The sequence below is a fragment of the Callospermophilus lateralis genome, chromosome 18, assembly GCF_048772815.1.
Source record: "Callospermophilus lateralis isolate mCalLat2 chromosome 18, mCalLat2.hap1, whole genome shotgun sequence".
Taxonomy (NCBI): Eukaryota; Metazoa; Chordata; class Mammalia; order Rodentia; family Sciuridae; genus Callospermophilus; species Callospermophilus lateralis.
The window spans coordinates 14,280,251-14,352,339 of NC_135322.1; the positions used below are offsets into that span (position 1 = coordinate 14,280,251).

At 39.8% G+C, this 72,089-nt stretch overlaps 2 protein-coding genes across 2 annotated transcripts; both read right to left on the reverse strand.

Moving 5' to 3' along the window:
- Positions 1-9,485: 9,485 nt before the first annotated feature.
- Znf546 (zinc finger protein 546) lies at positions 9,486-44,628 on the reverse strand. Its single transcript, XM_076839003.2, has 5 exons — positions 44,573-44,628; positions 36,103-36,188; positions 33,932-34,058; positions 32,825-32,920; positions 9,486-23,306 (listed from the first exon to the last, which is right to left on the reverse strand). The coding sequence occupies exons 2-5, from the start codon at positions 36,109-36,111 to the stop codon at positions 21,208-21,210; spliced, it is 2,331 nt and encodes a 776-aa protein (XP_076695118.1). The 5' UTR covers positions 36,112-36,188; positions 44,573-44,628; the 3' UTR covers positions 9,486-21,207.
- An 8,114-nt stretch (positions 44,629-52,742) lies between these two features.
- Psmc4 (proteasome 26S subunit, ATPase 4) lies at positions 52,743-58,326 on the reverse strand. Its single transcript, XM_076837773.2, has 11 exons — positions 58,244-58,326; positions 57,320-57,418; positions 57,018-57,204; positions 55,406-55,552; positions 55,214-55,323; positions 55,019-55,112; positions 53,959-54,126; positions 53,801-53,877; positions 53,490-53,658; positions 53,227-53,282; positions 52,743-53,001 (listed from the first exon to the last, which is right to left on the reverse strand). Exons 1-11 carry the CDS (start codon positions 58,277-58,279, stop codon positions 52,888-52,890), a joined length of 1,257 nt encoding a protein of 418 aa, XP_076693888.1. The 5' UTR covers positions 58,280-58,326; the 3' UTR covers positions 52,743-52,887.
- Between the last annotated feature and the right edge of the window lie 13,763 nt (positions 58,327-72,089).

Below are 72,089 nucleotides of genomic sequence, written 5' to 3' on the forward strand. Positions count from 1 at the left end.
TTCTGGGACAGTACGGCAATGTTTTGTGGTCTGCTGGGATCCCACAGCACCAAGCGTCAGTATAGTCTTCTCTATATGATGAACCTCAACTGTCCCCTTGCCAGTTGAGAAAGAAAGAACACTCTTCAAATACCAGTTCACAGTACAACTCTGGATCAGTGGACTTCAGGTTGCTTCTCTATTCTACAGGTTTTCCACAACAGATTTGTCCTTTGTTACTCTTCCCCACTGCAATGAACAAGTACCACTGTGACAACTGGCTCAGCTCCAGTGTACTTTCTTGCTTGTTCAATGCACCCAAATTTCTGAGTCTCTAAGAGCTTCTGATGGTCTGATATTGAATTTTGATGAATTCCCTCTTTCACTTACCTCACTGAGAAAGCAGTGCTCCCACTACTTGAATCCTGAGTCATGGAGCAAGTGGACTTACAGCCTTGCTCCATTCTTCCGTCTTTCTCTCCCTTTTGGAATGTCTGTGGTGCATTAGTTGATGTGCATGATGGTGTCCCACAGGCTCCTCAACCTGTTCATTTTCTTCTTTCAGATGGGGTAATTTCAATGGCCTTGCTTTTGAATATCTCTAGTGCACTTTCCACTTCAGTTTTTGCACTTTTTAGCTCCAGGATTTGTTTCCTTTCTGACTTTGTTTACTGAGATTCTCATTTTGTTCATTCATCGTTTTCCTGATTTCCTTTGTTTTCTCATCTACAGTTTTCTTTACTCATTCAGCATAGTCGAGTCAACATCTTTTACTATTAGTTGCAATGTCAGAGCATCCTTTAGGAGTGCTTTTTGAAATGTAGAAGTGGTTTCTATCAGTTTTTTTATTAGATCATACATTTGTTTCTTTGGGTTTCTTTTTAGAAATGAACTTTCGGAGTATTATAGAACAGTAAATCTGAAATCTGATGGCCCTACTCGGGGATTGCTGGTTAGAATCTTCCATGTGTAACTTTTTCAAACAGTTTTATTTTATTCCTTTTGTGTGTGATAATTGAAACCTATGTTTAGTTGACTCTGTAGCAAAAATTCTTTAAATGTAGATTCAGAAAAGAAAAAAAAAAAAAAGAATTCTGTTCCTCTCAGATCTTCTGGTGTTCTACTGGAGAAGCTGCTTGGATAGAACGAGCCAAAACCAATGCAAATGTCTCTGCCAGACCAACAATCTGACAGGGCTAGACCAACTCTACTAGACCAACAATCTGACAGGGTTCCTAATTCTTGGAGGATCTGTATCTCACTCTTGTCTACTATCTCCATTGTGTGAATCACCTGTAGGTTTACTTCAGTTTTCTGTTTAATGGATTATAAGTCATATTTATTGAATCTTTGCATACATTATCAATTTTAAATTATATTAAACCTGATTGCTCTATGATTTTGCTTTTCTGATCAGGCAAATGGGTGTGCAAATTGATCACCTTTGGGATACTACCAAACTTGGTCACAGCTTGTTTGTAGAATTTATAGAGGTTGCTGTATCTCCAGTTTGCTCATGTTCCTAGACATGGATAGTTAGTCTACAAAAAAGACTTATGGTACTTTGCCTCTTTATTGCCTAAATATGGGGAATTTTCATACATAAGAGCTTTTCAACTTAAGTCCTTAGCCTGTGACTCCATATAGCGTGACGATTGACATATTTCTTGCTAAGAAGATCAAATGTGAGTCATTTCAGGTACCCAATTTTGTCACTACAAAATTGAGAGACTAAAATTGAGAGACTAAATCATAAGATTGCCCAAATCCTTGGTTTCTGAGATACCAAATTTCATTTTTTGCATGAGTGTTAACTTGTTCTTGATATTTTTATATTAAATGAGTTTCTTATATACAACTAATAGTTCATAATTGCCTTTTAACTCCAGCATAGCAACCTTTGCCCTTTAATAAAAGTTTTTAAAAGACTTATTTTTAATATCATTATTTATATCATTGTGTTTAACCCTCCTTGATGTTTTCTATTTCTCCTCAATTTTTTTCCTGGATTTTTTTTTTAGGATTTCCTAGTAAATCCACTATTAGCTACAATTTTTTTTTTTTTTGTCATTGCTCTGGGGTTTACAATAGATCCTTCAACCTTCCACAGGCAACCATTAAATAGTATTGGACCACATCACAAATAATAACCCTACAATCTCTTTCCCTCATCCTCTTGCCCTTAACGCAGCTGCCATATCTTCTACCTTTGTTATAACCTTCACCACATTAGGTCATAATTTTTGTTTTAGAAAGGGTCTCTAAAGAAATTAAAGATGAAAAAACGTTCACATTTACCTACATATTTCCCATTTCCAATGCTCAGTATTTGTGAGTTTCTCTCTGGCATTGTTTTTCTCACCTGTGAAGAATTTTAGCTTTTCTTATAATAAATGTCTGTTGGTGATAAATTCTGCTCTGCTCACCAGATGATAGTGTTTTTTTTTTTATTTTAAATTTACTTGACAAAGATTTTTGGGGGGCATAAAATTCTATGTTGAGTCTTCTTTCTTCTTTATATCTGTATGGATCTGTAATCCCCCCCTCTATAATTCCATTGTCTTCTGGTCTGCATAATTTCTTATAAAAAGTCTTCAGTATTATTATTATTGGGTTCAGGAGATTGAACTCGGGGACACTCAACTACTGAGCCACATCCCCAGCCCTATTTTGAGTTTTATTTAGAGTCAGAGTCTCACTGAGTGGCTTAGCACTCGGTTGCTTTTGCTGAAGCTGGCTTTAAACTCACAATCCTCCTGTCTTGGCCTCCTAAGCCACTGGGATTACAGGCATGTGCCATGACACCTAGCTCATCATTTCATTTTTATCTAACATGTATTTATTCTTTGCTCTAAAATTTTTTGTTTGCTAGTTTTCAAAAACTCAATTTTTGGATCTCAATGTGGTTCTAACTTCTGTGAGTTTGTACTTTTCATTTGGAAAATGATCAGCAAATCATTTTTCATCATGATTGAGATTAATTGCCCACTTAATAGTATTTCACAGGTAAAAAGATCTCATTCTTTAAAATTTTCTTTTGTATCACTTAAAAATTTAAATTATATATAAGGTGTAGAGCTTTGTTTTGATTCACACATAGTGAACTGATTACTACAATCAGACAAATTAACATCCATCTCTGTACAAGGTCATCATTTTTGTTTTTGTGGTGGGGGCACCTTGAAGTCTGAGTAAATTCCAAACATAAAATCAGTAATATTGGTGTCCCTAAACTATGTTAAGGTTCTAGAACCAATTCATCCTGCATAACTGGAACTCTGTGTCCTTGATGTACATCTTCCCTTCCCCTCCACCCTGGTAGCCGACATTCTACTCCTGCTTCTGTGAATGACTAAAATTCCATATGTAAGTGAGATTGTGCATTATTTCTCTACATCTGGCCTATTTTATGCAGCATAACGTCTTCTAGGTTCATCCATGTTTTGTAAATGGCATGATTCTTTCCTTTTAAAGGCTTTCATTATAATATATGTATAATTATGTAATATATAAATAATATTATGTAACTTCTTTACCCACTCGTCTGTCAATGGACCCTTGGATTGTTTCCACATCTTACCTGCTAATTTTTTTCCATTCAGTGAACTTCTCGAGGGGATTGTAGTTCAGTGGTAGCCTAGTAAATGAGGCCCTGGATTCCAAAAATGGGGGGAGGAGGAACAGTTTTTCCATTTTTTTCCCCTTTGGAAAAATGAAAAGTCTCTACCACACATGACAGAAGGTGTATGTGTGTCCAATTTCTTTTATGGTTGGACATCTCTAGTCTGAATCTGGTTTTCCCCTACTTTTTTGCTCTAATGCCGCCTTTGCTCCTAACCTCTGTGGTCCAGGCCCAGGTTCTGGGGCAGCTGCAGTGAGGGAGAGGTGCAATAGGGCAGTAGTTTCCAGGCAGCTTCCTACTCAGCTCAGAGAACAGATGAGGACCACCCAGAGCATATACATGTTTTTGTGGGGATTCATAATTTGTTAAACAGTCAGCAATCCTGAGAGAAGGCTGGTCAGAGGCTGGACACTTGGGCTCAGAAGTTTCAAGCTCTTTCCACGCTGCCCCACCAAACTCAGTCTTGGGAATGGGAGGAAAAGATAGTGAAAGAGATTCAAGCACTGAGGGCTAAGCCTCCTTCCGTTTTTATTGCCAATCAGTTAGAAGTTTGCTTTCACCCCATCTTGGGGACAAACTCTGAGAAGGCCCTGAGACAAGGGTTGGGGCTATCCCAACCCCTTACTGATGGCCATATCTTAACTATTACAAATAATGTGACAATGGTACATCTTTGAGATGCTGATTTCATTTCCTTTGAATATATACACAGAAGTAGATTTGCCTGATCATAAAGTAGCCCTGTTTTTATTTATTTATTTTTTTGGAGGGAACTTCATACTATTTTCCATAATGGCTGCATTGGTACTGGGGACTGAACCAGGGGCACTTTACCACTGAGATGAATCCCTAGCCTTTTTATTTTTTGAGACAGACTCTATGCTCCTTTGGCCCCACTAAATTGCTGAGACCAGCCTCAAATTTGTAGTCCTCCTGTCTCAGCCTCCCCTGCTAGGGAGTCTGCTTTTATTGACTAATTATTGTTTTGTGGGTCAACTTTTTCTGGTCTCTTGGCATGTGCAATGATTGTTTCATGGCATTGTATCGTGGGCATTGTCAATTTTACTTTGAGTGCTTGAATGCTTGGATTTTGGTTTTCTTTTCTTTCTTTTTTTCTTTGCATACTAGGGATTGAACTTTTTATTTTGAGACAGGGTCTCTAAGTTGAGGCGGCTGGCCTGGAACTGCAATCCTTCTGCTTCAGCCTCCCCAGTTGCTGGGATTACAGGTGTGTGCGATTACATCTGGCTTTGGTTTTTTTAAAAACATGTTAGGCTTTGTTCTGATGTTCAGCTGCTTTGTTTGTGGTTCAGCTTGATTCATTCAAGGCTTGTATTTAAACTTTGATAGGGCAAGCTTAGAATAGTCTTACTTCGTGTGTGTGTGTGTGTGTGTGTGTGTGTGTGTACATGTGTCGCAGTGGGTATTAAACCCAGGGGTGCTTTACTACTGAGTTATAGTCTCAGTCCTTTTTTATATATATTGTGACAAGGTCTCATAAGTTTCCTAGGCTGGCCTTGAATCCTCCTCTCTCAGCCTCCTGAGTTACTGGAATTCAGATGTGTGCCACTGCACCCAGACAGAATAGTCTTTTAAAATAGATTTAGTTCAATTACTAAGGCATTGCCCCTTTGGTGCCTCTATTAAATGCTCAAAGTGGCTCTTTTCTAGCTGGTCATCTCTTGAACATTTTTTAAAAAGCTCTGAGAACTGTTAAAAGCTCATCATTTCATGTTTGTTTTTCCTGTGCTCAGTCCTGTGAAGTTTCATCCTGTGTATTCACAACTTGGCATTCAGTGGAGAGTCCTGTTCAGACTTCTGTAGGTTTTTCCCCACATGGTTTTCTATTCTCTCATAGGATTTTGGACCATCTATATACATTCCTAGTTTTCTGTCACGCAAGTTTATATGAACCATTCTCTTTATTATAATTTTTGTCAGTCCTTCAAGTCTTTACAGCATGTACAGTTCCCTAGTGTTGTTCTATGACACTGACCTGGAAATGCCTCAAGTCTAGTGTCCTTTTCCCCCCACAGCTACTCTGTGGAAGTTTTATGCAGATGAATTACACAGCGAGGCAGGTGGGTGTTGGCCATAAATATTTCATTGGCAACAAATCATCTGAGTTCCTGCTGTGATTCTCCGGGTGCATCTCCTGTCTCCTCTTTCAATTTTCCTGCCATTATCTGCTGCTGTGCTTTCAAGTAGTCTCAATTCTCCTCCAATGTCTGCCTTTTCAACTCTTCTTGACTCCTGATTCAGAAAGATGTTAGTCATTAAGAAATCCCTTGCTGGGTGCAGTAGCTCATGCCTGTAATTCCAGCAACTCTGGAGGCTGAGGCAGGAGGATGGAGGCCAGTCTCGGGAACTTAGGGAGACCTTGTCTCAACATAAAAAATAAAAAGGGCTGGGATGTGGCTCATTGGTTAAACATTCCTGGGTTCAAAAAAATGCCTCCCCTTAAAAACAAACAACAACAAAACCTGTTTCCTTCCATCCATCATATTAATCCTTACCTTCCATTATTCCTTCCTAAATTTATGTTGAATGATGATATATGCATCTGTAAAAAGATTAATTTCCTTCTGCCATGGATCCTAGTTTTAAACTAATAACAGACCTTGATCTAATGAAGAATGTTAAATGTTTACTATAATTCAACAAGTCGGGACCTGTCAGTTCCCTTCACACCTTGAAGTTCTGGTTAACCCTAACAGTTCCACTTAATAAGAGAGTGGTCTTAGCTTCCTTGGTTTCTCACTCCCACATCCTCTTGGCCCCTGGTACCTTGGCATTCCATCCCTTGGCCTCATCTTGCATATTTTAACTTTTACAATGGGTTCTAGGTCAGCATCTGATTCCTTATATACAAATCAACACACTGTCCTTGGAAGGTCTTTTTATTTTCTTTTCTACCAAGTCTTTTTTTTAAATGTTTTTAGTTATACATGGGCACAATATCTTTATTTTTTTGTTTGTTTATTATGTGGTGCTGAGGATCGAACCTGGGTCTCAAACATGCAAGGCGAGTGCTCTACCACTGAGCCACAACCCCAGCCCAACTACCAAGTCTTTAACAGGTGAAATTCATTAGGTTTCCAGGAATCCAAGAAATCTCTTACAGGCTGGGGATGTGGCTCAAGCGGTAGGGTGCTCACCTGGCATGCGTGCGGCCCGGGGTTCGATCCTCAGCACCACATACAAAACAAAGATGTTGTGTCCGCCAAATACTAAAAAATAAATATTAAAATTCTCTCTCTCCCTCTTAAAAAATTTTTTAAAAAAAGAAATCTCTTGCTGGAAATGTTAATAGAGGTGTGTGTGTGTGTGTGTGTGTGTGTGTGTGTGTGTGTGTGAGAGAGAGAGAGAGAATGAATGAATATAGGCAGGGTCATGCACTTCTCAAATCTCTCATCTATTAGGTCTGTCATTTGGCGTCACCCCTATAGGGAATGCAGCAAAACTTTTCTTCCAGCTTCCTCTGACAGCATGCTGGGATATTCTTGGTAAATAATTAGTTTGGATAATTAGCATGCTGAGAAAAAAATGCTCAGAGACTTTTCTTGCAGACATAGTCACTGATGGTAGAAATAACATAATAACCGCAGCAGCTCTAGAGAGATGAAGTCAAGGAAACCAAACCTATAAGTGAGGGTTCAACTTTCTCTCCTGTGACATGTCTGGTAAACATCAGGCGTAACTTCTGGAACAGAGGTGAGTGGAACTGTATTTCAGACTTAGAAACTGGGAAAAAAAAAGGGGTGAATGTATTCAGAGGTGAGAATCGACAGTGTGTGGACGACGGTGCTTTTTCATGAGAATGAGCCGTGGCAGGGCCCTTGCTTGGGGCTTTGGGAGGACTCCAATTGCTGTGTGTCTTCTTACCAACTTTCCTGCAGTCTCAGTTCTTTCCCTGAATTAGTTCTGTCCAAATTGTCACAGTTGTCCTTTGATTTTCTTTAATCTGAGAGTATTTAAGCATGAGGTCAAAATTGATTCAAGGTCAAATAAGGAAATTATACGTCTGGTGCACAGAATATCTTGGGTGAATGGTAATGGCTTTGTTTCCACAGGACCTCCTCTGGATGACACTGAACGTGGGTGATCACATGAAAATGATTTGTGTGCACTGCATGAGGATATCAAGGCTTTGTTTGAAACTTTCACAATTGGTGCACCAGGAAATGCCACTGTAGGTGCTGATCTCCAAATCAAAAAATGCCCCTCAGTGAATGCCAGACCTAATATGGAAGGCAGGTTCCCTCGGGGATATACTCATGGCTGGGCCCTTCTGTGCAATGGCAGACTCAGAACTGAGAGGTGTGGAGGCTGAGATGTGATTCTGGTCTAATAATCAGACACCTCATGTGGACCCTACCTTGGACACTGTTCCAGAGGGCCACAAAAAACCCTGAAAATGACAGATCAGGACTGTGGCTAACACATGGTCATGCTGATAAGGGTTTGATGAGTTAATGAAATCTCATTGAACATCAGGGTACACGGACCTTCGTGTGGTGGTGACTCTCATACAGGGCTTATGGGTCACTTTGGCATTCTTGGCTACTGCACAGCTCTGGGTGGGTATCTGGTTCCTGCTCTGTGTGTGTGTGTGTGTGGTTCCCCCCTGAAATGTGTAAGATTTGATTTGGCAGTTCAACTTTAGACTTTCTAAATCATTCACCAGTTTTCTATTTCTTCATACTGAACAGGTTTTTTTTTTTCATATTTTGAATTTTCTATTTTTTCAAGACACTTCATTCTGTACCACTGTTATGTTTGGCTGTTTGTCATTGTCATATTCATTGTTGTATAGTTTTAGAAAATTAGGTGCATTCATCCACTTCATTAGTTTAAATAGCAACTTAGTCTGAACATATCAGAATACAAATATTTTTCTTTTGGCATGGTATTGGGCTTGAACTTGGGGCCTCACATGTGCTAGGCAAACATTCTACCACTGAACTGTATTATCAGAACAGTAAGTCTTTATAAATATATATTTTAAAGGGCTGGGTTTCTGCATGTTTGAAAATAAGTGGAAAAATAACATGGGTTTTCTTGTGTAACATAGGTAAAATTTGATGCATTATCCATTTCCCAACAAATTCTCATGTGATGTTGATATTGAGATCAATTTACATATTACCTTGAGAAAACTTCAAATCTTGATACCATATTATGCCCTTTCATCAAAGAATGTGAAAATTTATTCCATTTGCTATTTCATCACTATGTGATACTTGCTTTTATTTTTCTAGCATATTACTGATCTAGTTTACTCCTAAGATTTTTGAAGTGTTTACAATGTATTATGTATTCTTGTTTTTGCCATTTGTGTTAGAGTTGGAAAAATTACTATCTTAGTACTTTTATAATATCTTAATATTCTTCAACTGTTACACTCAAAAGCATCTAACTTTCAAAGAGGGATAACTTTTTTCCTTGTTTTTTTTTTTTTTTTTTTTTTCGTGGTGCTGAGGATTGAACCCAGGGCTTTGTGCATACTAGGCAAGCACTCCACCAACTGAGCTATTTCCCCAGCACCCCCTGCTTATTTTTATTTTTGTTGTTGTTGTGGACCAAGTCAGAAAAACAATGAAGTAAAGATATGAGTTGTTTGTTTTGAGACAGGGTTTTGCTAAGTTACTGAGGCTGGCCTCAAACTTATGATCCTCCTGCCTCAGCCTCCAAAATCACTGTGATCACAGGTATGTGTTGTGATATCTGTCCTTGATATAAAGTTTTAAATAACAGTTCTTAAGCATTTTAACCTGTCAAGTAGGAAATCTGCCTTCCACATGAAGAAATATTTTCATTATAGAAAAACATTCGGAATGCCTTTTTTTTGGTATTTATTTTTATTATAAAATCACTAACACATCTTAATTGTACACATTTGGGATTTACTGTATATTCATATAGAGAGAGAGAGAGAGAGAGAGAGAGAGAGAGAGAGAGAGAGAGAAACACGCCAGGGAGTAGCCTTTTATTGGGGAACAAGAAATTCAGGGGAGAATTCCATCCAATGAAGGTTGAAGGGGGGGCCGCACTCCAAGGTCAGGGTCAGTGATTGGGCCCCCGGGGTCAGTGGTCAGTCACACCCCCACACAGACGGGTTCTCTCAACAGGAGAGGGCTGGGAAAATTCCGACACAGCCGGAAGAGTCAGGCCCAAACCGGGAGTCACCCAGTCACGTGTGGAAATGGCTCCCGACAGCTGCCTATCTGCTGACTCATGTTGTTGGCATGATGTCCCAGTTGTGTCTGCGTCACTATGGCTCCTACCAGAGCTTAATTAGCTTCTTGTACTGCTGGAGCAGGCTTATGTGCCATCCTCAGCAGGCCATTGGCTTCTGCAGGTCACCCCGTGACAGAAGTCGGAGGTGGACATGGGGTCCAGTTCATATTTATTTTCTCCAATTTCATGTCCAGCTTTTCAACCTGACAAGCTGGCAGTTCATGGTGATCTCAGGCCATCGAAGACAAAGCCAGCAGCATCCCATAGACTTCCTCACCAGCTCCCATAATTACAGAAGTTCTGTTCTTTAGAATAAACCCCATATTCCATCCATCACCTTCCTAGTGGTTTTATTGCTGATTGAATCCTGACATAAACGATCTTTACCATCAGGTTCTTGGCTCAGTAGAACAAAGAATGAGAGACTTTTCAGAAGGCAAATCACAATGGTTCAGAAGAGGTGTGCTAGTGGCTTGGATTGGTGTCCTAACTGTGAAAGTAGTGAACACTGTTTAAGTTCTCAATATATTATTTTGTACATCTGCTTTTTTCTTTTCTGAGATAACTGCAATCCCCAAACATGTATCAAATCTTTTCTCTATCTTCTAGTGCAGATGAGATTTATAACAGCTCTAGGATCTTATTTATTTGATATGTTTTCCTCCACATTTTATTGCAGTACAACATGAATTTTTAAAAAATGGTCCAAAGCATAAGTGTACAGATCATTACATTTTCATGACACTCTTATGAAAGCAAGATAATGCCAAGATCTCAGGATCTATTTTAATTCTATAATGAAGTCACCAATACCAAAGGTTATTACTATCCTGACCTCTACTACCTGGCTTAGTTGGACTGTTCTGATCATGATGTATAGTTTTTGTTGTCAAGTATTTATTTGCTAATACTTTATTAGGATTTTTTTTTTTTGCACCAATGTTCATCAGGGATATTGGTCTATTGTTTTCTTTCTTTGAAGTATCCTCTGGTTTTGGTATTGGGGTGATACTGGCTTCTTAAAATGAATTTGGAAGTGTTCTACACTCTTCTATTTCATGGAGTAATTTAAGGAGTATTATTGGCATTAATTCTTCTTTTAAAGTCAGGTCAAATTCAGCTGAGAATCCAACTGGTCCTGGGCTTTTCTTTGTTGGAAAATTGTGTTTTTTGGGGAGTGGTGGTGCTGGTGGGGTTGTGTGTGTGTGTGTGTGTGTGTGTGTAAAACATGAGGCTATGATGCAATGGAGAGTATGATGCAATGGATTTTTTTTTTTTTTTTTAGTCAGAACCTCATTAAATTGCTGAGGCTGGTCTTGAACTTGCAATCAGCCTCCTGAGTTGTTGGAATTGCAGGTTGTGCTACTGTACATGGCTTGGAAGGCTTTTTATTACTGCTTCAATTTCATTGCTGGTTATTGATCTATTTAGGTTCTCTATATCCACTTGGCCCAATTTGGGTAGGTCACATGTCTATAAATTTATAATCCATTTCTTCTAGATATTCTAATGTTTTGCTGTGTAAGTTTTCAAAGTAATTCCTGTTGATTTATTGGATTTCAGAGATATCTGGGGCAATATCTCCCTTTTCATCTCTTCTCTCTTGGTTTGTTTGGCTAACAGTTTATTAATCTCATTCATCTTTTCAAAGAACCAATTCTTTGTTATCTTTATCCTTTGTATTTTTATTCTACATTTTATTAATTTTGACTGATATTTCCTTTTACTGTTTTTTTTTTTTTAAATTTATTATGTGGTGCTGAGGATTGCACCCAGTGCCTCACACATGCTAGGCAAGCACTCTGCCACTGAGCTACAACCCAAGGCCCCTTTAACTGGTTTTGAAATTGGTTTGTTCTTGCTTTTTCTAAGACCCTAAGATATATTATTAGGCAATTTATTTGGCATTTTCCAGATTTTCTTAAAATGTAGGAACTCATAGCTGTAAACTTTTTTCTCAGAACTGCCTTTACTCTGTCCCAGAGATCTAGTATATTATATTTATATTCTTGTTTGACTCTAAGAATTTAAAAATTTCTCTGGATTTCTTCTAAAACCATTCATCATTCAAAAATATGTTATTCAATCTCCATTTGTTTATATAGTTTTCTGTATATTTTCTTGCTACTGATTTCTAATTTTATTCAATTAGGATCTGATAAGATGCAAGGAATTGTATAAATTTTTTTTCTATTTGCTAAGACTTGTTTTGCAGGTTAAAATATGGCCTATTGTGGAGAAATTTCCATGAATAGTTGAGAAGAAAGTATATTCAGCTCTTGTTCGATGAATTAGACTATTGATGTCTGTTAAGTCCATTTGACTTATAGTATTTTTTAGGTATAAAGTGACTTTGCTGATCTCATGTCTGGGTGACCTATCTATTGCTGAAAAACATGTATTGAAATCACAAAGTACTATCATATCAGGATCTGAGACTTTACATCAAGTAGCATTTGTTTTATATAATTAAGTTTACCAACATTTGGGCATAAATATTTACAATCAGTTTATCTTCTTGTTTTATTTTTCCCTCTACCATTGTGTGATGATTCTGTATATTCTGATTAATTTTGACCTGGTTGTTGAATATGAGAGTAAGTGCTTTCCTTGCTTTCAGGTTCCAAATACATCAAGTATCATTTTGCATCCTTTTGCTTTTGGCCTGAACATGTCTTTGCCTATGAAGGGAACAGAGTTGGGTCTTGTTTTTTAATCCTGTCTGCCTGCCTATTGTCTTTTAATTGGAGAACTGAGGTCATTTACATTCAGTGTTATAGAGATGTATTTATTATTTCTTGATATTTTGATTTCTAATTCTCATTTGTTTACTGCTCATCCAAGAGATTCATTCTTTCCCAAGCTCTTTTTACCCTACATTTTTTTTGTGTGTAGGATTTCTTTAAGTTTCATCTGCTATTCTCCCTTAGTAGTCATGAGTTATTTTAGTTTATACTTATCTTGGGACTTTTTCATTTCTCCTTGGATTCTGATGAATAGTTTTGCTAGATAGAGCAATCTTGGTTGGCAGTTATTTTAAGGTCTTGACATAACATTGTTCCAAGTCTTCTGGAATTTAGGATTTCTGTTAAGCCAATCGGAGAAACATTGGATTTCTTATCTCTAAATGTGACCTGACATTTCTCTCTTGAGACTTTTAAAGTTGTATCCTTATTCTGAATATTTGTCATTTTAATTATAGTGTGTTGTGGAGAGGTTCTTTTCTGGTCTTATCTGTTTGGGGTTCTAAATGCCCCCAGTATCTGGATGTCCATCTCATTCTTAAAGTTCAGAATATTTAAATAGTATTATTTCACTGACTAGGCTATCAATGCAATTAGCCCATATCTCTGCTTCTTCCTCTGTACTTATGCACCTTGTTAAGTCTTTTAATGTCTCAGAGTTCTTGGATATTTTGATCAGTTTCTTATTTTGTCTTTACTACTGTCAGAATGTTCCAGAGTATCTGCCTTGTACTCAAGCTCTGAACTTCTTCCATTTGATCTAATCTGTTGGAGTCTCTTAGCTGAGTTTAACTTATTGTGCTTTGCCTTTACAGAATTCTTTTTCAGAATCTCTTTATTAAAATGCATTGTCATAACCCATATTTCCCCCTTAGTTCATTGTTTAGATCTTCTTTTAATTTACTGATCATTTTAACAATTTTTGAATTCTTTTTCTGTTATTTCATTCACTTCAATGTCTGACTTTATCAACTTTTTGGTGACTTGTCTTGTTTCCTTGTTTTGCTGAGATCCTATATTTGTACATCTCTTGTGATGGACTTTTTTTTTATGTGAGTGTCTTCTAGTGATCATTTATCTCTTTAAAATTACCCCCAGCCCAGTGATTGGATGTGTTGATACTAAAATAATCAAAGTGCTAATTCAACTACCAGCACCACTTTGAGAGGAGAAAGTAACTGACAGTAACAGTGGTAATTTAAAAGCAAACTAAATATCAACATGTGCTATGAGAGTGGGTGTAAAATATAGAATATGCTAAAAAAATCGAGCATTAATGATGCTATACTTCATACTAAATTATACTGCAGGAAGAGGGAAAAGAAGAGAAAGGAAAGGGAGGTAGAAAAAGGGAGAAAGGGAATAAATATGAGAAAGGAAGAAGTAGCAAGAAAACCCCAATTAATTGAAAGAATACATCAAAGAGTTGGAATCATAAAAAACCAATGAGGGAAGACACAACAAAATACAAAAAAACAGGGGCTAGGGTTGGGGTTCAGCAGTAGAGTGCTTACCTAGCATGTGTGAGGCCTTGGGTTCGGTCCTCGGCACCACATAAAAATAAATAAAGGTACTGTGTCCAACTACAACTAAAAAATAAATATTTTAAAAAATCTTGGGGGCTAGGGATGTGGCTCAAGCGGTAGTATGCTTGCCTGGATATGCGTGCAGCCTGGGTTCGATCCTCAGCACCACATACAAACAAAGATGTTGTATCTGCCGAAAACTAAAAAATATTAAAAATTATCTCTTTAAAAAAAAATTGGGGGGGGGGCCAGGGTTGTGGTAGAGCACTTGCCTCACGTATGTGAGGTGCTGGGTTCAATTTTCAGCACCACATATAAATAAATGAATAAAATAAAGGTCCATCACAACTTAAAAAAAAAAAAAAAAAAAAAAAACTTAAAAATTAAATACAAAAAGACAGCTAATGCAACGATAGTCAAGATTTGCTCCTTGCTGGGATTTAAAATGGAGACTTTTTTTTCATACTCTAATATATAAACAAATGTGGGCTCACCTTCATAGTTTTCAATTCTTTGGTAACATAGCACACAGCAGAGGTATGGTGTAGCCTAGCAGTTGGAGTATAGGGTGGCAGCTGGTGGCTAGGGGCTGGCAGGGTGCAGTGTGGTGGCGAGAGGCTGGAGTGTAGGGCTGCAGCTGGGGTACCTGTATGTGACAGCGGCTAATGGCCAGAGTGTGGGACTACGGCCAGGTTATGGAGGGTTGGTGGTGTGGTCAATAGTAGACAGGAGTGGAGGTATATACTGTTCCATAGGCACCACTCTGCCTGACGGAGGCTCTTGATGGAGGCACAGTGCAGGTGCGTGCATTCACTGCCCCTGAGGAGCTACACTCTTTGGAAGTGTTGTACACTTTGCTCTACCCTACCTCACTCCCACTGCAGACTCTGGTGTGTGTGTGTCAGGAGAAGGGGGCTCCGCAGCCTAAGCTCAGTCTATTTACACAGGTTACAGGGCCAGCCTGTTGAAAAGGCATTCCATATATTGGTAGGATGAAGCTGCAGAGATTTACTTGCTTCCTCACCTGTAAGTTAAAAAATGATCTTTGCACAATGACTGCCCACCACAGTTCTCCACTAACAAATTGAAAAACACATCAATTCATGTTCGTTAGGTGGCTTTATATCCTATTGCAGCTAAACTCAGGACTGATTTTCAATTCTTTCACTGTTTCCAGACTTACCTGATGGTGCAAGTACTGGTTCTGGGTTAACAAATGATTTGTTTTCTAGTCTAGTAGCTAGAATTTGAGTCTCTACAAGTCTCTGACCTTCAACATTGAATCTGTGCATTCCTTCCATCACTTATCTCTGATTTGACAGCTGTTTTCTCAGTCTTTTGATTCCAAACTCAACTTCCCATTACTTCTCCCATAAGCTGATTTTTTTTCATATTCATTCAAAATATTTTCCAATTGTTCATTTTTTTCTTTGGTTCACATGGTGTTCTTTGATTCACTTAGCAATGTTTTTGGAAATTCAAAAATATTTTTTAAATTAACCAAATTTCCCGAGTTAGTGATTTGTAATTGTGATCAGAGAATATACTTAAGTCTTCATTAAAATTTTTGACCTACTGACTATAGCATATTGTTTAAAGAATGTTACATGTTGAATATGTATTCTACTGTTAATAGAGGGTTTAATAACTATTGGTAATTAATGTTTAAGTCTTCTATATCCTTGCTGGATTTCCTTAAATTATTGAGAATAGGGAGTTGAAATCTCCATCTTATTAACTATTTTTACCTCCAAATTTTTGTTTCATGTATGTGGTGTCTTGTTAGGGGCATATTTATCCATAATTGTTTTTATTTTACTGAGGGGATTACTCTTTTATCAATTAAATAATGTCCCTCTTTGTCTTTAGTGACTTTTTAAAAGCTATTTCATCTTATATTAGCGTAACCACCCCTGCTGTCATTTGAATGGTATATTTTTTCCATCCTTTCATTAATTTTCCATCCACTAATTTTCAGCCTCTTTTTGCTTATTTACAAGGCTAAATTTATTATGTCTGCATTTTGCTATTTGTTTTACATGTCTCATATCTTTAATTCCTTTTTCTTCCCTTATTGTCTTTTGTGTCTAATTGGTATTTTATCATTTATATTTTTGTGTGTGTGGTGTTGGGGATCAAACTTGGGGCCTCATACATGCCAGGCAAGTGCTCTATCACTGAGCTACATCCTTTAATTCTTCTTAACCTTGGGGGTAAAGTTACATTCTTAATGGTTACTCTAGGAATTAAATATATACATTAGCTTAAAAAAATAAATCAATTTTTGGCTCCTGTATAGCTCCCTTCCTCTGCCTCCTTTGTGCCATCACTAATACAAATGTGACACAATTCCATCTTGATATATTAGGGTTCCGATAATTTACAATTATTTTATGGTATTGTTTTTATCAGTTACGAATATGGCTATATTTATCTAAGTAACAACATTAATATTTATCTAAGTAACAACATTAACAAAACTTAATTTCCTCATGTAGATTCAAGTTGCCATCTGTTAGTACCTTCTTTCAGCCTAAAGAATTTTTTAATAATTTTCCTTGTTAGGCAGTTCTGAGAGCAACAAATTAGTTCAGTCTTTATCTGATATTGTCCTTATTGGAGAGTTTGCTGGATGTGAAATTCCTGGTTAGCAGGTTTTTCTTTTTTGACAGTGCTTTTAGGTTCATTACACTGCTTTTTGATCAGTTTCTTCTTCTTTTTTTTTTTTTTGAGAGAGAATATTTTAATATTTATTTTTTAGTTTTCGGCAGACACAACATCTTTGTATGTGGTGCTGAGGACTGAACCTGGGCCGCACGCATGCCAGGCGAGCGCGCTACTGCTTGAACCACATCTCCAGCCCTTTGTCAGTCTCTTGTAAGAAACTGATTCTCTTATTGAGGATGCTATATGATGAGACATTTTTTCTCTTGCTGCTTTCAAGATATTCTTAGTTCAACTGTCAGAAGCCAAGGACAATCATGTGGCTCTCTATCACAGTTTGAGTAGGTGTTGGTATGAGTTTATCCTACTTAGGCCTTCTTGAGATTCTTGTAGATGTGCGTGCTTAGTCAGCTTTGGGAAGGTCTGACCATTGTTGTTTTTGGTGCTGAGGACTGGATGCAAGGCCTCCCTAAGCAGGTGCTTTACCACTGAGCCACACCTCCAGCTTGTATTGTTTTTTCAAACTTTTTTTCCTGATCTTGTCCTTATATTAATGTGCACGTTGGTATGGTTGATGTTTTACAAGTCCTCGAGGTTCTGTTCATTTTTTTATTCTTCCTGTTTTTCAAAGTACATAATTTCTATCCATCTATTTTCAAATTTACAAATTCTTTTTCCAGCTCAAATCTGCTGTTGGGCCCTTTAGTGAGTTTTTCCATTTCAGATCTTACACTTCTCAGCTCCAGAATTTCCATTTGGTTCATTTTTAAGCAGTCTGTCTCTGCACTGACATTCTCTATTTGGTGAGAGCATCACTATACTTTTAGTTCTTTATACATGTAGTTCTTTACATTTGTAACAGCTGCTTTCAGGTCTTTACTAAATTCAATACCTGAATGTTCTCAGAGGAAGTTTCTTCTGCTTTTTTTTTTTCCACTGTGAATGAATTGTATGATGCTCCTTAACTTATAAGGGGGTTGCTTCCTAATAAACCCACTGGAAAATATCACAAGCTGAAAAGGCATTTAATATACCTAAGCTATCAAACAACATAGTTTAGCAACACATTACAATACGGAGTACTGGTTGTTTACCATTGTTAATAAAGTGGCTAATGATTTGCTATGAGTCACTTCTGTTGCCCAACATCATATGAAAGTACTGTCATATGGCTAGCCTAGGAAATGGATTTAAACTCATATATTAAATAGAAATTATACTTCAAATTTTAAAAAATATTTATTTGTTTATGTTTAGGTATAGATGGATACAACACAATGCGTTTATTTTTATGTGGTGCTAAGAATCGAACCCAGGTCCTGCTGGTGCTAGGCAAGCACTCTACTGCTGAGCCACAATCCCAGCCCCTGTATTTCAAATTTTATCACTTAACACTATTGTAAATTGGAAAGACTAAGTTTGGGATCCTATTTCACAACTCTGTAATCTGTCCACACCCACAATACACACCCAGGAATTATTTTCATTTCTGTATTTTTGTCCTTCAGTGACTTTGCTGATCTTATTCTATACTATTTCTTATAGTGTATGACCACAGACATTTCTGCTATTATGTTATTTTTCATATTCCAGGAATTCTGACCTGACTTCCTAGAAGTCACCTCTATATCAGCATAAGTGGTCACCTCTTATGGTTCAGATATGAACTGTCTCAGGAAAAGTTCATGTGTTTGAAACAAGGTAACCTCTGCAAGAATGTTCGTAGTTGTAATGGTTAGACTATGAGAGCTGTGACCTCATCAGTAGATTAATCCATTTGATGGATTAATAATTTGAATGTATTACTGAGTGATAACTACAGGGAGGTGGGGCATGGCTGCAAGAAGGAGGTCACTGGGGGAATGATTTGGGGGATTATATTTTGTCCCTGGCTATTCATGTTTTTTCTCTTTTTCCTTCCTGGCTTCTATGAGCTTTCTATCACTTCACCTTTCTGCTATGATGTGCTGCCTCCCCTCATTCCCAAAGCAATGCAGTTGACCAACTATGGACTGAACCTTTGAAACTGTGAGCCCAAATAAGACTTTCTTCCTTTAAGTTCTTCTTGTCAGATATTTTGGTCATAGCAATAAAAAGCTAACACATCACTAGATAATTAGAAGATTTCTTCAAGTGTCTTGAGATTGTAGGCCTCTCCACCCTTTGCTGAGGGCATCTATGTGTTGGGGCATACCTTCAAAGTTCATAATTTTCAAGTGTGCCATAGCAAAGAAACATGGTAATTGAATTGCTTGGTTTATATGATAATTATCTATTTCTGTGTAACAAACTGCTCCAAAACTTAGTGTCTTAAAGCAATATTTATTTCACTCATGCATCTGCAATTTGGGCAGGCAGAGGAATGCTGTCTCTGTTCCACTTGGTACCAGTTGGGCTGGCTTGAAAGCTCAGGGTTAGAATCATTTAAAGGTTGTACATACTCATATACCTGGTGCCTGATGGGGCTGTTGTCTGGAATATAAATCAGGACTCTAATCAGAACCTGTTATCTGGACCTTTCCTAGGGCTCTGGCATCCCAAGTATATCAGTCAGAAGCTATATTGCCGATTGTGAGTTAGTCTTGGAACTCATGTAGTGTCACTTCTGCCACAAACACAGGCCTGCCTGCCCAGATTCAAAGGCAAGAATGTGGACCCTACCTCTTGACGGGAGAGTGCAATATCACACTGTAAGGTTAGCATGTAGAACAGGATGCACTGGTGTAGCCATCTTTGGAAAGCACAATCTGCTGCATCAAATGAATCAATGAAAGACAATGTAGTGGTGTGACACTGTATGCCAACTAATGGATTACAACTGAAATACAAAGATCACCTATTAAGTATTCTTGTCAAATTATTTAATCTGAACCTCACTGAGTTTCTAATTCCAACTTCAATTCGTGAGAAATAGTGGGAATAAATGAGCACATTAAAAACATTTTGAAAAAACAATGAGAAAAAAATTTATAATATTCTACACAACAACTATCCTAAACTTTGAAAAAAGCCAATGTGATAACATTGGGGAAAAGGGCTCCTCTTGAACTGTTCCACGATAGAAAAAAGAGACCAAATGTTAGAGACTATAGAATTATTAATCTCCTTAGTTGTGAAGCTATGTAGTAATTAAGTAGAAGGCAGCTTTTACTCTTGAAAAGTTGACGTGTGATGATATCCATTTATATTCAAATATTACAACAAAGACACGTAAATATCATATTGACACCAGGGGTCACTATACTATCTTAATTTTCCCGAATGGACAGTAGTCTTTTGGTGTCTTCTAATTTACCAATTAATGGGAAGAAATTATAAATTATAGCATATCTTGTTTTGGGGTCATGAAAAGGCATTACAGCTTTCCTGATTCTTTAAAAGCTTTATTCTTGTCATCTTTACACTCATGAAATCTAGAGATTTCTTTTTCCTATTTTCAGAGATGAGCTCTGGCTTTGGAAATAGAAGTTCACTCTCTTTTACTGGATTTTATCTGGTTATTCATATTTACTGAGTGAAAGGTAATGGGTGGTTTTTAAGTTCACCCATGTAGTATTCCTCTCAAGTGAATTTACTAAGGGTACCATTAGTGATAAAAATAATATGGTAGGGACTGTGGCTATAGCTCAGTGCAGTGTGCTTGCCTAGCACTTGTGAGGCACTGGGTTCAATCCTCAGCACCACATAGAAATAAAGGTACTGTGTCCATCTATAATTAAATATAACAAAATAAGAACAGTAATATTAAGCACATGCTTTCTCAAGTACTCTTCTAAAAGTTTCCATTTTTATTTCATCCTCACAAAAATACTACTAGGTAGATACTATTACTACCATTTTAAAACTGAGGCACAGAAAGGAAGAGGCTTGCCAACTTCTGCATAGGCAGAAGTGAACTTATGACTTAGAACAATGATGTGCTGTGGCTGAAGTCCTTCCTACACTCATTTCATTAACAATCATCTTCTGTTCTAGTTCTAAAAGAAGTGGACCATGTGGACGAATTGTTTGCTTCTGGTCTACAATGAGTTAAGGGCCAGACAGTGGGAGCAAGTGTTTAGAAATTTATAGCAATCTGACAGATGATTTATGGCATTAAATTAAATAAGAAAAATGGAGCTTTTATAGTGTTCCTTTCCATTTCCTCCCCGTCCCCTTGTAAACCAATGTTCTTGCGCTTTACAGAAGTACTGCTCAACATCAGCTTGTGAGGGGAAAAAAGTTCTCAATGGCTTGAGCTGCACTGCACCAGAATCAATCTGCTAAACCTGAACCAAGCCTGAGTGATGTTGGTTTTTAAAGTTTCAAAACCATAACATGTAAAATAATTTGTAAATATGAAGCAAAAGTGATTCCTACATATTCCCTAATATGTAAAAATACATTACAAATCCTTAATGTAAAAGGCATTTTCAAGAAGCCATTGTATCCTCTACATCATGCACAGTGTTTCCTCACTAGTATGACTTCTCTGGTGTAAAGTAAGCTGGTCACTACGAATAAAAGCCTTCCCACACTCTTCACACTTATAAGGCTTTTCACCAGTGTGAATTCTGTGATGTCGAGTAAGTTCTGAATTAACATTAAAGGCCTTCCCACACTGCTTACATTTATAAGGTTTCTCTCCAGTATGAACTGCATAGTGTCGGGTAAGTTCTGCTTGAAGGCGAAAGGCATTCCCACATTCCTTACACTCATAAGGTTTCTCACCAGTATGAAGTCTAAAGTGTTGAGTAAGATGGTACCGACGACTAAAGGTCTTCCCGCACTCCTTACATACATACGGAATCTCACCAGAGTGAATCCTTTGATGTAAGGTAAGTTGATAACTACAAATAAAAGCATTTCCACACTCACTACAGACGTAGGGTTTCTCACCAGTGTGGATTCTGTAATGTTGAGTAAGACGATAGTGACGACTAAAGGTCTTCCCACACTCCTTACATTCGTAAGGTTTTTCACCAGTATGAATTCTATGATGTTGAGTAAGATGATTGCTACGAATAAAGGCTTTCCCACATTCTTTGCATTTATAAGGCTTTTCACCAGTATGAATTCTGTGATGTTGAGTAAGTTCTGTCTGAAAACGAAAGGACTTTCCACATTCTTTACATTCATAGGGTTTTTCACCAGTATGAATTTTATAATGTTGAATAAGATTGTAACGACGACTACAAATCTTCCCACATTCTTGACATTCATAGGTATTCTCATTAGTGTGATTTCGCTGGTGTGAAATAAGTTGACTGCTACGAATAAAGGCCTTCCCACATTCCTTACAGTCATAAGGTTTCTTGCAAGTATGAATCCTGAGATGCCGGGTAAGCTCTGCTTGAAGACGAAAGGCTTTCCCACATTCCTTACACAGGAAGGGTTTCTCACCAGTATGTATTCTGTAATGTTGAGTAAGATGATAGCGGCTACTGAAGGTTTTCCCACATTCCTTACATTCATAAGGAACATTACCAGTATGAGTTCTCAGATGTAAAGTAAGTTGGTAGCCACAAATAAAACCCTTCCCACATTCTTTACATTCGTAGGGCTTCTCACCAGTATGAGTTCTGTGATGCCGAGTAAGTTCTGTTCGAAGACGAAAGGCTTTCCCACAGTCTTTACATGCATAGGGTTTCTCACCAGTATGAATTCTATGATGTCGAGTACGTTCTGCATAAAAACTGAAGGACTTACCACATTCCTTGCATTTGTAGGGTTTCTCACCAGTATGAATTTTCTGATGTTGGACAAGGTATGAACTGTGACTAAAGGCCTTCCCACATTCATTACATTTATAGGGTTTTACACCAGTATGGATTTTCTGATGTTGACTGATATGTCGTTGTACCCTAAAAGTCTTTCCACAAACCTTACATTCATAGGGCCTCTCACCAGTGTGAATTCTTTGATGTTCACCAAGTTGATAATTAAGTCTAAAGGTCTTCCCACATTCTTTACATTCATAGGGTTTCTCCCCAGCATGAATTGTCTGATGTACTCTGAGGTCTCTAACTCGACTAAAGGTCTTCCCACATTCCTTACACTCATAGGGTCTCACACCAGAATGTATTCTCTGATGTTCAGTAAGGTGATAGTGAAGTCTAAAGGCCTTCCCACATACTTTACATTCATAGGGTCTCTCTCCAGCATGGATTGTCTGGTGTACTCTAAGGTCTCCCACTCGACAGAAGGCCTTTCCACACTCCATGCATTTATAAGGTCTCTCACCAGTGTGAATTCTCATATGTTGAATAAGGTAAGACTGTTGTCGAAAGGCCTTCTTACATTCCTTACATTTATATGGTTTCTCTCTAGGATGAATTTTCTGTTGTAGAGGAAGAGAAATTTGGTTTTGGATTATCATTTGACTAATGCATCCCATCTGATGTTCCTCTTTTCTCTCAAATTCACGCTTGTTCTGCAATCCATTTCTGAAAATGGTATCCCCATTGTTGGTTTCACTTTTTTCCACTGTCTGAAATTGAGACAAATATTTTTCACAAACATCCTTTTCTGGAAATAACTTCTTGGTGAAATCTGTTTTTTAAAAAAAAAAAATAATGCTAGTTTCTGTGTTGAGGGTGCAATGATGGGCTACATCTTTCAATAGAAATAAAAAGTGATCTGAAATAACAGACTTAAAGGTTTGAAGCAAGACTCAGCAAACTTTGCTATAAAGGGCCAGATGGTGAAGGTTTTAGGCTTTGTAGACATGTTGTATCTGGCATAATTAGCTCTGCTGTTAAGCTCAAAAGCCGTCACAATCTGTAAAATTGAATGAATATAGCTGTGGTATGATCCACTCGAAGTTTGAGTCTGAAAACACCTTTTCTCAATCATTTAACATTAAGTCACTTCCTCAGGAAGACTTCCCTGATATCCATGTCTAAGTCCATGTTCTTGATTTTTATATTCCAGCACACAGTTCTGTGACTTTCCTCAATTATATACTTTCTAACTTATTGTATGAATTTTATTTGTGTCTATACTTAGAGACTTATAGATATCTGTTTCAATTCCTGACACTGAATAAGCTTGAACCTGGGACATGTTAAATAACTGAAGAACAAATACACCCCTGGATTCAAAAGATCACACAGCCAGAATAAAAGCAAATATTGCACACAAGTTACTGAGGAAAGTAGCTAATTATAATAACTGGTCTATATTTTGGGACATTATGAATATACCTCTGATTCTAATCTCTCAACAAATATGCTCTTATTTCATTCCCCTATAAAGGAATAAATGTATACCCAAGCTACATCAGCCAAATGTATAAATTGAAAAATCAGTTATAAAAATGACATTTTTCTATCACCTATTTGTTACCTTGACCTAAGGGTTCTCCACTGTTTATATCCCACCCTGTGTACAGTCACCATTGATTGTCTCTGCCAACTAGAATAATACTAAGATATTAAGCATCAGCTGGGTTTTAGTATTCATTCCACAGATACTCAAACTCCAATAATTATATTGTAGGTTCTTGCTGGTAAAGTAAGGGAGGAAAATAATAAACATCAGGAAGAAAATAAGTCTTTATTCATAGATGAAGTGGGTTGAATAGTGGCCTCAAGAAAAGATATATCCAAATCCTAACTCCTGGTACCTGTGAAAGTGACCTAATTTGAAAAGTCTTTACAGATGTTATCAAGTTAAAGATCTCAAGATGCAATCATCTGAAATAATAGGTGTACCTAGAGTGAGATGAAGATTACATCATTGTCTCTTGTATCTGGTGTCTAAATATGAGACAGCCAAGCTAAGGAACACCAAGGATTGTCACCAACCACCATTTAATAAATTGTCAGATTCAGAAGGCTAACATTTTGTTTGGAATTTCTCCATCTGTTTATAAAGGATTTTTTTAGATTTCTCAATGTCTGTCTGGTTTTGGTATCAAAACAATACTGGCCTTGTAGAAAGAGTTTGGAAGTATTCAAGTTTCTAGAAGAATTCAAGTTTCTAGAAGAGCTTATCTACAATTGATATACAAATATAAAAACTTATAACTAAAATTTCTAGAAGACATGACATAATGGCTGAATAGAGGCACCTAACACAAGGAAGAACCAAAGCAACAGGTGTATAACTGCACACTGAAGTGAGTAACCAAGAGAACACTGGAAATCAACAGAAAAGTAGAAACCTTGGAAATCCAGAGACCTGGAATAACTGCTTAGTAAGAGAAGCAATACAGCTGGGGGAAATGGGACCTATCCTCCCAAAGGTAAAGGTGAAAGGAATTCCCAGAAAACTCAGTTGGTGCACACACTGGCAGTCCTAGCTATTGGAAACCCTTACAGGCAAGCGACCCAATAAAATAAGAAACCAAAAATATGCATAGTAGGCTGGCTTTGGAAAAAGACGCTCTCGGTGAACAAGCAGGGTGCTGTAGCCAGAAGCCATGTTAAGACAGGACCTTCTGACTGAATTTGGACTGTTCTAGAGGACAGAAACCCTTACATATTTCCATCTCCTGGTCCCCACAAACACTGCACTGCAATGGCTAAATTCAGTAACTTTCACACAAACCTGAGTGTATCACTGTAGGGAATGGGTGTTGTAAAACAGAAGGGAACAAAAGTTGCCACCTCCAGAAAAGGGGATCTGTTCTCCAAGACCATGGGTGTGGTCAGTCATGTGGTTTCACATGGGTGCCAGGACTAAAGGCAATTACACAATTCCTGCTAGCCCTCTCCCTAGCACCACACACAGGTGCCTGTCACAAGGCAGGGAAAGAACTCTGGTTCTAATGCTGCTTTTTGCCCCTATGTGTCGGGAGCCATTCTCGCACGTGACTGGGTGACTCCCGGTTAGGGTCTGAGGTGCTCTGGCTGTGTCGGAGCTTTCCCAGCCCTCTCCTGTTGAGAGAATCCATCCGTGTCGGGGTGTGACTGACCACTGACCCCGGGGGCCCAATCACTGACCCTGACCTTGGAGTGTGGCCCCCCCTTCAACCTTCATTGGATGGAATTCTCCCCTGAATTTCTTGTTCCCCAATAAAAGGCTACTCCCTGGCGTGCACTCTCTCTCTCTCTCCTGCTAGCCCTGAGTAATCCTTGCTGCCCTGCCGGGCGGTTAGAGGTGCGAACCAGAGAGGGGAGCCGTCTCGGACCTGGTCATAGAAAAAGGTAACTGAGTCTGTGTGTTTTATTTCGATCTCACTAGCTAACTTTTATGCCAAGAACCTCATTAATGAAACCATTGTGCTGGCCGCATGGTGGACCTATGAAGCACTGGGCTTGCACCAGTGTCTAATCAAAGGGTGAGTGCTCTGGGCTCTCCCTACTATCAGAGCATCAGAATTAATAGGACCAAAGACAAGCAGTTAATAGCACCAGTGCCTGAGGAAACCCCCATTACCTGATAGGGATAACCACGCCCATTGTAGGAGTAGCACAGTGTTGTCTGCACCACACCTGCCTGACTGTTCACGTCCCCCAGTCTTCCATGACCCATAGAGACAGCGAGTCTGACTCCAATATGATACTTCGTACAAACTCACTAGATACAGCCAAAGAAGCTACAGGGAGATTATGGTTATGCAATGTTTATTTCCGCCTGGGCACCAATATCCCCAAACATACCTTCAGAAGAACACTGCTAAGAAGTCCATCCCATAAAGGTAGTAGAGATATCCTACCAGATGCACAAATCTCGACCAAAAAAAAAAAAAAAAACCAGAAACATGGGAAAAAATGCCTAAAGGTCGTAAATGCTCTAGTAAAAGACTTTAAAGATGTTGAAATAGATGAAATGCCTGATAAAGAATTCAAAAAATGGGGCTGGGGATGTGGCTCAAGCGATAGCGCGCTTGCCTGGCATGTGTGCGGCCCGGGTTCGATCCTCAGCACCACATACAAAGATGTTGTGTCTGCCAAAAACTAAAAAATATTAAAAAATTCTCTTTAAAAAAAAATTCAAAAAATGACTTTTTAAAAGCTTGATGAAATCCATAAAAATAAATCCATAAAAATACATGTAAGCAATTAAATTAGGAAGACAATGCAGGATAATGAGAAATCCAACAAAGAATAAAGATTGTGAAGAATTATCAGAAAACTCAAATGAAGAGCTCAATGTGTCAAATCCAGTTGAAAGCTTCAAAAAACAGACTAGATAAAGTGGAAGGAAAAAATACTGGAGCTTGAATTATAGGTCTCCTGAATATAAGATTCAGATAGGAAAAAAATGCGTTCAAGATCTTTGGGACACCATTAAAATATCAAACATCCACATCATCAACATAGGGGAAGAAATTAAGGCTAAGGGCATAGAAACCCTATTCAAAGAGATAATTGAGAACTTCCCTATTCTTGGGAAAAACATGGTTATCCAGGAATAAGATGCTTATAGAAACCCAAACAGACATGATCAGAAAATATCCTCACTATGACAGTCAAACTATCAAAGGTAAAGGATAAAGAATTTAAAAATCTGAAAGTGAGAAACAAGTCACATTTAAGAACAACCCCATTAAATTTCATAGGAAAAAAATCCTCCAAGCCAAGAGGGTTTTCAAGTCCTGGGAGAGTTGTGAGGACTGTCAACCAAGATTACCATACCCATCAAGTAATCCTTCAGAAAAGGAGAAATAAACAAAAGGATAAACAAAAACTGAGGGAATTCATGGTCCCGAAACCAGCCTAACAAAATATGCTTAAGGGAGTCCTACACTCAGAAGAGGAAGAAAGGTAATGTGAAAGTATAATCCTACTAGAAAAGTACTTGTATAAAAGAGAAATAGAAAAGAATACAGTAAATTATCAAATCACAAAGATGAATGGAAGGAAGAAACATGAAATATTTAAAACTAGAAGAATATCAACAAAATGCCAGGCACAAGTCCATATCTTTCAATAATGTAAGACATTAAATTCTCCAAATAAAAGACACAGACTGGCCGTCTGGATTAAAAAACAATACCCAACAATCTACTGCCTACCAGAAACACTTCACCAATAAAGACAGGCTAAAAATGAAAAGATAGAAAATAATATTTCAAGCAAACAATCCTAAAGCAAGTAGGAGTAGCTATTCTTACAGCTAACAATACAGCCTTTAAGACATAAACAGAGGGACTGGGGCTGTAGCTCAGTGGCAGAGCCCTTGCCTAGCATGTATGAGGTACTGGGTTTGATCCTCGGCACTACATAAAAATAAACAATAAAGGCATTCTGTCTACAACTATTTAAAAAAGTGTTTTTTTAAAAGACAAAGAAGGTTGCTATATAATGATTAAAGGATATATCAAGAAGATACAATTATAAATCCAAATGTACCTAATTTCAGAACACCCAATGTTATAGACAAGCACATACCAAAAGGAAGGAAATAGGCTTCAATAAGTTAATAATAGTAGGGGATCTCAATATCCCATTCTTACCAATGGATAGCTCACCCAGACAAAATATCAGAGAAACATCAGAGTACCTGGAGATTCAAAAGGAAACATTAAATTCTATATCACATAAATCAATTAGGGATTATTTTGAAAAACTACATGCTAACAAGTTGGAAAATCTAGAAGAAACTGAACAAATGTGTGGATACTAAGAACCTCTGAAAATCGAACCATGAATATAATATACATAGAATGATATAAAACAACTGATCTAAACTAATAAGTAATGAGTTGAGGGTGGGGCTGTATCCATGTGGCAGAGCACTTGCACTTCGACCCTTAGCATCACAAAAAAATAAAGGCATTCTGTCCATCCACAACTAAAAAAAAAAAAAGCAACGAGCTGAATCAGTAATCATTTCCAAAAAAAAAGGACCACATGGGCTTATTGCTAAATTTTATCAAACTTTTAAAGAATTAACACCAATGCTTATCAAACAGTTCCACAGAATTAGAAGGGAGGTGATCCTTCAAAACTCATTCTACAAGGTCAAAACCTGGCAAGGAAACATACACATAACCCAACTATAGACCAATATATACATAGATGCAAACATTCTTAACAAAATACTAGCAAATTGAATTCAACAGCATAACAAAAATATCATACCCATAATCAAACTGGTTTCATTCCAGGGATATAAGGATGGTTAAAATAATACATAGAATGAAGAATAAAAATCAAAACCTCAAAGATGCAGGAAAAGAATTTGCTAAAACTCAACATCTCTTCATGATAAAAGCCTTAAACAAATAAGGAACATCAAGATCATATCTCAAAGGCTATATATGACAAACACATAGCTAATATCATACTAATGGGGAAAAAACAAAACATTTTCTATAAGGTCAGAAACAAGGATGTCAGCTCTCATTCCATATACTAGAAATAAACTAGTACTATAAATTTTAGAGCAATTAGGCAAGAGAAATAAAAGGTATACAAATAAGAAAAGATGTCAAATTATCCCTGTTTCCAAATATGATTCTATACATAGAAAAAACTTAAAAAATGAACCAAAAGACAGACTATGAGAATGGATAAATGAATCCAATATATTAATAGTATTAAAAAAATATAAAAATCGGTAACTTTTCTGTACCAATAATGAATCTGCAGAGAAGTCATGAAAGCAATTCCATTCAGAATAGCCTTCCCCCCAACAAATACCTAGAATAATTTAAGAAAATGAAAGACCTCTATGATGAAAATTAGAAAACACTGAATGGAAGACACCACAAGGTAGAAGGACCTACCATGTTCATGAATTAAAATAATTGTTAAAATGTTCATACTATCCAAAGCAACTCTAGATTCAATGCAACTGTCATCAAAACACCAATAATATTCTTCACAGAATTAGAAAAGACAATCCTAAAATTTATATGGAAACACAAAAGACCCCAAATAGCCAAAGCATTCTTGAGCAAAACTGGAGGCATCGTAATACTCAATTTGAATACATGCTATAGAATTACAGTAATCTAAACAGCATTGTATGGACACAAAAACAGACACATAAAACAAAGGAACAGAATGAGTACCCAGAAATAAACTATGCATCTTAGGCAAGAGAAATAAAAAGTATACAAATAAGAAAGGTATACAAATAAGATTATCAACATTACACAAAACATACATTGGAGAAAGTACAGCCTCTTCAGCAAATGTTGCTGGGAAAACTGGACATCCACAAGCAAGAGATTGAAACTAGACTTCAATCCCTTACTCTATAAGGAGCAAGGGATCTAAGGATCTAAATTCAAAATCTTTAAGACTTGAAACTTAAATTACTTGGGGGGAACACAGGGGAAAATACTTCAAGATATTGGTGTAGGCAATGATTTTCCAGATAAGACTCCAAAAGCACAGAAAACATGAGCAAAAATTTAAAAATGGGATTATGCCAAACTAAAAAGCTTCCACACAGTAAAGGAAACTATAGTGATAAAACAACCTCTTCAGAAGAAAATATTTGGCATTTATTCACCTGACAAGGTTAATATCCAGAATATAAGAATAACTCAAAAAACTTTTTAAAAATCCAGTTTAAAAATATGGGCAAATCATCTGAACAGTTCTCAGAAAAGGAAATACAAAAGATCAGTAAATATTTTTTTAAAAAAATGTTCAGCATCTAGCCATTAGAGAGATGCAAATCAAACTACAATAAGATACCAGTTCACCCCAGTTAGAATGGCTATTATCAAAAAAAATTAAATAAATAACTAATGCTGGTGAGGATGTAAAGAAAAAGAACTCATATGTGATTGGTGGGAATGTTAAATGAATACAGCCATTGTGGAAAACTGGTGATTCCTCAAAAAAAATTGAACTCCCATACAACCCAGTTATCCCACTACCAAAGAAAATGAGGCCAGCATAAGAAACAGATACCTGCACGTCCATGTTTACCACAGCACTTTTCACAATAGCTAAGGTGAGGAACTGGCGTAGGTGCCCGCCAACAGATGAATGCATAAAGAAAATATGATACGTATAGATAATGCAATATTATTCAGCCAAAAAGGAGGATGAAATTCTGTCACAGCAAAATGGATGGAAATTGAGGACATCATGTTAAGTGAAATAAGCTAGACACAGAAATCTGACAAGAATTACATATTCTCTCTCATGTGGGAAAAAAAAAAAAGGTCAACCTGAGAGTAGAAAAGTGATTACTGGGGACTGGGAAAGGTGGCAGAGGCTAAAGGTAGAAGGATGGATGGGTGTGATCAATGTACATTATATGCAAGTATGGAATTTCACAGTGAATCCCATTAATCCATATAATTAGTATGTGTTACTAATAAGTTTAAAAGAAAACAGAAAAGCTTTGTATCTTGAGGGTTGCTAGATATGCTACTGAAAGCATAGTCAATGAAAGAGAAAAGTAATAAACTGTATTTAAGAGTTTATGCTACTCAAGGACAAAAATATTCCAGAGAAAATATTTACAAACTAAATACTGGATAAAGGACTTGTTCATGAAAACTCAATAATAAGGAAACAACACAGGTAGAAAAAAGGCAAAAGATTCCAACAGACACTTCACCAAAAAAGAAAAATGGGTGAGAACTTAAGCAATGAAAAGTTGTTCAAGATGATTAGGGTTAGGGAAATGAAAATTAGAACTACAATATGATACCACTACCCACCTATTAGCATAGCTAAAATTAAAAAGGCTGATCAAGTGCTGGCAAGAACATAGAGGTGCCAGAACTCCCAAAAACTTCTGCTGGGAAGGAAAATGATCAAAACTACTCTCAAAAAGTGTTGCAGTTTTTTTTTTTAATTTAAATATGCATTTATCAAATGATTCACCTATTCCATCCAGATATTTACCCAATAGTAAATAAAGTATATGCCCATATAAGGACTTTTACAAGAATGTTCCTAGAAGCTTTATTTGCAATAGACAAACTCTAGAAATAACACAATGACCATCAACATGTAAATAGCTAAATGAATTGAGATACATCCTTTCAAAGGAATACTTCTCAACATTAGAAAGGATGAATCTCAAAATAATTATGCTGACTAAGGCTAAATGAACAATCATTAAATGATTCCATTTATACAAAATTCTAGAAAATGCAAACTAATCTGTAGTGACAGACCAACAAACAGTGGGAGCCTGGGCAGGGGGTTGAGAATGGCATGAGGAAGATTGTTTTTTCAAGAATTGGATATTATTTTAATTTTGTAATGTTTTCATAATATACATGCCAACTTATCAAATTTTATATTTTAAATATGCAGTTTACATTATGCCAAATTTCATTTCTATTTCAATGAAACTATTTTTAAAAATTAGACACTGGCACTTAAAATGGATACATAAAAACATGTACCCATGTACATATGATTAAGAAAATACATTTGGCAGGTGCTCTGGCACATGCCTGTAATCCCAGAAGCTTAGGAGGCTGAGGCAGGAGGATGGCAGTTTCCAAACCAGCCTCAGAAGCTTAGGCCATGTGACTTTTGAGGAAGGGTATTCTGAGACCTTATTTCATATCTGCTCAAAGTTCATCAATTTGGATAGCCTTTCCTGATCTTATCTAAAGTAGCCGTCACAATGTCCCAATACTGTCCCCTTATCTGGCTTAATTTTCTTCAAAATACATATCTAAACCTGATATTGTCTGTTTAGTTTTCCTTACTACGATATCAACATCTCTATGACAATAAGAACAATCATCAGTAGTACCTAGACTCTAACACAGTGAGTACAGTGGCTTACACTAGATAAATAGGAAATACTTGTAAAAATTAATTCTAAAAAATGGAGAAATTAACATAAATCTACATGTAAAAAAAGGACCTGAAAACTGATAAATGGCTGTCAAAGGGTAATAAAGAAAGCATCACTCCTTGAGATGGGAAGCAACCAGCAACCAGCTCTAAAATTTATAGGAGTTGGGGATGTAGCTCAGTGAAAGGGCTTGCATCCCAAGCACTGTTGGGGGGAAAAAAAAGGAACATGACAGAAGAGAGAGGAGCCTAATTTCCTAATTTTCACAGGCTTCACAGGATCTGGGCCTTTGAAGTGAGACTTCAAACATCTCAGCAACATGCCTCCTCCCTGAGCCAGTGAGCCATAGCTTGTGCTGGCTCCCCTGCTGGTCTGCCATCACTCACCTGAGGACCGCCTTCTTGTTTCTTCCCTCGTTTCCAGCCACGGATCTTTCTTTTGCTCCAATAAAACAATCACATCTGGCTTAGGAATGATACATCCTGCTCATGAGAAAAAACAGGATACATGTTATAGGAAAAAAACCCCACCAAATCCCAACCACAGCCTCAAAATGACTATATGCGGACTTAGTTACATTCACAATCAACTGTAGGTCAAATGGTATTTGAAAAAGCCTTCAAGACAAAACAGAAAAAGGCCATGGAACAGTCACATTAAGATGGACCCATGAGTATGGGACTAAAGAGACCAGGTAAGAGAGGAAAAAGGTCCAGTTTGCTTTCAAAGGGAGTCTACAGAGGCACTGTGAGCACACACTGTGCAGTCCCATGGCTGGCTTCAAATCTGCCAATCATTCCAGCTGTGTGACCTTGAAAAGCTACCATCCAGTGTTGCACTTTTATCAAATGCACTACTTCATAGGGCTGAAGTGAGAACACAAACACAAAGGGATGCCTAGAAATTATAGTAGTATTTTGTTGTTACTATTTTGCATAGAGAAATATACTGTTTCCTAAAATACTTTCATGTTCCCCCTTAGATATTTCTTCAATGAAAAAAGTAAAGTTCATAACTAACTTTCAACTATAAAGCAGGTTAAAAAGAATATGTCTTTTCCAGATAGGGTGTGTTTGCATGATTTTAAATGAATTTTGCAACCTAATCCTCCACCATTTAATCCAGAGAAGTTCTTTTGATAACCTAAAAAAAAAGCAGAACCCTAATTCTAACTGTTCTCTTGCAGGTGGGCCAGACCTTAATACAGAGCCACTGTAGAAATATTAGATGAAACCTGGTTTCTGAAAATGTCACACAACTCAAATCTACGAATCACCTAGAAAAACAGGCAATAACAGGAGGGGCCAGAGGGAGGAATGAGTGTCAAGAATGGAAACACAGGTGTCATTTCCATCCCACAATGTTCAAACCATTTCTTTAGAAACAGAGGCAGAAATTGAACTGGCTTCTTAAAACAAAGCTCTAAAGTTCAACAGTGGAGAGAGCTGACATTCCAGAAAACAGACTGAAAATGATGTGGGTGGGTATCTTACCCAGTGAGATGAGGTTGCTATAGTTTTCCAACATCACCTCCCTGTACAAGTCCCTCTGAGCAGTGTCCAGGCACTCCCACTCCTCTTGAGAAAGATCTACGGCCACATCCCTGAATGCCAAGGACACCTGAAATGACAAATCCGTGTACTATAAAAGTTTTTTAAAATGCATTTTCAAGATAAAAAACTGGCAGGAAAGAAGCAACACTGTAAGCAAGCAAACTGGGGCTTGAGCTTACAAAAATAAGGAAATTAGTCTTTTTAAAATATTTTTTTTTTAGTTGTGGGTGGACATAATACCTTTATTTATTTATTTTAATGTGGTGCTGAGGATCAAATACAGTGCCTCACATGTGCTAGGCAAGTGCTCTACCACTGTGCTACAACCCCAGCCCAGGAAATTAGTATTTTTGGAGTGCTTACATGCTTTTAAAGAATACTATTGATACAGACAAAAGGTCCTGCATGCCATCAGATAACAAAATTATCCACAGGTCTAGGAATGACAAAAAAAAAAAAAAAATCCAAGTTTCTCAATTCAATGAAACAGCATACGCAAGCACACACTGCCTGCTTGTACCTGCATTTTAAATTCTGAATAAATATCAGTTTCTTCATTCTTTCTCCTTTCAGGTTTTTAGGAAAAAGACATGTTTTCTCCAAAAGTACTCTCAAATCTCTTAGAAAACAGAACTTGAGTGACATTATATGATTTCATCAAACTTCAAGTTCATCTTTACACAAGAGAATGTCATAAAGTCATTAGGAAATATATTTATTGGCTAGTTAATCGTATTATCTATTGCTACAGATTGAGTATGGTTTACATATGTTCCTAAGAATGTGTTGAAATGTAATCCCTATGAGGTATTAAGAGGTGGATCTGGGCATAGTGCTGCATGTCTGTAGTCCCAGCCTCCTGAAAGGGAGGCTGAAGCAGAAAGTCCACTTGAGCCCAGGAATTAGGGGCCAACCTGGGTAACATAATGAGATCCATACCTTAAAGAGAATGGAACTCAATCTGACTATGGTGTTCAGAGGTGGGACCTTTGGAAAGTGATTAGAATTAGATAAGCTTATCAGGATAGAGACCCCATGATCATACTAGTGGCTATATAAGAAGAAAGAAATCAGAGAACATGGACATGCATGGATGTGCCCTGCGTCTTGCTGTGTGACTCCCTGAAATGCTTTGGGAGTCTGCCAGTAAGAAGGTCATCACCAGATGTGGCCCCCTGATCATGGGCTTCCAGAACTGTAAGCCAAAATAAATCACTTCTTTACAAAGTACACAGCCTAGGCTATTCATTAGAGTAACATAAAACAAACACGTCCATCTTGTGGACAAGTCAGTTAATCTTTCTTTTATACTTAAGGGCTTACATTGGATAAAATGTTGACGTCAGCCTATTTCTATCCATCATTGGGAATCTGGAGGACCTTCCTGCCTACAACCTCCCCATCCTTCAGAAACAACCGCCTAGTTCCTGAGCTACAGGACGCTGATGTCATGAGACCAGTACAACATTCTCAACCACAAAGCTAAACTGACTTTTGTCCTATTGCTCATCCCTTAGATAATTCCTGACTAGATACCTAAAGCCCCCAAACACGGGCCCCTATTGCACTCCCACTGAGACCTCTAAGCCTCTCAGTGCATAAGATCTACGTTTTCATCTGGGATGGCAACACGCTCAACAATATATTCCATCGACCTGGAAAACAGGTCTTTGAAGTTGGATGGAACCATCTCTTTTCACAGAATCATGAATCTGATGACAGAAGCTCAAATATTTCCCTTGAGGGACTTCATCTCTCACTGCTCTGTCAATGCTCCTGCAAGAAGACGAGGCACACAGATGAGGGATGAATAGGTGAGCACAGATAAGAGAAAACAAGGGCAGATGAAGAGGACACAGGCAGTTTGGCACCATCCCTCACTATGGTCACAGTAACTGAGGAGCAGGCTTCACAGGGCTGTCTTAGGAAGGAAGTCTCAGGACAATATAAAACAACTGCACGGGGGGAGGGGAGTGTGGGTCAGTGGTGGAGAGTCTGACTAGCAAGTGAGAGTTCTCCTGGCTTTGATCCCAGAACTACAAAATAAAACTTAGAAATGACCACATAAACTTCAAAATACAGTATTTCAAGGAAGAGAAATAGGAACTTACATGGGCCATGATTTTAGAACTGTAAGAACTTGTCAGTCCTCTGTGGGTTCCCTCCACTGCAGAAGCAGAGTCCAGAGAAGCCAGGCCTGTGGAGGAACAAGTGACTTTGAGACTAGGTAGATATATGTCAGAACTCCACAAATAATTTAATGCCAATATGAAGCAGTTTTTCCTTCATTTCTATTTTCAACCCCACCATGCTGCACATACAAATGTGGAGAGATGAGCAGAATTATGGATGAAGCCATGCCCTCCCTAGGCCAAGGGAACTAGCTGCACAGACCTCCTGCAGGACCTCCTGCATGAAGCCAAACCACTCATTCCAGCAGAAGGGCCTCCTGGCCCACCCCAATTTCTGATGATGCTGATCTGTAACTGAAATTGAATGATGTCCCTAAGCGAATTGTCTTTGTCCATGTTCACCTAAGAGCTAAGATGTGGCCATCCCATGCAAACCCCAATGTCATTCATGGCTTGAATGTGTGCCTAGATTCTGAGACATGGAGGCAGAAAACAGCAGGCAGTGTTTCCCACTGCAAAACTGACCGGAGTTCTTGCTCAGCCAGAACTACAGCCCCCAGAATCCTCTGTGCTATTTTCAACCAACCTCTGTTTCCTATCAGGATTGTCTAGTTTGCTATCCCACATGAAGTCATGACTACACACACACACACACACACACACACACACACACACACGTCTCAATATCAAGCCTCGGGAGGTAAGACTTCATGACCACACTGGCCAAGAGAGAACAAAATGAGACATCTTTAGGATCTTCAGCGGGATGGTCCCTTAGCATTTCATCATGCAATGCAGTTATCTCCAACAGAGGAGGTGAGGAAGCGCAAAGCAAAGTACCTTGCCAAAACTCACAGTAAGAGGAAGAGGTGTACTTTTAATTCTCTTCCAACTATGGCTTTTGCTAGATTTTGCCAGGATTTCTTACTTTGTGTGAAATCTGAGCATTAGTAATTCACTAAATACATCACCCACTGAATTTCTTAAATTTCAACAGGATTAAGGAAATACTCCTTAATGTAAAAAAGAAACAATCCAATCCGTTTACATTGTTATAATGAAAGATTTTAAAAGACATCGCTCTATGAGCAAGGGAGGGAAAATGATTACTTTGTAGACATTATAGGTTTGCACAACCTTAAAATAGGGCATGGAAGTATATGAAAGACTTCAGCCATGCAAACCTACTTCCAGGATCTGTTTAAAGCAAATGACTGCAAATGTGTATTAAGATGTATGAGTTATGTCAGAATTAACAGAATATTAAGTATATGTTAACTACTACTAAACTGGAGAAAATATTTAGAAGATGTGGAAAATATCCAGGATATATTATAAAAAATTAGGCTAAAAATCAGAATGTATAAATATAAATATAAAATATGTTGGAGCAAATTAGTTTACATTTGTAAAACATACACCCACACAACACACACACACAGAGTGAAAGACAGATAGGCAAAAATCAAGACAGAGAAAAAGTCCAGAATGTGTACACAGCCATATATCAATACTACTGCTTTACTTATTATCAAAGTCTTTTTAAGTATAATCCATAAAATTCAAAAACAATTTTAAATAAACTCACAAGCAGATACATGTATTTATTTCATTATGATAAGAGAAAATTCCTCTTTCTGTAAATAGTTCTCTCTTGAACTTGGAGAAAAGGTTCAAAATAATCTAATAACAGCTGTTATGTTTTTATTGAATGTCTTTTTCCCCTTTAGCTCTTAACAGTTTAATCAACTCTGACTGTGTTTTGTTTTTGCAGTGCTGGGGATTGAACCTAGGAAGGACCTTAAGAATGCTAAGAAAAGTCAGAAAAGCATGGAATGTAAAAAAATTAAAAATTAAAAATTAAAAAAAAAAAGAAAAGTCAGGCACGGTGTTACATTCCTGTACTCCTAGCAACTCAGGAGGCTGAGGCAGGAGGATCACAATTTGAAGGCCAGCCTCAGCAATTTAGTGAGTCTCTATCAACTTAGACCCTGTCTCAAAATAAAAAATGAAAAAGGGCTGGAGATATAGCTCAGTTGGTAGACAGCTTGCCTCACATGCACAAGGCCCTGGGTTTGATACTAGGCACCACAATCAATCAATCAATCAATCAATAAAAAGACTAGGGATGGGCTGGGGTTGTGGCTCTGTGGTAGAGCTCTTGTCTAGCATATGTGAGGCACTGTGTTTGATCCTCAGCATCAGATAAAAATAAATAAGTAAAAGAACTGTGTCTATCTACAACTTATCTAATAAAATATATATATAAAATCTTATCTAGATAGATGTGTATATATATTAATTTATACACACACACACACACATATATATATACACACACACACATACACTGGTGATGTGGCTCAGAAGTTAAGTGCCCCTGGGTTCAATCTCCTGTACCCCCAGCAAAAAAAGAACAAAAGTTAGATTCTAGGCAAGTGCTATAACACTTAGCTTCATCCCTAATCCTGACTTTTAAACATTTGCCTAGTATACTAAGGTACTGCCATGTCATACATGTCAACACTGATCACAATGAGCCTTCCTTTCTTGCAGTCCTGACAGATGTATTCCTGACAGTTTGGCTCTGAAACTCTCCTTTCTGCCATAACATCCTCTAAATCGCTACTGAATAATCTTGTTAGTCTCACCTTAATTCTAACTCCATTAGAATAAAGACTGTAAGGTATGGATTTGTGCCATCCAATACAATAACCACAGCAACATATGTCTATCTAAATCTAATTTCAGTTCCTTAATCATACTAGCCACATTTTGTGTTCTTAAGAGCCACATGTAGTTAACAGCTACCATACCAGAGAATGTAGATATATAATAATCCATCATCATGGAAAGTTCTTTTGCACAGTGCTGGTATAAAGCATACAACATGGGTTGGGGAAGTGGCTCACTGGTAGAGTGCTTGCCTAGCATGTGTGAGGCACTGGGTTTGATCCTCACCACCACATAAACAAAGATATTGTGTCCATCCAAAACTTAAAAAAAAAAAAAAAAAAAAAAAAAGCATACATCATAAAATTGACTTACCACCAGAGTTCCCCTGAGTTCAGAATAATCTGGTCAAAATCTAATGCTGGTGGCTAGAGAAATGACATTTCCTTCCTATGAACTCTTTTTTGGGGGGGCGGGGGTAGAGGCACTGGGGATTGAACTCAGGGAAACTCGACCACTGAGCCATATCCCCAATCCTATTTTGTATTTTATTTAGAGACAAGGTCTCGCTGAGTTTCTCAGCACCTTGCTTTTGCGGAGGCTGATTTTGAACTTGCCATCCTCTTGCATCAGCCTCCAGAGCCGCTGGGATAACAGGTGTGTGTCACTGCGCCCAACTATCCTCCTTGTGAACTCTTAAGGCATATGATCAGAATTCCTTTAGTGGTTTTTTTTTACCTTGTACCTTATACTTATTCATCTATTCTGATTTTATATCCTTTGCTATATTAAAAATAATTAAAGAGTAGTAACTTTGTGTTTTCATTTCTTGTATTCCTCTAATTACTACCACAAGATCCAACATACTGTGACCCCTTACATCTGATAATTTGACTAAATTTCATTTTTAGTCATTCTTCTTTGGAAATGGTACTTAAGCACTTTAAAATATATGCATGACATATTCATCATATAATAACTTATAATAACTAAGTATTATAAATCTAAGTAGCTGTAGCAGGCAACAGGTTAAACAAATTGTAATAACAGACTACCACCTTGTTAGTATGCTTATATTGTTCCTTATTGATTACTGGAGAAGGATATTCACTGTGATTTACAGATTGATACAGGAAATTCAGGAACTATGAGAAATTGTGGAAAATATTGTAATGTAGCTGTTAACAACACAGTTTCTGTTGTCAGACTTCAGAATGTGAATCTCAGTCTGACAGCTATTACATTTTCAAGTAGCCTACTGGTAAACTAGGGGTAAGCACCCACACTCAGAGAGTTGTGCTGAGGAAATATCTCTATTATCACATACTGGCATGTAACTATTTAATAGAAGTTAGGGAGTATTATTAAAATAAAGGACATTATGTTTCTTACTCCATTGTTCTTAAATAGAATTATTTTCTACTGTTTCCTTTTTTCCACAGTAAAATCTGGGTATCACATCTACTCTTTTAACAAATTTGTTTAGTTGTTGATGAACTTTTATTTATTTGTATGCAGTGCTGAGAACTGAACCCAGTGCTTCACACATGCGAGGCAAACACTCTACCACTGAGCTACAACCCCAGCCCAGGTACAATTCTTTTAAATTAACAACATTAATAAAACAGTTTCTCAGAAAGATAACTAAGACATCTCCCCTTGTCCTTTAAGCTACTGAAGTGAGGTATCATTCTTTAACATAGTACAAAATAAAAGGATCTAATAAGGTGTTAGTGTATTTTATTATGAGGTTCAATTTTGTACTCATATCCTATGAATATATATTTTCATGAAAATTTTAGCTATTACTATCTTACTCTGTTTTCTACTATTACAAACGGGTCCTGTAAAATGTTATTGGCATAAAGGAGCTTCAAAACATACCTGAATATGGAGAGTACAGCTATGTCCTGTGAATGTCACTTTAAAAAATCTATAATAATATGTAGTCCTGAAGGGCTATCTTATCAACTAAATTGTGCCATAAATGATTTGTGAATACCTGGAAGTTCATCAAAATAGAAGGGTTCCTTGGCATTTCCCTTTTCTCCCTTCACACACAGAGGAATAAAAACCTGTGGCTAGGGAGATTTATCTCCTCTAACTAGCAGTTGGAGAGTCTCTATGTCCTTTGACTGAAAAATGCGATTTCTATCCTGCAGAATCTGAAATCAGAATCAAGATATACTCCTTACAAAAATGTGTTTAAATCTCAACATTAATAAGCGAGGTTCACATGAAATTTAAAATTGATTATTGTTCATCATTGAAACTCTAGCCAGAGCAATTAGATGAAAGAAATTAAAGGGATATGGATAGGAAAAGAAGAACTATCACTATTTTCTGACTACATGATTCTAAGAGGATCCAAAAAATTCCATCAAAAAACTTCTAGAACTAATAAATGAATTCAGCAAAGGAGCAGTATATAAAATCAATATAAATCATAATGCATTTCTGTACATTAGTGACAAATCCACTGAAAGAGAAACTAGGAAAATTACTCCATTTACAATGGCCTCAAAAAAAATACTTGGGAATCAACTTAACAAAAGAGGTGTAAGACCTCTACAATGAAAACTACAGAATGCTAAAGAAAGAAATTAAAGAGGACTTTAGAAGATGGAAAGATCCTCCCTTGTTCTTGGATAGGCAAAATTAATATTATGAAAATGACCATACTACAAAAGAACTGTACAGATTTAATGCAATTCCAATCAAAATCCCAAAGATATTCCTTATAGAAATAAAAAAAGCAATCATCTGGAAAAATAAGACCCAGAATAGCTAAAGCAATCATTAGCAAGAAAAGTGAAGCAGGTGGCATCCCATACCAGACCTTAAACTATCCTACTGAGCAATAGTAACAAAAATGGCATGATATTGGCACCAAAATAGACTAGTAGACCAATGGTACAGAATAGAGGACACAGAGACAAGCTACATAAATACAGTTATCTCATACTAGACCAAGGTGCCAAAAACATATATTGGAGAAAAGATAGCCTCTTCAACAAATGGTGCTGGGAAAACTGGAAATCCATATGAAACAAAATGAAATTAAGCCCCTATATCTCACCATGCACAAAACACAAATAGGATCAAAGACCTAGGAATTAAATGGTCTATTAGAGACCCTGCACCTAATAGAAGAAAAAGTAGGCCCAGGGCTGGGGTTGTGGCTCAGTGGTAGAGTGCTTGCCTCGCTTGTGTGAGGCACTCAGTACCACATAAAAATAAATAAATAAAATAAAGGCATTGTGTCCAACTAATATATATGTATATTTTTTCTTTATATATACATATATATACATATACATAAACACACACACACACACATATATATATGAAAGAAAAAGTAGGCCCACATCTTCATCATGTTAGATTAAGCACCGACTTCCTTAACAAGACTCCTATACATAGCACAAGAAATAAAATCAAGAATCAATAAATGGGATGGATTCAAACTGAAAAGCTTCTTTGAAACAATCAGTGGGATGAAGAGAGAACCTACAGAATAGGAGCAAATTTTTACTACATGCATATCAGATACAGCACTAATCTCCAAGAACTCAAAAAACCTAACACACACACACACACACACACACACACACACACACAAAATAATAATAATAATAACCCAATCAATAAATGGGCTAAGGAACTGAACAGACATTTCTTAGAAGAAGATATACAATCGATCAACAAATATATGAAAAAATGTTCAACATCTCTAGCAATTAGAGAAATGCAAATCAAAAGTACTCTAAGATTTTATCTCACTCCAGTCAGAATAGCAGTTATTAGGAATACAAGCAACAAGGGGCTGGAGTTGTAGCTCAGTGGTAGAGAATTTGCCTAGCATGTGTGAGGCACTGGGTTAGATTCTCAGTACCACATATAAATAAATAAAATAAAGGTCCATTGATAACTAAAAAATATATTTTAAAAAAGAATATAAGCAACAATAATTGTTGGCAAGGATGTAGGGGAAAAGGCACACTCAAACATTGCTGGTGGGACTACAAATCGTTTGGAAAGCAGTATGGAGATTCCTGGAAAACTTGGAATGGAACCACCATTTGAACCAGTCATCCCACTCCTCAGTTTATACCCAAAGGACTTAAAATCAGCATACTACAGTGATACAGTCACATCAACATTTATAGCAGCACAATTCACAATAGCTTAATTGTGGAACCAACCTAGATGCCCTTCAATAGATGAATGGAGAAAGAAACTGTGGTACATATACACAATGGAATATCACTCAGCATTAAAAGAGAATAAAATCATGGCATTTGCAGGTAAATGGATGGAGTTGGAGAATATCATGCTAAGCAAAGTAAAACCAAAGGCCAGATATTTTCCATAATAAGTGGATGCTGATTCATAATGGGGGTGGGAGGAGCATGAAAGGTATAGAGGAACTTTGGAGAGGGAAAAGAGGAGAGAAGGGAAGGGAGGGGCCATGGGGGTAGAAAAGATGATGGAATGAGATGGACATCATTACCCTAGGTACATGTATGAAGACACGAACGCTGTGACTCCTGTTTGTGTACAACCAGAGAAATGAAAAATTGTCCTCCATATGTTTACTATGAATTGAAATGCATTCTGCTGTCGTGTATAACAAATTAGAACAAATTAATTTTTAAAATCATAAAGCAGAAGGAAGGCCATTTGACTTGACTGATACCAATCAACTATCTCTGATGTTTCCTTACTTTTTTAAGCTAGGATCTTGGAAATCAACATTGCCATTCTACCTAAACATTAATCTTAGTTTTTAAAAAAAGTTTTAACATTAGATTCCATGATATGCATTTCTCTACCATGTTAATTGAGTGCAGAATGATTTGAAAAATGAGGAGGAAGAATGTGGAGACCAAAAAGAAGGGGGATCCACAGCCAATCTGCAGGGAAGGCAGGCCAAGAACAGGTCCTAGACATTTCAACAAAAGAAAACCAAATATTTTCACATCCTAAAAACACAAACCCCATATTTTTAATAAAGAAGAAACAAACGCACCTGGAACTAGATCTAGATTGTTAGATGTGCTACAATAATTTTTACCTCCTTATTTTTTTATTTGTTTTATTTTTGTTGTTCGTTTGTTTTGGAATGGAGGACTGGGAAAGAAGGAAATCATGAATGATATATACATCCTGCGTTTCTTTAGAGCACAGGTCTGGGAAATCTCCAGGGCCACGTCTGCCGTGGCCTCACACGACTAGACGCCAGAGGAGGCTGGAATCTGAATTCACAGCAGATTCCTAGGGCGGGGGAGGGGGGGGAATGTTGCGGTTCTGAAAAACGCAGCTGCCCGACAGCGCCCCTAAGTCCCAGAAGTCAGTCTCAGAGACACTTCTAGCTGCATACGGTCCCACCCCAAGCCTAAGTCTGTGCCTTTCTGGAACCCTTTATTCTAAGGCTCAATGTCTGACTCCTCTCTCGGGGACACTGCTGCAAGGGGAGAAGACGCAGAGAGCTGCAGGGACCTTGCGGGTCAATGACACACACCGAACAGCCAAGCGCCATTCTCAGCCTCACAACTGCACCCACCTCCCCGGAGTCCCAGCCCGGCCGTAAACGCACACAGTCCCGCGCGAGCGTATATTATCACACCTGAACCCCAAATCGCCCTTCTCCGCTCCTCACGCACGCACGGGCCTGAGGCTCGGGGCACGATATCCCACGTACGTGCCTCGGGGCTCTCACTTCCGGAGGCAGCCCAGTAGCGTTCCTACCCCCATGAGTTCCGCTCCATCTCACCTAGCACGGACTTCTTTCTAGGGTGCGACTAGCTCCTCGGTGGCTGAACCCTCAAGGACGCGCCGGAAGGGCTCTCAAGATCCCGGATAACGCCACCTGTAGGGCTTCTGGGATATGTAGTCCTTGGCCCGGATATGTAGGCTTGGACTCTGCGCAGGCGCAAGCATATGGGATCCGGCGGCTCCCTTGACTGGTCCTCAGACTTGGCGGCTGTCTCGGCTAGCCAATCCTTGCCAGAATGCCTCAGTACCTGACCGACGAGAATCCGAGACCTAGGCAGCGAGGGTGCGGGACTGGGCGCAGGCTCCATAAAGTGGAACTGTGTGTTTCTTTCCCCTGCTTGTCTGGCGCCTTGTACACAGCAGGGACTCAATATGTGTATTTCAAAACCGTGTGGCCTTTTGCGCCTGGCCTTGTGATCGCATCCTGTAACCTCTGAGGGTTACAGGAGCAACTGGGCTTCTCTGGCTGCGTGTGGGTAGTATTTATGCATGTGAGACAGCGTGCAATGAACATAAGGAGCACATCTTAGTCTGTGCAAAGTCCATCAGAGAACTAATCGCCTGGTTTCAAATAACACATTTTGCTCTTCTTCATCCCTTTCTGAAAACTACTGTTCTAAAGTCACAAGATGGCTCACAGCAGCAGCTCATTTTTTTTTTTAAGTTGTAGTTGGACACAATCCCTTTATTTTTTTAATTGGTTGTTCAAAACATTACAAAGCTCATGATATATCATCTTTTCATACATTTGACTCAATTGGGTTATGAACTCCCATATTTTGTTTATTTTTTTATTTTTATGTGGTGCCGAGGATCGAACCCAGCGCCTTACACATGCTAGGCAAACACTCTACTGCTGAGCCACAACCCCAGCTCCAGCTCAGAGTCTTAGGAAAAGGATTTTCATGCAGGGGATGCCTTAGTGCAGGGTACTAGTGCCTAACAGAGGACAGTCCAAGTGGTGGAGTAGACCAGCATGAGAGGTCAACCTGAGCAGTATCAAGGACAGTGTTACAGGACTGCCCAGAGTGAGATCTGAGTCCAAGCAGGTGAAGAGGCAGTTGGGTGTGAGGGCTGCCCAGCTTTGGGTGTTGTGGCCCAAAGGGCAGTAAGGAGTGGTGAATGTCAACACCCAAGCAGGGTGAGGAGAATACACACAGTGTTGAGTTTGTTAGTCACAGGGGAACTGATGCACAAGGTAAATATATTAAGGGAAATGGGACCAAGCTTGTCCCTGTCAGAACAGGGAATTAGATATGAAAAGGGAGAAAACAAACATGAGCCTTATGATACTATATTGAAGCTAGATGTAATGATATAAGCTCACAACTATCTGTGTGGGTTTATATAACAACATAAGCAGGTGTTGGACCACCATGGACACTAGACTCAAGTGCCACCCTGCTTTCCCTTATTTCAAGATTGGGTTTCAAGATTGGCCTAACCTGATGTGTCCCTGCCTCAGCAAGAGGAGCTACAGTGCTGAGCTACTCCATTTGGGTCCATATCTCACTCCATAAGTTTAGGTACATTAAGGTCCTGATGAAAGGCAAAATGTCCAACTAGTATCCAGGGATAATTTGTGAAGACAAATCAAGAAAATGATGCAGTCAACAGAACATTGAGCACCACCTTCTGGCTAAAAGTTACATTGCATCCTGTTTCTCTTTCTTCCAGGCGGACATGGAAGGCAATAGTTGGTGTGGTCTGTGCGGACTTCATATGGGTGTCCGTTAAACTGCTGGCTTTGGTACTGTGAACAACTCACCCATTTTCAACTGCTTAGCAGTGGTACACTGTCACCTCACCTGATATATGCTTACTGACCCTGAGTAGCTAGTGTCTGTGTCAGTCAGCTTTCTCTCACAGTGACAAAATACTTGAGAAAAACAACCTAAGGAGGAAAGATTTAATTTGGCTCAGTTTCAGGATCCAGTCCATGGTGGTCTCCACTGCTGGGGGCCTGTGGGAAGGCAAAGCATCATTTGGAAAGGGTGTGGTGGAGCTGAGCAGCTCACCTCACAGTGACAGAAAAACAGAGAAAGGGTCAGGGACAAAATATACCCTTCAAACCCATGCCCCCAGTCACTGATCTCTTCCAACTGGGCCCCCACACCCTCAAGTTTCCACCATCTCCCACTAATACCATCAGCTGGGACCAAACCTCCAACACTCAAGCCTTTGGGGAACAGTGCAGATGCAAGTTATAATACTACCCAGAGAGCAGTATCCTCCAGGTTTGTCCACGTTGTCAAAGGGGCAGGAATTGCATTTTTGAGATTGAATATTTCATTCTCATATATTCACATATAAAACACTTTCTTTACTCATCCACTGACATTTAGGTTGTCTTCATTAGTTATTGTAAACAATGCTGCAGTGAACAAGGGACACAGACATCTCCTAAGGAACACTAATTTCATTTTCTGTAGATATATATACAATTTTTAAAAAATTTTTGAGGAATTTCCATACTGTTTTTCATAGTGACTATACCAATTTTTTTAAAAATATTTCTTCTAGTAGATGGATACATTACCTTTATTTTTATGTGGTGCTGAGGATCGAACCCAGTGCCTCACATGTATGTGCTGGGCAAGCGCTCTACCAGCTGGGCCACACCCCAGCCCCATGACTGTACCAATTTACATGCCCACCACAGTGTACAAAGGTCCATTTTTTCCACATCCTTTCCAACACAGTTATTTCTTATCTTTTTGATAATGGCTATTCTAACAGGTGGGAAATGATACATTACTGGTAAAATTTGCATTTCTCTGATAATGAATATTCATCATTTTTCATATAAAATTTTCTAATTTAAGAGGTACTTTGCAACCACATTAACATCTGCTTCATCAAACTTTCATTTTTTTGCTTATTATATCATTTTGGACTCATTCCCTATTTTATGGAATGGATCTATAACCAGCATTATTTGTTTTGAGGCTCAGTTCATGCCAGGTTTGCTCAGTGGAAGCCCCTTTGACACTCTGTAAGCACTTCTTACTTTCTAGCACAAGGTATTTGTTTTGAGCTTTCTCTTCCCCAGTTCTTTTTTCTCAGGGAAGACAGATTAAGATAGTCTCCCAACAATATAAGATTACTGCTCAGTTTTTTCTTCACAACACTTACCACAATTAACTGCATTTATTTTTGATTGTTCCTCCATTAAAGAGTTCCTGAAAGGCAGAGACCAATCTTTCTTCTGTTCTTTCCAGGGCATTTGGATAAAATTAACAAACGGAGAGAATAACAGAAAATATCAAATGAATGAGACATGCAACTTTTTTTTTTTTTTTTTAACCTTAGGAGGGGTGGATGATGGTTGAAAAGATGGATAAATAAAAGTTGATGGCATCTCATACACACTGTATGGAAGTGGGGCTGGCAGCATTTCTGAGGAATCCAGAACAACTATTCTTGTGGCATATAAGACTCAATTCTTTAGGACCCTCCTCCCTGGAGGAAGAAGTAGCTGCCCTTCAGCTGCCACCGCGCCTTCCTCTGGTTGACTGAAACTTTCAGGCCCTCTGATTTCTCTGTGGGACTGGATGGGTTCCAATCTAGTCCCTTCACAACTGGCTGAAAGCTGATGGGATGGAGCCCTTCAGATCTCCTTGATGGGCATGGGATGGAGGGGAGGGGTGCTACCTAGACACCCTCCTGAGATAGCACCCAAGCTTATAGGTCAGACCACTTGGTTTTGAGGGACTTCCAAGTCCCCATGCTCAGTCCACTGTGTTAGAAATGGAAAAACAGAACATATAACCACAAAAGCAGAAAAGCCAGTCTCAAATCACACTTTGGGAATCAGACTATGTCCACCTTTTGAGTTTGAGATAACTTAATAACTGCATGAATCTCTGGAACTTGGAAATCATTTTGCTTTCCCACCCCCGCCACTTAAATTTCCAAGGCAACTACTTCATTCCCTACTGCCCCCCTGTGGATTTTCAATTCAGAGGATTTCAGTGGAAATCACTTGGTCTTTGGGTGATCATTCAAGTGTTAAGTTTATAATAAATTGTTTCATTAAAAGTTTATATTGGGGGGTCTGGTCTGGGGTTGTAGCTCTCATGTGTGAGGCAATGGGTTCAATCCTCAGCACTACATAAAAATAATAAATAAAATAAAGGTATTGTGTCCATCTACAACTAAAAAATACTTTTTAAAAAAAGATTATATTCTGCCAGGCACAGTGGTACACACCTGTAATTCCAGTGGCTAGGGAGGCTGAGATAGGAGAATCGTGAATTAAAAGCCAGCCTCAGCAACGGCAAGGTGCTAAGCAACTCAGGGAGACCCTGTCTCTAAATAAAATATAAAACAGGACTGGGGATGTGGCTCAGTGACTGAGTGCCCCTGAATTCGATCCCTGGTACGAACCCCCCTTAAAAAAAGTTTATAGTCTGGGTACTTCTGCATGTTATTATTATTTTTTTAACAATTAAAAACAAAGGCTTACATGTATCTAAAGATTTCTTCCCCTTGTCTTTGCAGAGTGGAACAGAGAAAAGAGTGTATGTCTCCCTTGGCAGGGAAACACTTGCTTCAGAGATTCTACTTCTAAAGTGTAAGTGAGCACTCGGGCTGTTCAACAAGTCAGCCACTCTTCTCCCCTTAACCACAGCATGGGACTTAGAATAAAAGTAGCCCCAGATATCCAAGAACTAGACCAACACAGGTAGGTCCCAGTGGTACTAAGAGTTGGCCTGGCACTCAGAGCTAAGCCACATCATTCTCCTTGGAGACAGACAATGTAGCAGAACACCAACATCTTGAGACCACAGTGAAGCCAGAGAAAAACAAGGCCATTTCATAATTCTGAACACAGACAAAAACAAGTTCACTGCACAATCCCCAAAATATTAAGTATCCCCCTCTCCTAGCCAACACAAGGGACTGCTACTTCTTTATCAATGACAGCTTCAGCCTCCTTCATTATAGCTGAGATTTATTACAATGCCTAATCATAAGCTTATCCTTGGGGCTGGGGCTCAGTGGTATAGTGCTCGCCTCGCTCATGTGAGGCTCTAGGTTCAATCCTCAGCACCACATAAAAATAAACAAAATATAGGTATTGTGTCTATTCACAACTAAACAAACAAAAACAAACAAAAAAATGTATCCTTGCTTCCTGACACCATGCAACCCTGATCAAAGTCCTGCTTCCTTGAACCATCCTCCAAATCAAGCACAAATTCCTTAGTAAATCTTTTCAAACACTCTCTTCTTGAGCCCCGGACAGTTGCCCATGGTGCATGTATTCCCTCATTGTAAACTGGGATAGCTGTGTTCCTGGGGACTCTGGCTGGAAGGCATCAATATAACAAATGTTTAACTAATCATAACTTAAGTATGCAGGCAGTTTTTGTTCTCACAGGTCTTGGCCCACCCTTATTTACTTTCCAAAAGGAGAAAGTAATTTGCTCAGGAGACCCTAAATCCCTAGAAGAACTACATTAACCAAAGTCCTTGTTGACCAGTAATTTGGGTTATTTCACCTAAATGAAACAGTATAAGGCCCTGTGAATGAACATCATGTGAATGGAAAGAGAAGAAAAGTCAGAATTTCCACCTTTGGGATCTCCACATCTTCTCAAAAATTCTCCAAGAGCTTTAAGATGGATGAGTGGTCAGGACAACTGAAAAAATGACTAGAATTTGAGTACCAAAGGACATTCTATCCTAATCATCTTCCAGATTCCTTATTTTTCAGAGACTCCAGTCAAATGCCAACTTCCTCAAGGCAAAGTAGACCCTCTATGCCGTTGAAATATAACTTCGCGAGCCAGGCGTGGTGGCACACATCTGTAATCCCAGTGCCTTGGGAGGCTGAGGCAGGAAGATTGCAAGTTCAAAGCCAGCCTCAACAACTTAGTGAAGCCTTAAGCAACTCAGCAAGACCTTATTTCTAAATAAAATATTAAAAATGGCTGGGAATATAGTTAAATGCCCTTGGGTTCAATCCCTGGTACCATAAATAAATAAATAAATAAATAAATAACATTAAATAAAGCCTTGCTTTTTACTTGATTTCCCTTAATTGGCCTCCCTCTTTACACAGTGAGACAGTGAGTTCTTTGACAACAGGGCCTGAGAATAATTCACTTGTTAACATCAGTTGCTCCCTCCAAGGCACCATGGTATAGGTGTTGAATGAACACTCTTAACAGCAGCGAAATAAGCCACAACCACATTGCGAGGTACCCTGACTATACCCTGCCAAGGTACAGTCAATCCCACTCAGGGAGAAGGTTACTGAACGAGAAGCCTTCAGAGCTGGAAGGGAGCTGTTTCCCCTCTCCCTTATCTAGAGCTCCATGCTACTTAGGTTTTTGTGCCTGATTTCAGGATTCCTCTCATCGGGACTCCTATCCCTGGGACTTAGGGGTTGTGCCCATTCTACTGATGAGGACTCTGACAGAGTTTAAGGAGATGCTTCAAGCTGCATAGCTATCAGGGGTAGATGGGAATGGGAACTGGCAATCTCAACTCCAAGAGGGATGATCTGTTCAGGTGTGGCAATATCCCTCCCCCAGGCTGAAGTGTCCACAGTCCTCACTGCAAAATCTGATACCTCGGGTTCCCAATCCTTTCCAAAAGGGGAATCCATTTGTTTCTCCTCTTGCTTCCTTTCAGCTTGAGTTCTTGTCTCCTCACATTTGTTACGTGAACGAGCACAGCCCACTTTATTTCCAAAATTGTGTTGCTACCATCTCCTTTCCTCCTTTGCCCCTGCAGTTTACACCTTCTCCTCTTATCTCCTTCTCTCACTTGAGGAAGGAAAATTAACCTCTGATCCACCAACCAGTTTATCTATGAAGGGATCAATCACTCCTTCCCTTCAAAGACCTGGGATTCTCCAACTGTGTCTCCTTATACCCTCTTCCATTTTACTTCCAAATATACACCAACATTCATGTTTTTCACGAAACATCCACTGAATGTCTACCGAGTACAGGTGAGAGTACTTGAACTGTAATCAAGTGTTGTCCTGACTGTTCTAGGGGAGATTCCAGTGCAAAAGGGAAAAGAAAGTCTGATGGTAACATAAGCTTTGCTGAGCAGAGCATGGGCAGGTGCCAGGGAGCCAAGGGAAAGGACTCCTTCCTCACTTCAGGTGGCAGGGAAGCTGTCCAGAGGGAGAAGTGCTAAATGATATCAAGAGAGGGGACACTGACAGTAAGGATGGATGGAAAGTCTAAGCAGCCTAAGGAAGAACATGTGCAAAGGCTTAGAACATCTGCACCCTCGGGGCCCTGCAAGATCGGGAGGCCTCGACAGGTTTGGATGAAGGACTCTGAGATGGGGTGAGCAGAGGCCAGTTCACACAGAGCCCTGTAAGCCACATTAAACTGTGGTGATAAAATGGTCACAGTATGCAGCAAGCCTAACCTAAAGGATATCAAGGGAAAGGCATTACAGGTAAAGTGGGGCAAAGCTTTAATCAGAAACCAAATCCCAGTAAATACAAGGACACACCAAAGGGAAAGCCTCAGGCATTAAGAACCCGTGGAAGAGGATTTTGCTAGAAGTCATGTGTGATTCAGGAGAAAATCCTTATTTGTTTGGGGAAAAGTACTTTTAGCCAGAAGTTACAATTCTTTAGACATGAGCAATATGCTAAGGGGAGATTCTTTGCCCCAGACAGGACAAAGAACACCTCAGTGACTTAACCCTAAGCAAATGGACAAGACGCGCACTCGTGGGCACTGGAACATCAGTGACAATTGTGGAAAACTTCACTTGGCAACTGAATGCATCTGTGCTCTGACCCATGCACAGAACCCAGACATTGACCTGCTCCCCTCACCCCACACCAATGCTCTGCTCTGGGGGACTCTGAGGGGCTATCTCTCTGTGCCTGATACTCCCTCTGAGTGTGAGAAAGGCAGGAATCATGGAAAACCCAAAATGATCTACCTGTAGAAAATGAGAGTGGGGGCTTTCTTCTGCAGCCAAGGGCTTCTGTCTGAAGTTCTTTCCAAACCTTTCTCTAAATTTCTAAAGTCAGTTGGTTTGAATTCTTTGCTTCTCTCTCAAGCTGCAATCCAAGACATGGATCTCACCCACTCATCTGTCAGGAGATCAGGAGGGAACCAGTGGACCCTACTCAGGATCCAGGTTCTCCAAAGGAGTTAAACTTCTAAGAAGGAATTAAATGGATTCAATCTTATCCATTTATTGAATACACCAAACCTTGGTAAAGATAAAAGAAATCTAGGATTTGGGACAGAGGTACCTGGAGAGGTGAGAGAAGCCTCAGTCCCTGAGTGGTGTGGGAAGGGAAGGGGTGGGGGGTGGGGGTCACTTGTAAAATTCATGCTCCTGCTCATCCTTCTTGATGACGGTCTTGTATGCTTTCTCAAAGTCCTTAGCCAGGACAATGTAGCGGTTCTCACGGACAGCCAACATTCCACTCTATTGAGGAATGAGAATTAAATACTCTGAGAATTAAATACTCCACACCCCACACCCCCACCCAGTGATGGAAGGGAGGCGGCTGGCAGGGGTGGGGGACACACACAGGGCCCAAGACCCCAAGAAGGTAATAAAGGGACAAAACAACTACAGCAAAGTGGTCTCAGAGAAGGGAAGAGGTATTCACACATCCCCTGCCCCGATCAGAGAGAAACCATCACTCACCTCCTGACAGATGGAGTTGATATCAGCTCCTGAAATCTTATCTGGCCGGGCCACATCTGCATTGATTGAGTTAAGGACAACATTCCCTGTGTGATGGGATGAATGCCTGGAGGAAGAAGTCATCCTAGGGCTGTCTTGGTCACCACCCTTCCCCTGGACCTTGGTGCCTTGTGCACTCTGATTATGGTAGTAGCAGATGTGGAAATGAAGACTGCACCCCATACCCTGATGTAGTCCTTCCCCTCACTTCCAGAGTAGGATACAATCTTCCAAGTCAACCTCTTCAGAGAGGTTCATCTTGCTGGTGATAGTGGAGAAAATTAATCTCTTCTGGCGGCGATCAGGGAGTGGAAATTCAATTTTTCGGTCCAGGCGTCCTGGCCGTAGCAGGGCTGGATCCAGGGTGTCTGCTCTGTTTGTGGCCATGATCACCTGGCACCAGGAGAGGCTGGCTCAGACCTTTGTCCCTCCCTACATTTTCTTTTCTGTCATGATACCTGCCCCTCATGAGCCAGCTCCTATCTTTCCCTGATTCCTACACCATACCTCCACTTGCCCATTCTGAGCCCCAAACCTTGACATTGACGTTCTGGTCAAATCCATCCATTTGATTCAGCAACTCCAGCAAGATTCTCTGAACCTCCCTGTCAGCTGAGAGTGAACATTAAGGTCAGTCCAGGGCACTGTTATGACACCTGCCCAAGACCCCAACCCTGTTTGGGCATCACTCACCCCCTGTCTGGGCATCAAATCTCTTGGTGGCGATGGCATCAATCTCGTCTATGAAGATAATAGCAGGTGCGTTCTCCTTGGCCAGGCGGAAAACATCCCGGACCATGCGGGGGCCTTCACCCAGGTACTTCTGTACAAACTCTGAGCCCACGACCCGGATAAATGCAGCTGATAGCAGGATGACAAAGGTGAGAGATGAGCTGCCTGTGGAGCCATCCTACTTTAAATGAAACTGAGAATTCCTAAAAGCGGGGCTGGGGATGTGGCTCAAGTGGTAGTACACTGGCATGCGCGAGGCACTGGGTTCAATCCTCAGCACCACATAAAAAATAAATAAATAAAGATATTTTTTAAAAAAATTCCTAAAGACATCCTTCCACTTGGACACCTACTCCTAGTAGCTGAGTCATTCTCTCAAGCCAAGGGCTGGGTGCCAGTTCAAGCCCCAAGGACCAGCCATCTGCTTATGTCCCAAAGCAACCCAACAGCCGCAGTCACGAATCATATATACACATATCAAATTCTGGTCTGATATGTTAAAAAGCAGAACATTAAATAAAACAAAAAACCCAGAACACTTGGTTTCCAAAATACATGTAATATCAGTAAGAAAACAGAAACACTGTCCATACATTAAGTCATCAACACCTGACCAAGAGCTCCGAGCTCCCGTTTGCTCTATGATCAGTTTTTAATGTATTAAGAGTCAGTGACCTGAGGCCATCTTCTGATATAACTGACCTCTGGCAATGGGATTGAAGGAGATTTGTTCAGGACCTTCCCTTTAGATTTCTTATTTATTTGTTTGTTTTCTATGATACTGGGGATTTCATTAAGTCTTCACAATCAATGTACAAAAGTAATGTGTTATTAAAAGGAAATTGAGGCATGAAGAGGTAGTCACCTGGCCAGACCGCACAGCAAATAAGGGCCACACTGGGCTATAACCCCAGAGCCCATGCATATGAACATGCCATGCTATTTCCTGGGGAGCATGAGCAAGCGGTGAGCAAGAGGAGACCCAAACCTCAAAACACAGGGGAGGTAGAGAGAGGCTCACCTGTCGTGTGATGCGCCACAGCCTTTGCCAACATGGTCTTCCCACAGCCAGGTGGGCCATACATGAGGACACCTCGGGGAGGATCAATGCCAATCTGAAACCCAGAAGTGGGAAGAGAGGATGAGGTAAGGAGTCCTGTCACCAATCCCAGACCCAGTGGTACCTGTCCCTGCCCTGTTGCCTCCATAGCCTCACCTGCTTATAGAGCTCAAAGTGTGTAAGTGGGAGCTCCACAGCCTCCCGCACCTCTTGTTTTTGGATGTCCATGCCCCCAATGTCCGCATACATCACATCTGGCTTCTGGTCTGGTGGGAAAGCAGAGTTGGGGCTCCCAGCCTTGTCCACAAGGTCCCCTTGGGCCTCCTGAGCCCCAGGCCCCCGCCTCACCTGAGGTGAGCATCATGATGCTACTGTCGGCCTCAGGAGGCAGCACATCCACCAGGGCATTGCTGTGCTTGTGAAGGGCAACTGAGGCATTGGGCTTGAGCAGCTCACGATCAATGGTGCTCAGAATGCGCACATAATAGTTGGAGCCTTTGAGAAAGGGACAAGAGGAGAAGGAAAATGAGAAGTATCTGAGTCCTGCAGGCGCAATGGTGCACACTGTAACCCAGCAGCTCAGGAGCTGAGGCAGGAGAAACACCAGTTCAAAGCCAGCCTCAGCAACTTAGTGAGGCCCTAAACAACTCAGTGAGACCCTGTCTCTAAGTAAAATTTAAAAAGGGCTGGGGATGTGGCTCAGTGTTTAAGCGCCCCTGGTTCAGTCCCTGGTACCAAAAAAAAAAAAAAAAAAAAACCAAAACAACCAGTCCCTGAGTCCTGAAACTGTCTTTCCCCCTCTTCTTCCTTCACAGTTGTACCCTCCAGGCCACTAATCTTAGAGAGGCTCACACTAATAACTTTCCTGTCTACAGCCAAGACTCTCTCTTAAACTCCAGGACTGGGTGTGTCCAGCATGCCTCCCCCTGGATATTTTTCCCTGGGTACTTCTCACTGTCCTAATATGATCTCAGTATCTTTCCCCAAACTGAACTGTTCCTTCTGGGTCTGCCTTAAGGAGACATACTGCCCCGGCCAAATCTGAAGCATCATCCTGAATTGTCTCCCCCTTCCCTCCATAGACCATCAGTCGTCACAACCTTCTACTCAGCTTTCCAAGTCTCTCTTCAAGCAGTTCTCTCCTCCTCCCCCTGCCTGATTCAGTCCCATCTTCTCCTGTCTAGGTCTCTGTGTGATTCCTCCTTGGTCACCCAGCCTCTATCCTCTCTAATCTACCTCCTACATTTATGTTAGTAATGCACAGCAATCTCTCTCCTGACCATCAGACCTGACTGTCCAGCAGCCCTATAATGTCCTGAACTGTCTCCCTCCAAACCCTCTGGACATCTCAGAAAGAGCCCATTATCTTCCTAAGTCTCACAGTCAAAGATATAGGTTTCACCCCTTCCCCCACTTCCTCATAGCCCGTAAGTCCAACATCTTTTCCAAGAATCTTTACAAGAGCATGGCTTGCTCTAGAAGAGTAGAGGCCAGAAGCAGGAAAAGACAGACAGGACATTAGAACAACAATGATTGTAAGGGCAAGGCCTGGACCTATGTTAATAATAGCAGCTACTATACACTGAGTTCTTAGCAGAGGTACGTTTCAAATGGTAGTCAGGAAATTAATGGAGGTGAGAGGATGACCAAAGTTTTGGTTAAATTAAAACATATGTAAACAAAATAAAAAACATCGGAGTACATCACTCATGGTATGTCTAAATACCCTCTGGTGAGACTTTATGTTTTATATGTACATATTTAAGCAATGACAAAGACAGATACTCAAGAAATATATTTCTATTTTTGGATCAAATATCCTGAAGAACACCATTACACCATCCCGCCTCATTTGCTGTTATGTAGCATATGGCAGACCCCATTTCTAGCACATGGAAACAATTAGGTGTTGAATGGGCAAATCAATGAATGAGGTGCCACCATCCACACACCCACTCACCCGTAGTAGAGCCCACAATGGCTGTGTTCTGATCCACAGCTTCTAAAAACTGCCCAATGACTAGCGGAATGCTCTGGATTCGCTTCACCTCCTCCTGGGCATGCAGGAATTCTTTCTTCAGGTTCTTTTGCTCATCCTTGATGTATTCCTCCTGCACCTCCAGGAATTCTAGCTCTTGCTGCAGCTTCTGTGAGCCCAGAGGAAAGAGGAAAGGCATGGCTATAGGCTTTGCTGAGCCAGAGTGGAAAGAAGAGGGAATATGAGATGCTGGGCCTTATGGTTCAGGATAGAGTTGAATGTACCTTGTAGCGACTATACAGGTCCTCCAGGTCCTCAGGCTCAGGTCCCAGGAAGGACAAGCCAGTCTGGGGCCGGGACACAGACAATGCTGGGATCTCATCCTAGTCCAAGGGGGGAAACTCAGGTTGGAAGAAAAGAATCTCCTCAAGAAAGCATCTAGAACCACTGCTCCCACCATCACCACCACCACCAATTTGCCATTAAGTCACTCAATACTAACATCATTCAGTTTCTCTAAATAGAACCTGGAAAATTCTCAGCCCCCTAAATAGGCTTTTATGTCACCCTGGCTCCGAAACAAGTCCTTTATGCCAATTTGCACCCCAACAGATCTGCTATGGTATGCAATTCCTACCATCCCCCCAAATATCACATCAACTTCTTACCATATCCCAGCATCCCCATCACCCTTCCACAGATTCCTAATGCTTCACGGCTCTCCTGGACAGGATGTTTAAGTCCCCATACATTCGAAGATTCCCAGCATTCATTTCCCATTTGCCCTCCAAAAGAGACTCCCAAACGTCACTCAGGCAAGTCACAGATAAAACCACAACGCCCCCCCAGCAAAGCACCGAACTCAGTCCCCTAGCCACAGGCCCATTCCACACATCGCTCACCAGCATCTGACCTAACCCCCAACCCCAAAGGGCCGACGAGGTCACCAAGCCCTCCCAGGCAGGCCTCGAAACCCATCAATGTCAAAGACCCTCTTCTCCCAGCTCCGCCTTCGGAGCCTTACCCTCCCCACATCCCTCGACCACACAATCAGGCCTCGGGACAGCACAAAGTTCTCCACCGAAGCCCCTAAAATCACCCAGAGTCGCACTGGGATCCTCCAAGTCCATTCAGCTGTCCACTCAGGTCTGGATTCAACCTTTCCCCCAAGCCCGGCGGGTACTAAAAGGCCGAAGTCCCCACCGCACCTGAGCCTTCTCCACCAAGATGCCAATCTCCTCCATAGTGACCAAGCCGGCCTCTGCGGGGCTCGGCCTGATCCAGTCACCGTTTCCGCTGACGCAGCCGGAAGTCTCCGACACTAGAGGATCCTGGGAAACGTAGTTTAAGCTCTCAGAGAGCGGGATGGATAGACCGGGAATGGGGAAGTCTTCGTCCTGGGCTCCGCCCACAAGATAAGCACATGCGCTGTGCGACAGCATCGCGAAAAAGCGCGGGCGGGCTCGGAGATGTGAGCGCGCGCAGTTGAAAGGGATGGCGGCACCTCGCGCTGGAGCGCCTCTAGGGCTTTCTGTCCAGGAGGTGGCGCCAGCTCACTGCTCTTTCAACAGGAAATTCTGAGCTCTGTGGGAAGAGTCTGGGGCCCATGGGCTGTAACTCCCTGTTAGGGGAGGGATCCGAGAGGCCTTGGGCGTGGTTCCACAGAATGGGTCTCCGCGTGGCCTGCCCCCTAAAATTCTGTCCCTGAAGGTAATCGGGCTCCACTCTGGGAGTGAGGAGCCTAGAGTCCATGGTTCAATGAGGAACGAATTGAATAGACTCTGGGCTGGAGAAAATAAGGCTATATAAGAAAATAAGGCTGGAGAAATAAGAAAAAAAGGGTGCCCTGTAGTTGTGTTATACCAGAGACCAGCAGACCCATGCCACATTCCATGCTTAAGCCTTGCGTGCATCATCCCTTGGAATTGCTTTTCAGCTAAAGCTGGATATGGAACCCCGGGCCTTAGGCATGCTAAACAAGCACTGTGCCACTAAGGTACACATTCCCAAGCCCAAATCCTAGCGCATGTTGTGTTTTCTTTACAAAGAGAGAGAGAAACAGGCTTGCAGCCATGAAACCACTTGCCACAGTCACAGGGCTTAAGTGGCCGAACAGAATGGGGACCCAGATCTGTCTGTCCCCAGAAACCTCTGCTCCTAGTACCCCAGGTACACTGCCATCCTTCATACCAGCTACAAATTTTTACTAAATAAACTTCTGTTGAAGTATGAACATATTCAGGTGCACAAATTCTTATTGTTGCTTACAAATCAAGGTAATGCAAAACTTGAGCAGCCATCTAGATCAAGCAACCCAACAAAGACAACCTCCAAAAGTCTAAGCACTTCCCTTCCCCATCCCATATAATTAATATCATTTGCCAATAACAGCAAAGGTCACTTTTGTGTTGAATTCTCTTTCTCCAGATCTGTACACTGTCTGTAACAGTGGTCCACTTTATGCTTTGAATATAGATAGTCCTTGCTGCTCTGCTAGTGTGCATTATTTTTAAAAGGACATGTTTCTTTCTCTTCGTCTCTCCCTGCTCATTCATATCCCCTCACCCCAATCTCAGAGGAATCAGGATTACCTTGCCTCCCCATCCTAGGCAGAGTTATCAGTCCTTGAGCCCATACCCTCCCCAGGAGATGGCACCAGAAGAACTCATAAATGACTCTCTCCCACATTAACAAGTGAATTACACTCCAACAGAGAGCACTTGGAAAGTAGCCTTTGAATCACCTCTTTAAAAACCCCTGTTCCCCTTGATGGGCAGAATCATAGCCTCTGAGACAGGAGTTCCTATTTTCTCCTTTGCTGGACAAGTAATAAAACTTCTTTTTCCTTTTTCTCAGAATTATGTCCGTATTAGTGAATGGGGTTTGGGGACAAGCCTGAGCTTTCAGGAACAAATTTGGCATTCCAGGTGGGACCTGAGAGAAGCCCCTGCTCTGGCTTTCTTGGGCAGGCCTAGCACTCCAAGCAACCCCACTTCGTGCCGAGGATTCAAATTTGTTGAAAGCCAACTGCAGGAAGTGAGGAGACAAGTGAGTGTGCCTCAGGTCAAATCAGAGGAGGTATTCCTGTGAGTACAGGGAGGGATTGAGGGACTGTCCCAGCAGCTGCTAAGTTCCTTTTGCTTTGGGAAACTCCCTGCTTTTCTTTCTGGACGGTACAGTTTGCTCCATCTTGATCCACGTTGATAAAGAAGGAAACTGAACTCAGTAAAGTCCAGACAGCCTTGGCCATTTGGCAAGTCCCTGGTGTGTATGCCAAGATGCTTGATTCCATGCATCTGGTTCCTTTCCATGGGGAATCCCGTCCCTCTTTGTGGGGGATATCTATGGCACCACTGTGTTATCAAAAGCCCAGTCCTTGCCCCCTTGATGCCATTCCAAAATGAGGACATGGTTTTGAGAAAAAGGAAAAAGAAGTTTTATTACTTTGCTAACAAAGGAAAAGCACAGGAGACTCCTGTCCTAGAGACTATAATTATGCTCATTAGGGTGAACAGGGTTTGGTTTTTCGTTTTTGGTGGGGTGTTTCATTTTGTTTTTGTTTTTTGTCTTTTGATACCAGGGATTGAACCTCTCTGGTACCAAAAAAAAAAAAAAAAAAAAAAAAAAAACACAGACCCACATCCCAAGCCCTTTTTTAATACTTTATTTAGAGACAGGGTCTTGCTGAGTTGCTAAGTGTCTAACTAAATTGCTGAGGCTGGCTTTGAACTCATGATGCTCCTGAGCTCTTGGGGATATAGACACACACCACTGCACCCCGCTGAACAGGGGTTTTTAAAGAGGTGATTTCAAAGGCTACATTCCACATGTTCTCCATTGGAGTTGTATTTCACTTGTTATTGTGGGAGAGAGTCATTTATGAGCTCTTCTGGTCCCATCCACAAAGTCTGATTTACTTCACTTTGTAGGTGGGACCAGAAGGTATGGGCTCAAGGACAGATAAATCTACCTAGGATGGGGAGGCATGGTAATCCTGTTTCTTCTGAGATTAGGGAGGGGGAGAATCTAGGAGCAGGGAGAGAGGAAGACAAAGAAACATGTCCTTTTAAGAACAAGTCAGAGTGGCAGACCAGCAAGGATTGTACTAAAACCATAAAATGGACCACTGTGGCACTTCCCCACTGTCTACTTTCCATTTCTATGGAAGATGGGCAACAATATCGCCAAGCTTCTTGCTGACAGAGGGTGAAGTTGGGGGAAGTAACCCGAAGTCCATGTTCTCTATCAGGTTGGGAGTGGATAGTTCAGGGTATTCAACATCAGGGCAGTCCAGAGGTCCATGGTGGCTGTTGGGGAATAACTGGAGAAGGCACACATAGGGCAGGGATCTTTCTAAAACAATAATAAACAAGACAGCACAACATTACTGTGTTTGTAAACAATGAGCACAAACGCAGTTAATATTTCAGCCAGTGTCTGAAAACCATGAAGACAGTAACTTATACTCATGTCAGTGAAACACAGATGGAATTTATCCATGCAGGAGGTTAGGACAATTTGTAGGTCTATGAGATCAGGCTCAAATTGACTCAGGACAAACTTGTGACTCTAGAGTCCTTTGTGATGGCTATTATTAGGCACTCCCACATAAAAACCCTTTCTTTATAGCCTCCAGTTTTATTTACTTTTGGTAGGACTGAAACCAGTGTACATCTCAAGTCACACTGAAAGAGCCATTGTCTCTCCTAAATGTCTGTGTAGGATTGGGCTTTGGTCATACTCTCCTGCCAGCTGTTTGAGAACACATTGGTCAAAATTGACCCTCTTCCTATCTTCCACTTTCTAAGAGGTAGCTGAGATTCTTCAGAGATCACTCCTGGGAATGTGTGAGAAGCCTCTTAGCTCCTTTAGGCTTCCTCTACCAGTGGGAGTTATCTGCCAGGATGGGTCAGGGTCTTGCTGACCATATGTGGTTTGTCTTGAAAGCATCAGGGTCAGGTCCGTCTCCAATGACCCTCCTCTTTGCAGAATGTGCACTGGTTGGCTTTCTGTTCTCTAGGGTCCTCTTGATCCCCCTGATCAGATGATCAGGTGACTCACTGGAGTTGCAGGGCCCAGTGAAGGGTCCCCTTGTTCTCTGGATCCTAGCTGATCTCTGAGGGCAAGGTCCAAAATATTAACTGGCTTTTTGCTTGATCCTTCTATTTCCTTGACTTTGCTCTCTCATTTTTGGGGTTTAAAGATCCATCAGGCAAGTTTCACCAATCTTGAAGTGAGAGTGATGGGTTTTACCTTTCATATCTCTAATTTTATAGTTACTCCTTCCATTTAATTGGTGTCAGTATTGATACTAGAAGCCAGCCTTAAATCCTGTCTGCCTGTAGGTGATTACTTATCACTTCAAATTAATTCAGCTTGGTCGGTAGTAGTTCTGTGAAACACTAACAGGAAACAGTTATAAAGGTTTTTTCTTTTCTAATGTAAATAGTGATAAAAATTTTCCTTGCTTATCTGCGTCTCACATTTTAATATGTTGATATTCATTTTCACTTAATTCTATTTTTTTTCTTGAGATTTTCTCATTGGTCCATGGATTACTTAGATGTGAATAGTTTGATATCCATGTGACTGAACTCCTTATCATGCAACTGCATAAATATGCCTGTAAATACAGAATCTCTTCCGTATACTTGACCTCTGACAGACCAATTCCAACTGCAAGAGGGCATAATAATCCAGAAAAACCAGTCAAAGGTCAGATTGTGTTCTAGAAAAATATCTTTCTCTTAGGCTTACACCATCAGATGGTTTACTCAGCCAAGATCTCTTCTACTGGTAAGAGAAACAGCATGGCCCATGTGTTAAAGGGCCAGTAACAGATACAAAAATGGAAACACAGAGCCAGACAACCAGAGAGGATCCCTGAAACCATGGCTGACAGTCAGGAAACTTTAAAACAGACAGACGTGCAAACACAAATTTCTTCCACTTACTTTTACTTCTGACAGACCAATTGAAAGATTGTATAATAATTCAGAAAACTATTCAAAGGCCATTAAAACATTTTTTAAGACAGGTGCGTACCTATAGGTGGCCCTTTATTTCTCTTATTTTATCTCTGAAAGACTAATTCCAACTGCAAGAGTTATGGGGGAGTGGTAACTGGAATTGAATTCAGGGGCACTCAACCACTGAGCCACATCCCCAGCCCTATTTTGTATTTTATGTAGAGACAGAGTCTCACTGAGTTGCTTAGCACCTTGCTTTTGCTGAGGGGCTTTGAACTTATGATCCTCCTGCCTCAACCTCCTGAGCTGCTGGGATTACAGGCATGTGCCACCATGCCCAGCCCAACTGTAAGACCGTACAAAAAACAAAAACAGACAACCCAAAATCATGGCCAAGATATGGGAATCTTTAACAAACCAGCCAAGATCTTTCCCAAGAGACTACTTATTGGATCAATGCAGAATTACCCATAGGCTTATATCTGTAGGTAGCCCTTTCTTTCAACTACTTTTGACAGACCAACTCCAACTCAAAGATTGTACAAAAAGGAAACAGAGACAGACAACAAGAGAGGATTCCCCAAACCACAGCCAACAGATGGGAACAAACCAGCCAGGATTTTCCCGAAGAGACTACCTATAGGATCAATGCAGCATTGTCCATGTCTTAAAAGGGACAGTAACATATACAAACAAAGACACAAACAGCAACCAGAGGGAATTCTCAAACCTACAGTAGACATTACTGGGAGGTAGACATGGGGAAAAAAATCTCAGTGGACATTGGGTGTGTGTCAAAACTATCTTCCTAGGAACTAGAGGAATTGACCATCAGTCAGTCCTAAGTGGCTTCTAGGCAACTGGGTGATATATTGAGAGTGGTTATGTTGGGTTTGGACCTAAGAAAACCAGCTTCTGTCAGTACCAAAGCCCAGTAGGATTGGCATTTTTTTAAATTTTGAATTGAATGAGGCTTTTTTTTTTTTTTAAATAAAGTGGATGAAAGTCTCTCCTGTGAGTTTCAGGGATTCTTTTACCAAAACCATGTGGCCTTATTTCTATGTTGGAACAGATTCTGAACCTTAAAATTTCTTAAAATCTTTTCAGTGGATGATGAAAGATAAATTATTCTCTTTAGTTTTTAGGGCTAACTTGATAAATTTAATCTCATTTCTAGAATCTTTTTGAACTTTCCTACTGAAAACCAGAATAGATTTTTCTCCCTTATTTTCAGCAACTATAAAAAAACAAGATAGTAATATACTTTCGTAGATGTTCTGAATAGCAGTTGTTAAGCTCCTTGAATTCTAATTTTAAATATTTGAGAATTAACATGTACAATAAAATATTTTGTTTTGAATAACAAAAAAACAAAAAACAAAACAGACAACAAGAGGGAATTCCCAAACCCAAGGCCAAAAACCAGATGAAAACCTAGAAGAGACCAGGAGAGAGTAAATATCTCTAGATTTTTGAGTCTCACTTAACCGAGACTCCTACACCAGTTGTAATAGGAAACCATTTTATGCTTTGAATATAACCATTGCTGCTCTGCTAGTGTGACTTATTTTTAAAAGGTCATGTTTCATTCTCTTCTTCTCTCCCAGTTCTTCCCTAATATCTTCTTCCTCCCTAATCTCAGGGAAAACAGGATTATCTTTCTTCCCCATTCCAGACACAGTTATGTATCCCTGAGCACACATCCACCACAGGAATGAAATAATTCAGACTTTGTGGATGGCAACAGAAGAGCTCATAATTGACTCTCTCCCACATTAACAAGTGAATTACACTCCAACAGAGAACACTTGGAATGTAGCCTTTGAATCACCTCTTTAAAAACCCCAGGGGGCTGGGGATACAGCTCAGTTGGTAGAGAGCTTGCCTCATATGCACAAGGCCCTGGGTTCAATCCCGAGCACCACCAAAAAAAAAAAAAAAAACTGTTCCCCTTGATGGGCAGAATCACAGCCTCTGAGACAGGAGTTTCTGTGTTTCTTTTTCTTTTTTCTCAAAATTATGTCCTTATTATTGAATGGGGTTTGGAGACAAGGACTGAGCTTTTGGTAACAAATTTGACACTCCAGGTAGGACCTGAGAGAAGCCCCCACTCTGGCTTTCTTGGGAAGGTATAAGCCTAAGAAAAAGATGGTGTTCTACTGTAATCTTTCCTTTGACTGGCCTTCTGAATTATACAGCCTTGCAGTTGGAGTTGGTCTTTCAGATGGAAAGTTAGTGGCAGAAGTTCTGTATGTGCAGGTCTATCTGTTTTTAAAGATCCCCTATTATTTAATTATGATCTGGGGATCCTCTCTGTTTGTCTGTCTATCCTTCTTCTTCTTCTTATTATTATTATTATTATTATTATTATTATTATTATTATTATTATCTGTTACTCGCCTTTTAAGACATGGGCCATGCTGCGTTTCTCTTACTGGTAGTCTCTTGAGAAGAGAGATCTTAGCTGAATGGGTCACCTATAGGTATAAGCCTGTCTTAGAGAAACACAATCTGGCCTTTGAGTGACTTTTCTGGATTATTGTGCCCTCTTGCAGTTGGAGTTGGTCTGTCAGAGGTAAAGCATATGGAGGAATTTCTGTATATATAGGTATTTATGCCGTTGCATGATAAGGAGTCTGAATAGTCAGAAACTGAGCTGAGGATGCAAAAAGGCACTGCAGCTGGTGTGAAGGTTAGCAGGGCACCAGAAGAAAGAGTTTTAAAAAAGTTTTAAATCCTTTCAACCCAGTGCTGGAAGTTCCACCACTGTTCCTCAGCCTGGCCCCGGGCAGCTACAGGTCATCTCACTGTGGGTCAGGGACATCATTCCTGGGCTGGGGAGGGAAAACATTCCAGGAAATCTTCCTGAGTTGTAGAAAAATGAGCAAAGACAACCTGGCCTCTGCCCTTCCTTATAGTCCCCTTTGCCCTTGGAGGGTGGAGGCTGCTGACCACAAAGGATGTGGCAGTAGGTTGTAGCATTGTTAGTTATGCCCTGGGGACAGGAGTGGTCTCCCATTTTGAGATCTGTCAGGGCACCTCATTTGGCCACATGATATCCATCACTGGGGCAGAGCGATTCTTGCCATGACAGTATCCCATCAGACTAAATGGCTGGGGAGACTGGCGGGATAAACAACTGCACCCAGGAAAGAAAAAGCAAACTAAGGCCAACCCATGTTTTGTTGGAAGCCTCTGCAAAGGGATCATCAAGGAAGCCTGAAGTATAGAAAGGGCTTCCTCCATTGAATATCAATATGCCTAGTGTAGGAAAAAAGCCCAAAGGAGACTCTTTGGGCTTTTTATCAATTGTATCTAGAGGTACAACTGACAGTGGGGAACTCCCTTGAAGTTGGTGGCATCATGGTAACGATAAGGGAGGCAGGTCAGGCTCAAAAATACACTGTGCTCCAACCTCTTGAATGCTACGTGGGAAAGAAAAGATTAAGGCACAGTTTTTGTGTATGCCATATTGTCCAGCCCTCTCCTGGGGTGAAATTTGTTGTGAAATTAAATACACAGATAAAATTCACCAGGACAGTTTCAGAATGTAATTTTTCAAAAGGGACTGAAACAAGAAAAGAAATACAGAAAAGCTAAAGGTATGGAAATGTATTTTAATACAGAAAATTAGAAGGTAAAAGAAATGTTTAGGGATGAGAACGTATTTTGTTCTTAAAGTAGTATTCTTGTGCTAAAGTCCAAGATGAAAGAGAGAACAAAACTAAGTTTTTGTAAATAAGTTGTAGAATGCTTATGTAAGTTGCAGAAAGTTTGTGGAAGGTAAATCTCAAAAAGTTTGTATATGTTATTAAATTGACTGTACTTAGCACAGCCAGTCAAAACTGTTCAGATTTTAATGTACTGATATAAAGCAAAGTCTGAAACATTGATCTGTTCTAATCTGTCCAGAAAATTTTCTTGTATCTATCAGGTTTTATTACTTTGGGAAACTATGTCTTAAAGAAATTAGCATTTGTACCTGCTTTAAAGTCTTTTAAATGATTACTTACTTCACAACTGGTTAAATAAACAACAATTATTTTACCTTGTAACAATATAGTTGACATCCTAAATATTTATGATTAGATATATGGACACATCTATGAACTATATTTTGTATGAGTCTTGTCTAAGTGTTATGTAAAAATGTATAAAATGAAAGTTTATGTGTTTACCCACAAGATTACCAATAAGTGCTCTCTTTTATACATTGTATCTGACATAGAAGGGTCACACTGTCATTTGAAGAGCTGTTTTGTATTTGTTTCCTTTGACTAAGTCTATTTCTGATCATTAACACTGTTTCTTAAATGTTTAAAAGATCTAAGGCTATCCTCTGGTTTTTTTCTAGTACTGCTAACCTATACAGATTATGTGATTATTATTACCATATAATATGAATTCTAAATTCTACTTTTAAAGTGAAACTAAGTTAATACAAGGACTTCTGCATAATTATGATGCTAACCATTACTGGCTTCTTTGTATATTAGATGCATTCATGTTCTTAATGTATACAAACCTTGGGCTGGGGTTGTAGCTCAGTGATGGAACACTCACCTCACATGTGTGAAGCACTGGGTTCAATCCTCAACACCATATAAAAATGAATAAATAAAATAAAAGGTATTGTGCCCATCTACAACTAAAAGTTTTTAAATTTTTTTTAAAGTTTACAAACTTTTTTAAAATGTAAAACTTGTGAGAACACTTTACCAAGTTGGTGTTCTCCAAACTAAAATTGTCTGTAGCAATAGTCTCCTTCAATTTATATAAAAATTACATACTTGGTTGGTATTCATTTATGTCATTTAATATTTTATAACTGGATAAAGGTAACCTGCTGTCAATAAGTTATATATTTTGTGTTACTCTTTACCTAGGGAGGAGAATTTAAATGTATTTTTGGAAGGTAATAAGGAAAGCCTGTCCTGTTTAAAGGTTGACATTGTAAATCATGAAAACATTTTGAAACTTTTTTCCACGAAAGGAAAGTTAAAAGCTCTCTTAGCCTTTGTTTGATTCACGTCTCGGAGGTAATGGTGTATTGTGTTATTTGTCAAGAGCTCCGCCTTCTCTGAAATGAGGCTCTGCCTTTTTCCTTACTCCATGTTAGGGTGGCTCCAAAATAGGTTAAACTTAAGCTCATTTCAAGTTGTGTTCAAAACATAGATTTTTGTTCTAATCACTACTGTGATCTCAAAATAAAAACGGGGATATAATACATAAATAAAGAAAAGTTAAAGAAACCACATTTCTTGGTTCATAGCTATTACAAGAACTGAACGTTTTGCTCTGTTAATTTCATTTTGTATATTCTTGTATATTTTCAACTATTTATGTTAGTGTTTTTGCAGAGGTACTACTTCTAATAAATGAACCTGAGTTAATTTGAGATGACAAGCCATCACCTACAGGACGGACAGGATTTAAGGCTGGCTTCCAGTAACAATACTGACCTTAATTAAATTGAAGGAGTAACTATAAAATTATAGATATGAAAGGTAAAAACCTATTACTCCCACTTCAAGTTGGTGAAACTTGCCTGATGGATCTTTAAAACCAAAAAAAAAATGAGAAACCAAAGCCAAGGAAATAAAAGGACCAAGCAAAAAGGCAGTCAATATTTTGGAACTTGCCCTCAAAGATTAGCTAGGATCAAGAGAACAAGGGGACCCCTCATTGGGCCCTGCAACTCTAGTGAGTCAGGGAGATCAAGAGGACCCTAGAGAACAGAAAGCCAATCAGTGCACATTCTGCAAAGAAGAGGGTCATTGGAGAGGGACCTGTCCCTGATGCTTTCAAGACAAACCACATATGGTCAGCAAGACCCTGACCCATCTGGCAGATAACTCCACTGGTAGAGGAAGCCTAAAGGAGCTAAGAGGCTTCTCACACATTCCCAGGAGTGATCTCTGAAGAATCTCAGCTACCTCTTAGAAAGTGGAAGATAGGAAGAGGGTCAATTTTGACCAATGTGTTCTCAAACAGCTGGCAGGAGAGTATGATCAAAGCCCAATCCTACACAGACATTTAGGAGAGACAATGGCTCTTTCAGTGTGACTTGAGATGTACACTGGTTTCAGTCCTACCAAAAGTAAATAAAACTGGAGGCTATAAAGAAAGGGTTTTTACGTGGGAGTGCCTAATAATAGCCATCACAAAGCACTCTAGAGTCACAAGTTTGTCCTGAGTCAATTTGAGCCTGATCTCATAGATCTACAAATTGTCCTAACCTCCTGCATGGATAAATTCCATCTGTGTTTCACTGACATGAGTATAAGTTACTGTCTTCATGGTTTTCAGAGACTGACTGAAATATTAACTGCATTTGTGCTCATTGTTTACAAACACAGTAATGTTGTGCTGTCTTGTTTGTTATTATTTTAGCAAGATCCCTGCCCTGTGTGTGCCTTCTCCAGTTATTCCCCAACAGCCACCATGGACCTCTGGACTGCCCTGATGTTGAATACCCTGAACTGTCCACACCTCACCTGATAGAGAACATGGATTTTGGGTTACTTCCCCAACTTCACCCTCAGTCAGGGTGAGAAGCAGCTTGAAGATATTGTTGCCCATCTCCCATAGAAATGGAAAGTAGTGGGGAAGTGCCACAGTGGTCCATTTTATGGTTTTAGTACAATCTTTGCTGGTCTGCCACTCTGACTTGTTCTTAAAAGGACATGTTTCTTTGTCTTCCTCTCTCCCTGCTCCTAGATTCTCTCCCTCCCTAATCTCAGGGGAAATAGGATTACCTTGCCTCCCCATCCTAGGTAGAGTTATCTGTCCTTGAGCCCATATCTTCCCCAGGAGTAAACCATACTTTGTGGATGGCACCAGAAGAACTCATAAATGACTCTCTCCCACATTAACAAGTGAAATACAACTCCACCAGAGAGCCTGTGAAATGTAGCCTTTGAATCACCCTTTTACAAACTCTTGGATCCTCCTGATGGGCAGAATCACGGCCTCTGGGAATGGAATCTCCTGTTTTTCTCCTTTGCTAGCAACATAATAAAACTTCTTTTTTTCTTTTTCTCAAATCTGTGTCCTCATTGAATTGGCATTGGGAACAAGGACTGAGACTTTGTTAACATATCTACCAGGTATTTGGCTTTTTTCTTAATATTTTGTTTGTAAGATTCATTCATAATGTGGGTAGAAATAGTTTTTTTCATTTTTCATTCTGGATAGATTCTATATATGAATATATCTCAGAATGGATGTTTTCCATTGGGGGGCTGTCTTGGTGCTATAATATTCAAGTCCATTTTGAGTTGTGGAGGGTATGCTTGTATTAATTCTTTGGAGAATATATTCAAGAGTGAAATATCTGGTTTGGGAATAAGTATGTGTTTACCTTTAGTAGACACTACTGAGCTGTTTTACCTTAACTCACACTAGTTGTGTATGACTTGATATTAGCAGTCTTTAATATGTTTTTTTTCCTATCTAGTGGGCATGTTGTGGATTGTTACACAGGATACTATTTGTGTATTTACTTTTGGCCAGGCAAATTCCAAACCATGATCATCCCAAACAATCTTTTAAAATGTTATGCTCGAATTTGGGGCCCCCAAAAGACCACCAGAGACCAAGATCGATGTAAGCAGCAAAGAGGTGCTTATTGCGAGCTAGCTCAGTTATCCGTGTGCACACAGCAATTGGTGATGCTGAGAGGCCCCGAGCCCAGGGTTTGCAGCAGTTTTATACATTCTTTGGGGAAGGCAAGGACTTCACCCACATTGTAGCATCTCTTAGCAAATCATCACACACAGTGGAAAAATCATAAAACAACTCTAAAACTTGATTAGCACATTCACTGGTGGGAACAAGTTGGGTAAGGGTGACTGGTTAGTACAAGAGGGGGGTTCCTTTGAACTGATTGGTTTAGGCCACGAGGGGAGTATGTGCTGAACTACATGGTTTCCTAACATGTTATCAACCACCATGAACTACTGGGGGGATCATCTGGCCTCCCAGGTATTTTCCCTGTCTCATGATGATTGGTGGTTGCTAGGGGGTTGCTATGGATCCTCATCCAGCCTGACTGAGTCAGGGACACCTGGCGCAGCAGATCTCTCCTGTTATTTGTAGATAAACAACTCAGCAGGGTGAGTGTGTGCCTAGGAGTACTCTGTGGATCTTTCCAAGGACAAGGGTCACGCCCCCTTCCTTGGACAGGCTTTGCTCTGTGGTAGAGGCTGGTTTCTCAAAACTGTTTGCTTTTCCTCATTTTACATATGAAGAAACAAGGTTCAAACAATGACAGGAATAAATCCTTCCTCTTTCCCTTCTGACTGGACAACTCTTAGTTCTGTATCCTGGGTTTCTACTTGGGACTTAGAATGCATCACTTAAAATGAAATCCATCATCTTAACCTCCCACCCTCTCAATTTCTGGGATTCAGCCTCAACCTCACCTGAAAGCTTTGCTTTATTCCCCCAACTGCTCTCCAGTCAAATTATCACCAAGCTCTCTCTGCCCACTCTAGCAATGAAAATCAATGTATCCTTTTGGAATTTTTATGGATAATTATTCTAAGTAGCCACTTCCTAAACTATGTGTGGGAAACTAGCTATTTGCTGACTGTGTTTCTGGTTCTTTGAATAGTACTTTACTTCGTGATCTTGGGAATTAGGTAGTAAAAGTAATCAATGATGATATAGACTCCTTGCCTTTTACCTTGTGTCAGGGATTTTTAAGTGCTTTATATACATTGTCTGATTTAATCTTCAAATTAAAGTGGGATTTGAAGTAAGCATTATTGTTTTACCTGCACCCTATTATGATGATCTTTCTCCCCGCCCCCCCACCCAGTTGAGAACAGTACACAGAGGCCCTTTAACAGATGGGAACCTAGAAACAGGAATAGCCCTTCTGGGTCTTTCTCCCCACTAAACTGCCTTCTAAAAGAAGTCCTGAACAACAAAAATTTTAAATGTTGCTCATTAATTCAAGCATTTTAAAATATATGGCGGCCAAATGAAACTCATCCGTGGGCTTCAGAGGGTCGGTGGACTCTGGTCTGGGCTCACCCTGTCCTCACTATGTTCTGAGTGAAGATGTTCCTCACCCAGG

Coding starts and splice junctions, on each gene's coding strand:
- Znf546 (XM_076839003.2), bottom strand. Junction 32,921..33,931: donor TAGCAACCTCATCTCACTGG/GTAAGATACCCA, acceptor TCTCATGAGCAG/GATGTATCATTCCTAAGCCA. Junction 23,307..32,824: donor AACAAGAAGGCGGTCCTCAG/GTGAGTGATGGC, acceptor TTTAAAAAACAG/ATTTCACCAAGAAGTTATTT.
- Psmc4 (XM_076837773.2), bottom strand. CDS start 58,279: ATGGAGGAGATTGGCATCTTGGTGGAGAAGGCTCAG. Junction 57,205..57,319: donor ACCTGTATAGTCGCTACAAG/GTACATTCAACT, acceptor CTGGGCTCACAG/AAGCTGCAGCAAGAGCTAGA. Junction 54,127..55,018: donor TGTGGCGCATCACACGACAG/GTGAGCCTCTCT, acceptor TCCTGCTATCAG/CTGCATTTATCCGGGTCGTG.